Here is a 71,800-nt window from a genome sequence, read left to right as displayed (position 1 = left end):
TTCTGTGCAACCCCATAGACGGCAGCCCACCAGACTCCCCCGTCCCTGGGATTCTCCAGGCAAGAACACTGGAGTGGGTTGCCATTTCCTTCTCCAATGCATGAAAGTGAAAAGTGAAAGTGAAGTTGTCCAGTTGTGTCCGACTCTTAGGAACCCCATGGACTGCAGCCTACCAGGCTCCTCTGCCCATGGGACTTTCCAGACAAGAGTACTGGAGTGTGGTGCCATTGCCTTCTCCGTCTGTTCGTATAATTTTATCTTATTTGCTTTATTATGCGTCCTCTCTCTTATTGATAAATAAATTCTCTCTCTCATAGATAAATAAATTTTTCTAAACCTTCTGGTAATAAATTGCTTACATCAGGACCCATTCCTCCTGAATACTTTATTGTTTATTTTGCAAGAACAGGAATATTTTGTCACACAACTGTAATGCAATTAACAACTTTAGTACATTTAGCACTAATATAATACTTGTATTTAATCAGTTATCAGATTTTCGATTATGCTATTGGCTCAATAAAGTCATTTATCATTAGTTTTGTTTTTTTTTCTCCTTCAATATAGAATCCAGCCTAGGATCAGAGATTGCATTTGATTGTCAAGTCTCTTTAATTCCCCTAATCTGAAATACTTCTCTAGATTTTCTTTCATTTTTTGTTGACTCTGAAGTTTTTAAGGAACATAGTCCAACTTTTTCAAATAGAATGTTCTTTTTTTTTTTTTTGACCATGTATTGCATCATACGGGATGTTAGTTCCCCAACCAGGAATTGAACCTACATCCCATCCTTTACATTGGAAGGCAAAGTCTTAACCACTGGACTGCCAAGTAAATCCGAAAAGAGAATGTCATTTATTTATCTATCTGTCTATGTTTTTATCAGTGGGCACTTATTAATTCCTATTTTGTCAATGGTTTATCATGCAAAGCTATGTTTAAATTATTTTGGCCTCAAATTGTACCAGATTTAACTGGTAGGAATCCCTTCAAGGTGCTTCCTGCATCCTTGTGAATACCCCTCATCATTTTTTGTTTTTCAGGAATTTCTTTGCTTTCTGGCAAAATGTTCCAAGTTCATCATGTACCTACCTTGTCCCAGCTCTGGAAATGGCCATTTCCTTGAAGAACTCTTGGAATTAGAGATCAAGATTTGAGTGTCAGGTGCTCATTGTTACTGGGGAGTCTTTGCTCCTAGGACCTTTCAGTAGACAAAGCTAGAAAATATACATGTATTTATATACATACATGGGCTTCCCTGGTGGCTCAGAAGTAAAGAATCTGCCTGCCAATGAAAGAGACACGGGTTCGATCCCTGAGTCAGGAAGATCCCCTGGAGAAGGAAATGGCAGCCCATTTCAGTATTCTTGCCTGGAGAATCCCATGGATAGAAAAAAATGTCCACGAGAATGGAGAGGCTACAGTCCATGGGGTCACAAAAGAGTTGGACATGACTTGATGATTAAACAACAACAAATATACATATATACAAACATAATACCCATATACCTAGTATATATACATACATATGCATGCAAGCTCAGATGCTCAGTTGTGTCCAGCTCTTTGCAATCCCATGGACTGTAGCCCACCAGGCTCCACTGTCCATGGAATTTTCCAGGCAAGAATACTGGAGTGCTTGCCATTTTCTCCTCCAGGGGATCTTCCCAACCCAGAGTTGGAATCTGCATCCCCTGCATTAGCAGGTGGATGCTTTCCCACTCCACCACCTGACGAGCCTATATATCCATGTACACAAATACATATACATGTGTATATATTCGTATGCACATGTGTATATACATGTATATGTATACATATGTGTGCATAGGTGTATGTATGCATAAAATCATGGTTAACCTGATGTCTCTAATTTCAATCCACCCCCACAGGGTTCCTTCCTGCCTTACCCAGTTCACATTTTGATGTCTGTCGACTGAACAGCATTCCTGGTGGCTCAGACAGTAAAGTGTCTGCCTAAAATGTGGAAGACCCGGGTTCGATCCCTAGGTTGAGAAGATCCCCTGGAGAAGGAAATGGCAACCACTCCAGTATTCTTGCCTGAAGAATTCCCATGGACAGAGGAACCTGGCGGGCTACAGTCCATGTGGTCGCAGGACACGACTGAGTGGCTTCACTTTCCCACATGGAATTTCTCACTCCCAACTACATTAGCACATTCCTTCATTTGCCCAACACCACAGTACATCTAAAATAGTTTCAAAATTGCTTGACATATCTTACCACAAGATAGTTAAGAATATATAGTAAAACAAGTTCAAGAGTTGGTTGCAGTTCTACCCTCCTCAACTTCAGTCAAGACAGAAGGTAAGCAGTCAAGCAACCCGTTCATGAATGACTAGATTCGTTCTTTCTTTTGCTCTTTTCCCCTTCAGTGTGATTGGAATACAACTGGATTCATTTGTTTTCAGTTTAGATTCTTCTTTCCCTTCCCATCTTGCTCTAACTTTGTTTTTGAATATGTAGAAGATTAACATGCTTCCAGAAGTCAAGCTATACAAACAATATTATTCACCGAGAAGTGTCACTCCCTCCTGAATCACTTCCAACCCCTCCCTCCAGTAAGTAATCAAGTTGATTGTTTTCTGATTTGTCTTTCCTGTGTTTCTTTTGGTAACAATAAGGTATACGTATGCTTTATTTCCGCTCCCTTTTCACACAGAAGATGGTGCACTACGTCCTTTTTTATACTTTCCATGCTTTCAGTGAGTATTTCCTAGAAATCATTTGATATTAATAGTTCAGAGCAATTGCCCTGTTTTGTGCTTTTTTTTTTTTTTTTTTCAAATATAGCTCACAGGATTTCATTGTGTGTATATACCATAGTTTATTCAACCCATCTCCTATGCTTGGAGATATAGGTAGTTTCCAGCATTTTACAATTACAAATAACACTGCAGTGAACAACTTTGTGTACATTAATTTTCATACCGTTGAGGTGCAACTTCAACGGGAAATTCCTCGAAGTTGAATTTCTGTGATCAAGGGAGCAAGCATGCATAGTTGTGTTAAATTTTGCCAATTTCTGCTTCACAGGGGTGGTACCATCTTGAATTTCTGCCAACAGTAAATGAAAAAAACCTACTTTCCTAGAGTCTCATCAAAAGAGTATAATGTCAGGCTTTTCAGTTTTGCCAATCTGACAGATAAGAAATGATTTTTCTTGCAGTTTTAATCTACATGACTCTTACAATAAATGAAGTTGAACATCTTTTCATGTATTTAGGGCCATTTACATGTCTCTTTTTGTGCCTTGCCCATTTCTGAATTTTGCCAGTTTTTCCATTGGAATTTTGGCCATTTTCCTTCCTTAATTTTTATAATTTTTTCTATATATTAGGGTTATTAATCTTTTATCTGTAATATGTATTATAGATATCTTCTCCCAGTTTGTTTTTTATTTTGTTTATGGTGATTTTTGCCATGACATTTGTTTTATTTTTCAGTGTAGTCAAATCCATCTTTTATTATCTAATAGCTATATTTCTAGACATAGGTAGAAAGCCTGGTGGCTCAGACAGTAAAGAATCTGCATGCAACACAGGAAACCCAGGTTAGATCCCTGGGTCAGGAAGATCCCCTGGAAGAGGAAATGGTAACCCACTCCAGTATTCTTGCCTAGAGAATCCATGGACAGAAGAGCCTGGTGGGCTCGCAAAGTCCATGAGGTCGCAAAGAGCCAGACAGGACTGAGCAACTAACACTTTCACGTTCCAGAAAGCCTTTATTTACATCTAACTTGTAGAGAAATTTACCCATGCTTTCTTCTAGTATTTGTATAATTTCATTTTTGCATTCAGATCTCTAGTTCATTTGGAGTTTATTTTCATATATGGTATAAAAATGGATATAATTTATATTTTTCTAAATGGCTATCAGTTTGTGGCAACACTATTTGTTAGAAGATCATCTTTGCCCCGGTGATTACAGACATCAGCCTTGTCAGATGCTGGGTGTCTATTTGTAGCTGTGCTTATTTCTGGGCTTTCTTTTCTCTTCCACTGGTCTGTTTATCTAGCCATGCACCAGTTAGTACCATGTTATTTCAAGTATGGAAGCTTTGTAGCATGCCATATGTTAGGGCTAATCCCCCTCTGACATACTAAAGCATGCTATAAAGTCTAATGGCGAGGTAGTAAAGAATCCGCCTGGCAGTGCAGTGCAGGAGACACAAAAGACATAGGCTCAGTTCCTGGGTCAGGAAAATCCCCTGGAGGAGGAAATGGCAGCCCATCCCAATATTCTTGCCTGGAGAACTCCATGGACAGAGGAGGCTGGCGGGCTACAGTCTAAGGAGTCACAAAGAGTTGGACACGACTGAGCACACACATACAGTGCCCCCTCTGAGCTCTTTCTTTCCAATGTTTTCCTAGCTAGTCTCGTACATTTATTTTTCCATAGGAATTTAATAGCAATCCGTCTTGCTCTTTTTAAATGCTCCTTGGTATTTGTATCAGGGTTCCATTAAATTTATAAATTAACTTAGGGAGACCTGACATCTTGATCAAATGGAGATGTGCCAAGAACAAGGCGTGTTATTCCTTTGGTTCAAGTTATTGCTACTTGTAGATCTGATGTTTTCTCTCGGACATTTCCTTAGGTATCAGTCCATTCAACAAAATAATATTTGCTGAGCAGCTACTACACTTTTAGCACTATATTAAGCACAATAGAAATAAAGAAGTAGGTTCTGTCCTTCAGCAGCTTAGAATTTCATGAGCGAGATGGGCTAACATTCCTGAAACAAAGCAAGCAGTGTGAGAGCCCGTAGAAGAAAGCCCCCCATAGCACAGCGAGACCATCCATGCAATGCACGCTCTGAGGGCAAGCAGAGAAATGATGGCTAGAATAACAGGGCAAGACTTTGGACTGAATTTAGGGTGGAATCATATGCCTTGAAGGTCCTGTAGGACTTAGGTGGGGTGACAGGAAGAAGAAGGAAGCTCAGTGAGGAGTACCTAGGTAAAAGCTCAGAGGTGGAATAAGCTGGACCCTTGACTGGAAAACACTCTTCAAGCCTCAGTGTTACAGCTCCAATCCTCATTGTGTACTTATTAAAATAACATTTGTGAACATCCACTAGTTTCTTAGCTCTTTAGAGTGCTAATTTCTGTCCATCATAACCTTCTCTGGGGATGCTCCAGAGCTGAGCTGTCCAGTAGCTACCAAGCTCTTTCAGCCCTTGGAGGAGTGCAACTGAGGCACTGGATTTCTAATTTTATTTCATTTTAATTTACATTTTAAAAATGGAAGCAGGACTTCCATGGTGGTCCAGTGGTTAAGAATCTGCTTGCCAATGGAGGGGACACAGTTTCCATCCCTGGTCCCAGGAGATCCCGCATGCCGCAGAGCAACTACGCCTGTGCACCACAACTGCCGAGCCCGAGCTCTGGAACTCACGAGCCACAACTACTGAGCCATAAGCCCTAGAGCCTGTGCTCTGCAACGAGAGGCCATGGCAATGAGAAGCCCGCAAACTGCAACTAGAGAGTAGCGCCCACTCGCCACAACTAGAGAAAGCCCATGTGCAGCAACGAAGCCCCAGCACAATAAATAAAATAATATTTTTAATAGAAGCTCCTAAATCCTCATTATGTACTTATTAAAATAGCGAACTAGTCTAAATGAACTAGAACCCTTACTAGTATAGATGACTTTTCCACTGGACTCAACTTTATTGTTTGAGGGTGGCCTGCATTTGACATCAACAACAGCACTGCATAAAATATCACTGTTAGATTGCAGTGTGTGTCTCAATTTTACTTTTTTTTTAATGTGGCTACTGGGAAAGTTTAAATGACGTCTGTGGCTCATATCTCATTTCTCTTGGACAGCACTGGCCTAGGGTCTTACAACCCTGTGAGGGCTGGTCAGTGTCCCATGGGAGCCATTCCCGACTTTCAGAAGCTAATAGTTTACTAAGATGCCCAGGTGATTCTTATGCACAGCAATAAAAGCATAAGATCTGGAGGACACAAAAGACATGCTGGCCTCTGGATGGTAACCCCAGAGTGGCCCCAGTCTTTCTGAGGGTGGGGGTAGGAGGCAGAGTGAACGGCAGGGTGACCCCTGCCTGCCACTGTGATGTCACAGAGGCAGCCTCCTGGGTCAGCCAGCCCCACCCCAGCGTGTCCTGGCTGCAGGATAACCTCTCCAGCCTCTCCAGCCTCCCTCATACCACCGGACCCCTCTGCTGGCAAGAGGGGCTCTGATTCATCTTCACAGTCAAGGCTCATCCCACACAACCAACTAAGACATAGCAGAAGAAACACTGAAACCCCTCTGCCTCATAACTTCAAAAGTGAATGAGCAATTCCTCTCAGCTGATTCAAAATGTTTGTCTCACCCAGAAGGTAGGTAACTTAAATTTTGAAATCTCATGACTATCTCATGTGTAGTCCCCTTACTATTGGATGTGTAATATGGGTATACAAACTCATCATAAGGAGCTTGAGGACACTCGGTAGGATTACCCGAAATGGAGTAAAAAATGTGTTACTTGAGCCCAGTTTTTATTGATAAACCCAGTGATGGCCCTACCTTGGCCTCTTGTTCTTTCATCATCTTCCATTAAAACTTCCATTTCTTCCTCCTTTGCCTCTTATCACACCTTTCCTCTGCTTCCAGTGCAGCTTAATGTCTTCAAGGTCTTTTTTCCCTCTCTATCTGTATGATTTCTACTACAAAATCTAGTCCCTGGAAAAGGCCCAAGGGCACGGAAGTGATAGCAGTGATAAAGTGTCCATCACTCCAGCGAACTGAAAGAGATGCTGAGGCATTCCCATGACCAACTCCAATCCGAAATCCGCCGGAACTAAGAAAGGACAGCACAATCTTAGGCTCTTTCCGGTCTCAGAATCTGCAGAGACACTTCCAGACCCGGAAAGACACTCATAGCCAACAAAGACATCTTGGCTTGTTTAGCGGAGAAGACACATCTGGAAGTGACTTGCCTTCCATTTTGAGACAGTTGGCAACTCCCAACTTGCAGCTCACAGGGTTACTAAAAAGAAAAAGAAAAAAAATGATGTTCATTCTCCTATATCTTAACTTTCCCAGGGGAGAAAAATGAAACTTACGATTAGCTTGAGAAATAACATACACACACACAGACACACACACAGAGCAATGTGGTGTGCTGTTTATGGGCTGGAAGTTAGAGATCTCAGAAGAAAGGAGTTTCTTAAAAAAAAAAAAGACACATATGGAGCCTCAGAGAAGAGCTCACAGTTCTGAAGAACCACCAGATTACTGGGCTCAATCCACTTCCCTGGTTCAGAATCTCCCTAAGTAATTAAATCATAAATAGGCCAACCCTCAGAAGTGAATACAGCTAGGACTAGCCGTAGTGAAAAAAAAAAAAAATTTATTGGTTTACAAGGAGATGTACAGAGGAAATGATGGGAGAGTCCGTTTATCAGTATACACCCGTGAAGTTTAAAGGAGGCAATCTGTTGCCTCATTATGAGTGCGCTGTCATAACTGGGCCTCAATCTGCGACACGGGTAAGGGTGACCAGGCCTTGCCTTGACCGAGGGGCGGCCTGGCCTTGACTCAGGAGGTTTCCCAAGTTGACTCTGCGTTTACGGGAGTGTGGCCTTGTAGAGTTGGACACTGGGGTCCTGACTTCTCGAGGTAGTGAGGATTAAACATCCGTGGAGGGACTGCCAAACCGTCTGGGACAGGGACGGGGTAACCGGGGAGGACAAACTCTCTTTAATTCGCCTCCGAGAAGACAATCGCTCAGGGAGGTTAGGGAACTTGGCCAAAATCTTTAGCCCAGTCGTGGGGTGGGCAGGGACTAGAACTCAGATCTGCTGTGGGTTGGTGGCCCCGAAGTTCCGAAGTTCCGTCTCTCCGACCCACGAAATGAGTCAGAGCCAAGGCCTTTCTGCAGAACAGGAGCCGGAGCGTACCTTTAGGGGAAGGCGGCAGGGGGCGCGGAGACCTCAGACTTGGGTTTCAGCTCCTCCCGACCCTCGCCCTACCGGCTCGTGAGCTGAATTCAGGGGATGAACGGGGATCTCCGCACTCCCTCCGCCCACCCCGCCTGGGAAGACCCTCGGGACGCCGTCCCCTTCCCCCCAGGAAGATGGAGAGGCCCCGGGCGGGGAGCCCCCCCCCCCGCTCGGGACAACTCGGCGCTCCGCCGCTGGGCTGGGCCTAGCCAAACGATTCAAAACAGGCTCCAGCGCGTCACCTTGGCAACGCTCTCCCGTTGCTAGGCAACCGGGCGCCGTAGTAAACAGAGGGCGGGCGTGTTACTAGCGGATGGGAGGGGGCCCGCGGGAACTAGCCCGGCGCTCGGGCACTGCGACTACCGGGGGAAGTCGGGGAGGGGAGGGGGGCGCATGCCGGATACAAACGGGGCGCCCCTTGAGAGGCCACTCCTGTTAGGCCCCTGCCCAGCCAGTCTGTCCCCGACACCCCACCACCCCCGCCCCGCCCCAGCAGTCCCCGAGAGCTCCGTCACCCCCGCGTGAGCGATTGCCCCACAGGATGCCCAGATGGGACTGCCCCTCTGATTCACTCCAGCTGCTTGAGGCATGAAAGAAGGCGGCTTCCTCTCCTGGAAATGACTGCATTCGCAAAAACCCTCAAACAATTCCATTAAAAAAAGGAACGGGAAAAGCCACAGAGAGGAGAGCCCCCGCAAATTATTTTGTTTGGCCCTCCCCACTGCACAGAAGTAGATGTTCCCAGAACTCGGGACCCATGTTAGGAAGACTGGAGTCCTTTTCTTATTCTGTGAGCATCTGGGGCCATGTGGACATAAAGCATGGTTACATTAGGAATTAACCTGAGGATGGGAAACCCCAGAGCTCAATGTCCTGTAGTGGCTTTAGTATTTTGGACACTCGGCATGGGCATTTTAGTGATGCTAGTCTTCCCATTAGGGCTGGGAAGCAGATATCAAAATGTCCTGAGCCAGCGTTGCTAATCATCCTCAGTAAATGTGTCATGTGTGAGGCATTGAAGTAATGATTGTAATTAGGGCTACAGAACCTCAGAACTTTGGACATTCGAGAGCTACCATCCGAAAGGGCTCCAACCAGGAGGGAATCACAGGGCTTGGGAAAGGATATAACATTTCCAGTCTGTCACTGGCTTGTGAGCAATCTGATTGTACCCTAGTCTCTGTGAACTGAAGATAATACTTGCTCATGAGATCACTGCTGTTTTCTGGGCTTGGCGCGTCAAACAGCAGGAATGTTTCCACAGGTGGGAGGAAGCGTATTGGCACAGGGTCTGTTTGATGAAACTCAGGGTGCATCTATGTAGAAAGGCCTAGGGTGTGTCTGTGGACCCTCTTTGCAGCTCCTCCCTGCTCTTTCGTATGTGAAGCAGGAGTATCCCTGTCCCTTTCATCATAGGAGGCTGTTTGGACACTTTTTCAAGATCTTATCTTCAGCCATAGTCTTCCTAACTGTATTTGTGAGCTGGGTTTCCATTACGCACTTCATTCATTCATTCCATTCATTTGTGGCTGTTAGGGCTAGGCTCTGAGGATCAACAACGAATAAGACATAGTTGCTACTGTGTCTAGAAAGTTAGTCAAGTGAACAGAACAGCCAGGTAAACCATGTGATGAGTTACAGGAGAGAGGCAGACAGAACAGAGCAGTGTAGACCAGAGTCAGTAACAACTGAGACATTCACACTGTATTCCAACCTTTCATCTACTTAGTAACAGAAAAGAATTAGTTAATAGGGCCTGGGTCAGAAATCTGACTCCTGAGAGGATAGAGTGTACTATCTATGTCCCAAACTAAAGGAAATCAACTCTGAATATCATTGGAAGGACTAATGCTGAAGCTGAAGCTCCAATTCTTTGGCCACCTGATGTGATGAGCCGATTAGTTGGATAAGACCCTGAAAGATTGAGGGCAAGAGAAGAAGGGGACAACAGAGGATGAGATGGTTGGTTGGATAGCACCACCCACTCAGTGGACATGAGTTTGAGCAAACTCTGGGAGACAGTGAAGGACAGGGAAGCCTGGCATGCTGCAGTCCATAGGGTGAGTGAGTGAGTGAACAACAACTGTCCCAAACAAACCTTTCTCGGGACAAGATGCCAGAATGGATATATGCGATAATAATAAAAAAATAAAACCTGGATTCCATAGCCCCAGTCTTGGACCTGAGGGAAGGGCTGTGCTTTACAATCTTCCCTGGTTCAGGGAAGCCTGGCGTGCTGCAGTCCGTGGGGTTGCAAAGAGTTGGATACAACTGAGCGACTGAACTGAACTGAACTGAACTGGTTCAGCATCTCAGCATTCTTACCCATTGTTTTAATCGCTTCTAATCTCCAGAGTAGTCACAAACCAAATTGAATTCCTGTTTACAAAGTATACGTGGGTGTCCCAAGACCAGTTTCTCTTTTTTTCATACCTAGTAAATGTGTTTTTGGACAGTGCAGGGCACAGTGACTGAGGACCTTAGCAGGGATAAGGACCTGCTGAGGACCTTAGCAGGTTGGTCCCAGCCCTTGGCTTTGTGATGTCACAAACGTTCAGTTGCACATACATCCCTGTGGGGGTGTCCTGAGGGGATCAGGGTCCAACAGACCAAAGTTCAGTAATGTTCTGAGACATGGAATCTTCTCATCTGTGTTGAGTCAGGAGCTTCTGAGCCTAGTCAAATTATATTTATGTGGCATTGACTAGCAATTACTTTAAGAGAAGAAAGAGAAGGAACAAAAAATTAACATGCTCAAATTACAATGAAAGGAAGTGAGTGGGATACTCAGCTCTGATTTTTGTGGTCAGGCAGAGAAACTCATGCTTTGTCAAAAAGAGGAAATTGGACATTGTGGCCCAGGGTCCTTGGGGAGGGGATGGGGTGGGGGGGGTCTCAATATTGATTGCATCTAAGGAGCCAGCCAGTCAAACAAGCACGCACGCTAAATGCACAGCCTCCTACGGGTATGTGCATCTTAAGTCACTCATGTCCGACTTTTTACAATCCCATGGCCTGCAGCCCACCAGGCTCCTCTCCCAGAGCTAGGCCTTAGTGTTACTTTCTCAGTCGTGTCCAACTCTTTGCGACCCCATGGACTGTAGCCCACCAGGTCCCTCTGTCCATGGATTTCCCAGGCAAGAATATTGGATTGGGTTGCCATTTCCTTCTCCAGGGGATCTTCCCCATCCAGGGATTAAACCCAGGTCTCCTGCATTACAGGCTGATTCTTTACTGTCTGAGCCACCAGAGAAGCCCAGAGCTAGGCTTTGGGAAGGCCTAAAATAATATACTTTGGGAGACCCTCTTTAAAAAAAAAAAGTACAATTTAAATAATAAGTATCTTGGAAGGGGCCTGAGTAAGTGGGGGACCACAAAGCTGAAGTTTCATCAGCTCCACTCTCTAAATCTACCTCTAGACTTCTTCATGTAACCCATCTGAGACTCTGCTGCTCCCATCTCCTTTTCCCTGGAGAGGGCATATTTCGGGCTATTAAGGTACAGGGGGCGCGGTTTATGAGCAGAGGCAATAAAAACCAGAGACAGAGGACTGTGCCAAAAGGTGACTCAAGCGGGATATGAGAAGTGTCTCTAAGTATTTGCAGGGTGAAAGCAGAGAGAAGGGAAAAGAATTGGTCACTGTTCTGGGGTGGAAAGGGAATGAGGATACGATTAAGTCAAGAAAAATGTGCACAAAACTCATCAGGAAACATTGTCGAACAATATTTTCTGATACCACGGAGTTGTATTTCCCATGGGAAGTATTTGAGGACCTATTGAGTCACTGAAAACTAAAACTGGCCACAGAAAAATGTGCCACAGGAAACAATCTTACAAGATGTCCTCGAGGGAGCAGCTGGATGGCCCCAAAGTTCATTGTGAGCCCTGAATTCCAGAAAGCTGACACATGGCTTCTATAGATTACTGTGTGGGGAGGAGGCCAAGGCAAGAAAAGAGAGCGCTGGCCTGCGGGGTGGGGCAGCCACCTCCGCCCACCTTTGCTGCTAGTGGGGAGAAGCATGTGAGTGAAGAAGGAAAATGTGGGAAGATAGTGCCACCCAGCGTTGAGATGAAAACTGCAGCCAGAAACCAACAGCCAATTCAATGACGTACAGGAATCAGAAATTCCCTGCTCCCTTTTCTCCAAGGACAGGAGGGTCTTTTGGGTGATAGAGACATCACCCCCGGACTAAAGCACACGTGTGTTAAACAAGGGTGTTAAGTAAGGCTGACAAATAAGGAGAAATATGGTATAATACCCCTAATATGTGGAATCGTATAGTGAGTGAGTAAAAGACACTCAGTCATGTCTGACTCTTTGCTACCCCACGGACTAAACAGTCCATGGGAATTCTCCAGGCCAGAATACTGGAGTGGGTAGCTTTCCCGTTCTCCAGGGAATCTTCTCAACCCAGGGATCGAACCCAGGTCTCCCGCATTGCAGGCGGATTCTTTACCAGCTGAGCCACCAGGAAAGCCCAAGAATACTAGAGTGGGTAGCCTATCCCTTCTCCAGGAGATCTTCCCGACCCAAGAGGAATCATATATGCGGAATCTAAAAAGAAATTATACAAATGAACTTATTTACAAAACAGATACAGACTCACAGACCTTATGGTGGAGGGAGAATGGAAGGATCAGGGGAAGGGATAGGAAGTTTGGGATCGACATGTACACACTGATATATTTAAAATAGATAATCACCAAAACCGTACCATACAGCACAGGGAACTCTGCTTAATGTTACCTGGTGGCCTGGATGGAAGGGGAGTTTGGGGGAAAATGGGTACAAGTGTGGCTGAGTCCCTTTGCCGTCCACCTGAAACTGTCACAACCTTGTTAATCGGCTATACCCCAATATGAAATTAAAAGTTTTTTAAAAATAGAGTAGAGTGACAGGACCGGGTGACAGGATCAAGATCAAAGGAGACTAATTTGGCCAGAATGTGGACTAATTCAAATGCTCCAAGGGGAGCCTGCCTTTGAGTCCCCAGACAGACTGCACAAACATAGAATGGAGGATCATGACTTGGTTGGCGGCAGATCTGGTCCACGTGGCGGAAGGGCAGGGCAGAGAGGAGGCTTTCGCTAAATGTCAGCCCAAAGTGAGTCAAACAGGTGTGATTTTTATGGCACGTTAATTGCCTGATTATATAGTTTTCAGTCTGTTCCGTTTTTTTACTTGTGTGATCAGAGTGGTGATTCCCAAGTTCCTTGCTTGTGGAACCGGAAATTCCGAAGCCCAGCCCTGGGTGTATGCAAAAAGTGTTCTAAAATTATAGGTTCCTGGGTATCACCCCAGAGCCACTACAGCTCAGGATGGAGCCTAGGAATCTGCATATCTCCCAAAGTTGCAGAGGTGGTTCTGATGCTCGGTCAGAATTGAGCACTACTGCTCTCGAATATGGAGTAAACTTTGAGGACTTTACAATCCAGACAAACAGTTGGAATATAGAACGCATCATGGGAGGGGACAAGGACAGAGAGGAGGGAACAGTCCTTAGGAAGAAACATTTTCAAAGAATGAGTGACTTGAGTTCAACTTGACAAGAAGCAGATCCTCGGGTAAGAAGAGGAGACATTCCAGGAAGAAGGAAGGAAGAGCATCTGCCAGGATGAGGAGGATGAAGTCCTTGGGCATTCAGGGGAACATAGCAGTCTCCCCAGCTTCTCAACCTGATTAATTGGTACAGTTTTTGAGAACAGAAAGCACCATTTGTATTTCTAGAGGACTGACTACAAAAGATATGCAATCAAACCCTTATTGATTTGCCAGGTTTGTTTGCTTTTTGTTTAAGTTTTAGAAATGTACTTTTAAAAAAAAAATTTAATCTCTTTGCCCAAAGATTGGGAGAGAAATGGTAGATAGCCACAGCATTGCTAACCCAGGGGTTTATTTCTCTCCAATCCTCCTCCCTCGGCAGGCTTACCCCCAATACTACCTAACACACAGATGGTCTCGGGATGTTATAATAATCCTTACTGATGTCACTCACTGGAGAGTGGAGACCACCCATGACACCAGGAAGCCTTTCCATACCCATGGCTCTATGAGGCCCCTGACATTGCAGATCACGGGGCTTATGAAGGGGATGGAAAACCCAACACAAGGGAACAAGGGAATGGGAACTGACAAAAGTTACTCCAAAGCAGTGGTGACTCTACAATGTTCTTCTGCCATAAAATCAAACCCAATCCAGTCCCACCAGTTACCTAAGGAGTGGCGGTGAGATGGACACTCAATCGCTCTGCGCTTTTTTAATTTATTTTTTAATTGAAGGATAATTGCTTTACAGAATCTTGATGTTTCTTCAATTCTGCACACATAGGTCCTTGCGTCTTAGTGCTGAATCCCAGACCCCCAATGGCAAGTTCTTCTATGTAATCACTCAGGACAACTGGACCATGAGTGCCTTGTCGATTTTTAAATGCCCAAGTTCGCTGCAAGGCAGCGTTTAATCATGAAGCACTCCAAAATATATGATAGAGGGGAGGGGTGGGAGGAGGTGGGAGGGGAATGGAAAGGGAGTTTTCCTTCTTTCAACACTAAACCAAAGGGATTTGGAGCACAGATGGCATCTGCAGTCATTCTGGACAAGCTGCGAGACAAGGACCATGGTCAAGGTAACCAGCTTCCCTCTCTTATTGTTTGGAACATGCATTTCATAGCTGTTTTGCTCCTGATTCTTTTAAGAGATGTGCCAGTCACATCCATTTGTTGTCCTTACTAATCTGTGTTAATCCTGAGGTTTTGCCATTAACCTATGTTGATGGAAGAATCACTGAAACTTGATAGAAATTAATTATTGAAAAGCATAGATTTTCAGTCTATATACTTCCCTAATGGTCTGAGCCTGTGTCTGAAGCCACACACTGTCCCATTTTTAGAGAGTGAAGAGTCGCCTCGGCTTGGGGCTTGTCAGTACATGCAAAGATAGAACATGTCTTGTGGCTGCTATTTCTTTTCCATGATCCCCTGAAGGAAACCATTGCCAAATTAGATTGTTCTTCTAAATCAAGAGAAAGGCATTTTTAGGGGGGAGAATAAAATATGTAGTGAAGGGTATGGCAGTGTGGGTGTTGAAGGCAATTCTTGAAGATTCTTGAATAGATTCTCATTCATTTATCAAGATAATCGTTGAATGAGGTTCCTTGAGTCTGTCCTTGGTAGACACTCCTGGGAACAGCATCTTTGGACTTCATTCCAAGCTCTTTTTCTTCTCTTTTCAAAACTTTTTATTTTATATTCGAGTATAACTGATTAACAGTGCTGTGATAGCTTTAGGTGCATGGCAGAGCGACCCAGCCATCATATAGGAGTATGCATTCTCCCCCAAACTCCTCTCCTGTGAAGGCTGCCACATAACATGAAGTAGAGTTTCTTGTGCTATACAGTCGGTCCTTGTTGGTTCTCCATTTTAAATATAGCAGAGTGTACATGTCCATCCCAAACTCCCTAGCTCTCCCTTCCCCCTACCCTTCCCCCTGGGAACCGTAAGTTCGTTCTCCCAAGCTCTTTTTCATTCTTTGCTTCTCAACTTCTTAAATTGGTTGTCTGTCACCTTAGCGCTGCTACAAAGTGGTGAGGGATTCATGATTCTTATTTCGGAATAACCTGATGAATAATTTATGAATAGGTATGATTTAAAATGGATTGAGGGTAAAATTAAAATCTGATGTGATGGGATAGTGGCTAAATCTCCAAGTCATACGGGGTTGAAAATAAAGTTGTCAAAAACGTAGAATTGCCTGAATCCTTAGTTCCATCTTTATACAGAATAATGGACGAAGATGTTGTACCTTGAAGTCTATTTCCTATTCAAACAATGGATATAAAAATAGAAAGGGTAACTAACTAAAAGTAGCAGAACAATGACAAAAAAAAACTATAGGATTTTCAAAACTAAAAAACAAGATGAAAACATTCTTTTGGGGGAAGAAAAGGGGCTCATAATGACTTCCATATCTGGCAATATAAGATCACTGCCCCCTTCCAGATATCATGGCTTTTGAGTCCTCACCAAGGTCACCCAGAGTCTTGAACCAACAATTCTTGCTGGAGTTAATTTGTTGAGTGCTTTAAAAAAAAAAAAAAATCTTATTAGCAAATTGCTTTACAGAAGCTGTTTTATCATACATTTTGCTTATTGGCTTCTATCTACATATGAATCTGGTATATTTCTTATTGCCATAAAAAACTGCACTTTGTCTGTGGTATGTACTGTTTTAGTCCCTAAAAATTATAAAGAACAAACTGTTGTGATTCTAAGATAAAGTCGCCTGTTTAATGTAGAAAATGTTCAGCTGGAGATGATGAGAGAGGCAGATTTATGGGCCTGTCTCATTTAGCTATGGTTTTATTTACATCTCTTAAGCTAAGCAGATTTGGGTCTGATTAATTCTGATGTAAGTGATTCCCCTTAGAAAGCTCAAGATGGTTTACTTTAAGAAGTGTCTGTCAGCAACTAAGTATGGGCTTCTTTTCCGCTCAGTATGTATTAATATAACAGTACAAACTGCTTCGTAATGCAAAGTGTGAGACCTGTCAGATCTCTTTATTTTTCTGTTAATAAATCAAATTCAATCTGGCTCTACGCCACCACTCCCCAGCACTGAAACATCTAACGTTGGACATCTTTTAGGTTAAAAATGACAAGGTTGAGGGCTCCAGCCAAAGCCACGGGGGCTGCATTCATTCTGCAGCCCCCCCACCGGGTCACCCGTAGGCACTGCAACTGCATTGGGCTGGGGGGCTGCACCTGCAGGTTCCTTGTCCACAGGGCACCCTCGCTGTGGCTCCAAGGCCAGAGCACTCAAAGTCCAGCCTCCATGGGTACCACGCAGCCACCTTGCATCTGAGATTCTCTCAGTTCAGGCATAGTGGATGGAAGCTGAACTCAGATCACCACCTCTCTCAAAACACATCACTATTTCCTCTCCAAGGGTTGCAGCATCCCAGTTGGTCGTCCGCCCTCCTACCCTCAAGAGTCCAGTGCCTCTATCTGCTCCCCTAGGGAGCATCCTCTTTAACACTTATTAATAGGATAAATGGGCTTTCCTGGTGGCTCAGATGGTAAAGAATCTTCCTGCAATGTGGGAGACCCAGGTTCGATCCTTGGGTCAGGAAGATCCCATGGAGAAGGAAATGGCTACCCATCCCACTATTCTTGCCTGGAGAATCCCATGGATATATGCCCCTTTACCCCTCTCAGAGGAATCTAACACAGGGAAAAGTGAAAGTGTTAGTCACTCACCCATGTCTGATACTTTGCGACCCCATGGACTGTAGCCTGCCAGGCTGTTTTAGTCCCTAAAATTCTCTAGGTATGAATACTGGACTGGGTGGCCATTCCCTTCTCCAAGAGATCTTCCTGACCCAGGGGTTGAGCCTGGGTCTCCTGCATTGCAGGCGGATTCTTTACCATCTGAGCTACCAGGGAGGAAGACATCAAAACCTTATATAGGATAGTCATCAATTAAAACCCATTTATAACTAAAAGGAGTGTAAATGTTTTTTGTTAGATTGGAAGAATGGGGAATTTACCATGTGAGCCATTATTATATGTCAGATAAGTGCCCAACATTTTGTTTGTATTATTTAAGTAAATCCTCATAACAACAACAAGAACAAATACCTCCCCACTACCTTTCCCTGAAGACAAAACCAAAGATTACCAGCAGGAACATCTGGTGAACACCCAATCCTTTTTCTCAACCAGATACACACTAGCTCAGTGGCTTAATCACATTACTATCTGATGCTTGTTCAGATTATCCCCAATAAGCGTTTTAATATAATACGGTCCAGCTGAAATAAACATCATGGCTTCAGCGCCTGCTCCAGGCGAGCCGAGCTCGCCCAAGGCTACTTGGAGAAAACTCCTGAGAGCTGGTCGCGCCCATTGTGTTGGAGGAAAGCGGCTCCAGGGAGTTTAGGGAGCCTCGGGGGAGGGTTCTGATCTCTGATCTCAGATGAGGCTCTAACATCCGGCTCCTCACCTGTGTGTCTTATTACAGATGGGGCTCCCGAAGAGCTTCTCTAGCCAACGGACATGCCTATCTGCCATCCTCAGCATGCTATCACTCAGCCTCTCCACAGCATCCCTGCTCAGCAACTACTGGTTTGTGGGCACACAGAAGGTGCCCAAGCCCCTGTGCGGGAAAGGTCTACCAGCCAAGTGCTTTGACGTGCCGGTGCCCCTGGATGGGGGCGGCAGCAACGCATCTTCCCAGGAGGTGGTGCACTACAGCTGGGAGACCGGGGATGACCGGTTCACCTTCCATGCCTTCTGGAGCGGCATGTGGCTATCCTGTGCGGAGATCATGGAAGAACCAGGTAGCTGCCTCGCCCCCAGATTTCTTGTCCCCCGCCCCTGCAGGGGGAAGTATGTAGCCCTCGCTCACACCGGCCAGGCTCACCCCTAGCCTCAGCATCTCCCCCCTTCTCCATTGTGTCCCTTCCACATCAGACTCCTTTGTCATAAGGTCCAAAGTCCATCCATCTGGCATTCCACCTCCAGACTCTCGCTGGTTTCAAACAGCATCCCCCTTCAACAGTCTCACGCAGACTTTGAAGGTTATGAGACTTCCCATTCCTCCCAGCCAGAGTTGCCATTTAGAGACAAAACAAGGAGACTATTGTAGAGAAAGCCTGGGCTCTGTACAGGAACAACTTCACTCCTACAGGCTTTGATTTTCTCCTTTGTGAGATGCAGGCATCAGAGTAGATGGCCCTTAAAGCATCCCAGAAGTGTGTTCTCATTCTAAGTGTTATTGTTACCACTGAAAAGGCAGGGCAAGTGAAGCCCAGGGAGGACAAATACATCCTGGAAGTTCTCCCCAGAGGAGACGCAGCCAGACCCTCTCAGGTCTCAGGTCGTGGGGTGTACACTCACAAAGCAGGCGCTATCCAGCATGTTAGATAGGGGCTTGTCCTCAGGCGAATAGCAGAGGACGCTCCCTCCTCCCTGCTTAAAGCTTGCAAAGATCCCCCTGTAGTGAAGTTTTCCTAAAGCCCAGAACTGTGTACAATTTGCAGTCTAGTGCTTTTCCCAGTTTGGGCTAAGGTGAAAAGGAGATGGGGAAGGATTATAAACTCTGGGGTATTTCCATTTATTTTTACATTTTTAATTAATTTAATTGGAAGATAATTACTTTACAATATTGTGATGGTTTCTGCCATACATCAATATGAATCAGTCATAGACATACATGTGTCCCCCCATCCTGAAGCCCCCACCTTCCTCCTCACCCCAGACCTCCAGGTTGTCACAGAGCACTGGCTTTGGGTGCTCTGCATCATATATCAAACTCCCACTAGCTATCGATTTTACATGTGGTAATATATACGTTTCCACATACATGTGAAGTACAGACTTTTGGACTCAGTGGGAGAAGGAGGGGGTGGAATGATTTGAGAGAATTCCATTTATATTTATTATTGTGCCATTTAGCACTGCTGTGACTCCAGTCCAGGAAACAGTTTAGAGCCACTCAAGCCAGCAGCAGGAGCAGAAGGAGCTGGTGAACCAACGCTGGAGACACCCTCTGGGTGACTGGGGGAGTGTCCTCTTCATAATCAGGAATTGAGGCAGAAATTAATCTTGGATGACTCTGGCCTGTTTTGTTCATCCATCCTTGCATCCTTCCCTGCTTCTAAAGAGACATTTATGGCCTGCCTTCCATGTGCTGGGCAGGCCCCCGGGATGGAATTAGGAAAAGCCTGTGTCCCTCGACCAGGACAGCAACTCACCACCTTGTACCTTGTTTATTTCAGGGGAGAGGTGCCGACGTTTCCTTGAACTCACACCACCAACCGAGAGAGGTGAGGAAGGACTACTGGAATTTGCCACGTTGCAAGGCCCACGTCACCCCACTCTCCGATTTGGAGGGAAGCGGTTGATGGAGAAGGCTTCCCTCTCCCACCCTCCCTTGGGGCTTGTGGCAAGTATGTGGGTTTGATGATAAATTTAGTTGCCATTGAGTTGGGCCTCTGGGGATCTAAACTGTACTGTGATCTCCTGCTTTTCTTTTCTTCTGCGCCCCACAGGGTGACACTAACTCCCACTAGGCTGATTCAAACTCCCACCTGGCTGACACTCATTCCTAGGCAGGAAAGCAAAAAAGCAACAGCAGGGACAAATAAAGTTCCCAAACAGAAATCTACCAACAGCTCTAACCTACTCCTGTTGCCAAGTAACCATGTAGAAAGCTTGAATTTTTCCTTTTTTTCCTTTTTTTTTTTTTTTTTTTGGCATTTCAGTAACTTTATTGAAAGGTATATATCCCTTAGTACCAAAACATAATGAAAGTTGGTTAGGTTACCTCTGCCAATGCAAAATTAACACTGATGTAATAAAGATTTTTGTAACATAGAAAGAAAGGAGTCAAGGTGGGAGGGGAGGAAGAAGAGAAACAAAATAGATGGTTCCAGAATTAAATTTTTTTAAGAAGAGAAGCAGAAATAAGTAGCAAAATTTACATCCCTAAAAGATTTGGTGGAAATTGGATGATTTCTTCTCCAGTCTCCCTAAGAGTATTTACAGTGAGTCAAGCGTGGTTGGTTGTGTATGGGGTACTGAGGAGAGAGAGAGCTGATAGCCTCAAGCCCCCTGGTCAAGGACTGTTCCAGCTGCTTCAACGCTGTCTTCTCCTCTGGTGCTATGAGGCTCTCCACTTCTCGTGGGCAGCATTTGTTCACCGCTGGTTCAGTTACTTAATTGTCAGGGTGATGGTTCTTCTTCCTCTGGTTTCTGACAGAGATCCTATGGTTATCACTGGGAGCCCAGTTTGCCTACATTGGACTTGAACTCATCAGTTTCCTCCTGCTACTGACGGACTTGCTATTCACAGGGAACCCTGGCTGTGGCCTCAAGCTGAGCGCCTTTGCTGCCATCTCCTCTGTCTTGTCGGGTAAGCAGCGTCTCAGGAGCTACAGAGGGGGTGGGTGTCCCCTGTTGCCTTTGAAGCCTAGCTGGCAGCTGGAATCTCTGTCCTAAGGGAAGGAAGGAGCCCTGAAGAAAGCTAAAGAATGGAGCCCAGGAGATACAGCACAGGCATCTTTAATTTTAAACTGAAACAGCATGCAAAATGCTAGATTAAGTCACTACGTACTTTGCAAAATGATTTCTCTCTGGGTTCTTTCTCATTATGTACAATACGGTTTGGTTTATTACTTCTGAGTCATGACATGCACACAGCTTTGCTGGACTCTGTTGGATCAAGTAAGAGATGCCTGTAGATCAGTGGTCCCCAAGCTTTCTGGTACCAGGGACCAGTTTTTTATGGAAGACAATTTTTCCACAGACTGGGGGCAGGGGATGGTTTGGGGATGATTCAAGCACATTACATTTATTATGCACCTTATTTCTTTTATTATTATATCAGATCCACCTCAGATCATCAAGCATTAGACCCCCAGAGGTTGGAACCCCTAGTGTAGATGATGAAGGAAAGGGTTCACGTTAGGGATGCAGATGGGAAAGACCTAAAGGGAGTAGCAGTCCAGGGTGCAGCATTGACTAGAAATGTTCCCATAGTTCAGAACCTAACATCTGGGGAACCAACAGCAAATATGCCTTCAAGGAGGAGCCCCCAGTGCAGGGTGGCCCTGATGCCAGATAGGGAATACGATTTGCTCCCAATTCGTATTCCCTATAGATAGATAGCAGTGCCAGTCTTTCTCTAAGGGTGCTGACTCCCTGTTTCTTTTGCAGGCCTTCTGGGGATGGTGGGCCATATGATGTATTCACAAGTTTTCCAGGCAACGGCCAACTTGGGTCCAGAAGACTGGAGGCCACACGCTTGGAACTACGGCTGGGCTTTCTAGTAAGTGCTTATCACCTCCACCACCTTTCTCCTCTTCCCCGGTCCACCTCCATTAAGTGGCAGCCCTCAACTAGGCACTTGCTCTCTGTCCTCCTTCCTTCTCTCCATCCCTCATCCCAGACACCTGTCAATCATCCAGAGGGCTGGACCAGCAGGCCATACCCATCCTCTCCCCACCTTCCAAGGAGAGGTACAGAGTGGATTCCTCTGGCTTATTTTTCGTGAGGACGTTGTCAAGTTTTTCTGCTGATAAAGCTGTTAATACGTGCTTCTACACCTGACATGTAGGACATCCTAGGGAAATGAGACTGATTTCGCATGGTTTATGGAAATGAGGCTCTACATTTTATATGTTCTGTTGCCCAGAAAGTTCATTCAGATTTTTCCATAAAAGCTTACAGAGAATCCTGAACAAACTTTTCGGCCAACCCAATATTTTGATTCAGAATACCGGGAGACAGAGAAATGAAGAAATAGCCTTGAAATCTGGATTCCACTTCTGTGAATGGCTGCCCACTCTCCTCCTATAATGAATAAGTTCATCCTGCCTCCATTCTTATTCCACCAAACTGTGTTAGAAATGAAACAGTCTCTCTCTAACCCTTAAAGAACTAAGGGCTCAGTTAGTTTAGACTTCTCTTATAAAGAAGGAAGCAGAGACCATGATGAAACACATGCATTCAAGGGTAACATCCCCTTTATGTGGGTTTCTCACCTTCTCCCTTAAGGGACACTCTCCATTCACTACACAGATGCCGACTTAGATCATGAATCATCTGGGCTGAGTTCTAAGCACTTACCAGTGCTGGAAAGACAGCGCCAGGCTTGAGTTTCTGTGCCGAAGAGGCACATGGAAGCCTACACCTGTCTGTCACGGGATCCCGTCCCCTTTCCTCATGGTATTATACGGGCTATTGGATTCGGGGGTCTCTGATCTTTCCGTCAGCCACCCTATCACAGTTTAGCTCATTTTCCAGACTCATCATTTCTCAGCTTTTGTCCATTTCTCGAGCCACTCTTGGCATTTCAACTGCAGGGCTCAGACTTCAAAACTCCCACCCAAGTATCTCCCACCCGAGTCTAGTCTGTCACAGGCAGCAGAGGGGAACACACAGCAGCAGCGCGTGGCCTTTCACTGTCACGGCCTCATGAAATCCACCCTCCAGCAATGCCCCCCCAACTCCTGGTGTCCTGGGCTTCCCACGACTGTGAGACACTTAGGGGTTTGACTTTCCCGGTTCTTAGGAGTGTGTTTGATATGGTTTCCTGGTGTCTTTTTCTCATTGTTGAACCTATCCAGCTTCTCTTCCATCCTTTACAAATTTGAGTCAAGAACCACACTGTTTGCATTGTAGGCCTTGTTTCCACTAGAGAAGTCTATACTAAGGCCTCTGGATGTGTACTCAGGGTTTCCTGAATGCCTCCCAGAGGCTCAACTCTGGGGACCCTATGACAGCTAGGCTGAAAACCAAGGAAGACGGAAGAGGTGTCTGAGTGCAGGAAAATCTTTGGCAGGAAATATGTGTGTGTCAGGCTTCCCTGGTCGCTCAGATGGTAAAGAATCTGCCTGCAGTGCAGGAAACCCGAGTTCAATCCCTGGGTCAGGAAGATTCCCCTAGAGAAGGGAATGGTTACCCATTGCAGTAGACTGGCGGACTATAGTCCATGGGGTTGGACACGACTGAGTGACTCTCTCACACACACACACACACACACACACACACACACAAAATAGGCCGCCAGGTATAAAAGAACACAGCACTTAGACAACAAAATCAGTGCAGTGAAAATGAATGTTCAACTCCTGACTTTAAACACCATATAAATCATGGCTTTTTACTATAAAACATTCAGAACTTACCCTCGGACAGACCAAATTCAGACCTCTTGCCCACCGCTCTTTATCTACAACATGTGAAAGGTGACACCCTCTTCCTAAATCCTTAAGAGGCATCCCCTAGTTGACTAGTAGGAAGGGACCTTGATATTTTTCTTTCAAACCCGTAAAAAAATGTCTGACTTTCCCATTTTCCGTGTGTGTGTCCCTAGCACGGCCTGGGTCTCCTTTACCTGTTGCATGGCATCAGCGGTCACCACCTTCAACACCTACACCCGGCTGGTGCTGGAATTCAAGTGCAGGCACAGTAAGAGCTTCCGAGGAGCCCCAGGCTGCCAACCGCATCATCACCAGTGCTTCCTGCAGCAGCTGGCATGCACAGCCCAGCAGGGGGGCCCCATGACCAGCTACCCCGAGTTCCACGGCCAGCCCATCCGCTCCATCTCCGAAGGGGTAGACTTCTACTCAGAACTACATGACAAGGAACTTCAACAAGGCACCAGCCAGGAGCCTGAGGCCAAGGCGGCTGGCTCACCTGTAGAAGAGTGTTAGGAGTTAGGGGGTTTGGAGAGCAGGCCGAAGCCCCACCTTACATGTTGCTCTGTGATCAACACGTGCTCAAGCCACAGTCTGTTTCCTGAGTGTGACTTCCAGAGGTTGAGAACAAGGGTATTGAAAGTCTAAATCCAAGGGGTGCACGCCCAGGTGCCCAGCGCTCTGGCTCCCTTTTCCATCACAGCTTAGTCTCACCACCCCCACTCCACCGCTCGCCCCCACCCCACATCTCACTCATTCAGAAATTCCTTCTCGATTTGATTGTTCATTATGTGCCGGGTTCTGGGAGATAAAAAGAGGAGTAAAATAGAGATCCTGCCCTTTAGGGGCAATCAGGCTGGTCAGAAGAACAGAGACGGGTGGCTGATAGGGGCCCAGCTCAGCTGTGGTGCACTTGACTTTAAAGCCACACACTGGGAGGCAGTACTAGGAACGATGCCATGTAGAGCGGGTATCCTCCGCGCTGCCTGCCACAGCGTCCTGCATCCATGTGGTAGGGGCCACATCACACTATGTTAATTCCTATGTTAATTACACATTATCCTTGGAGAGACCAGGAGACCAGGACACATGAGAAGGCTCCCACGGCCTGCAGGGACAGGCCACCCCCAAAACAGCCCCCCCGAAGCCCCCTGGTGGTCAAATGCTTAGGATGCCAGGCTTTCAGTGCCGTGGCCTGGGTTCAATCTCTGGTCAGGGAACTGAGATATCCAAGCAGTGGGTGCAGCAAAACAAAAACAAAACACCAGCCCACCGAGGCCATGCGGACAGGACAGTGGTTCCCCAGTGGAGAACCCAAGGGACGCTTCCCCAGAGACCAGGCTGCAGCTGACACTCCTCTCTAAGCCCCCGGCTCACATCCACCCCCTCGCCCCTTCTCTCTTCCATCAGGGAGAACACACCATCCTTGACAGCTGGAAAGAATGTGAGCAGCACACACGTATGCTCCTATACACAGTGTTTATTTGTTCTGTGACAATTCACATTTTAAATAGTGCTTCCTGACAACGTACCAGCTGGCTCTCCTTAAACATGGGTACTAAGGATGGCCATTCACATTTGAAGGGGCGGGGGAGGTTGGGGAGAAACCACCAGACCACAGGAGGAAAAGTGGGAGAGACCCTCTGGGAAGGGGGTGGTGGGGAGGATGTTATCTAGGGTGGAGGGTTCATAAGGGACGGAAAAAGGAGATGCTGGGAGAAGGAACAGCCTTGTGTTCTCAGAAGTCAGTACCCTTTCTAAGCAGTGGTTGGTGGGCTCTGCTGGCACCCTGAGAGGAGCGCAGGGGAGGAGAGGAGCCCTTCCTGTCTTAGACGTCTGGTCAGGGGGTTGCCTGAGAAGAGAAGGAGGTTCAGGGACATGTTTGACAACAGCCCAGCACCCACACTGGTCAGATGAAGCTTCCTCGATCTTCATCCACCATGTACACCACACTGTACTGGCTGCAAGAGAAAGAGGAAACCTGTGTCCTGCTGTTTTAGCCAGAGAGATAGTCAAACTGATCAGGGTCAAAATAGTCTCTGTTAAGTTGGTCTGCAAACACACCACAAAGAATTTAGGGACTTTTTTTCCCCCTGACTGCTACTGATGTACTTCTGGGACACGCCCAGCATAAATACAGTCTCCTGCCCTCAGCAGTCCCTCTCAAACCAGATCCTCAGTAAACAACTCTGCATTTGACTCTTGCCCAAAGTGGGTGGCTTCCCAGGAAGCCTCCATGTGGCAGCAGGTGGCCAGCCCCGGGCCACAGGATGGCCACTCAAGCTTTAGGTATTCAGTTGACTGTGAATTAGTCCTTAGAATTTTCTACTAGACCAAACTCGATCCTACGCCCTTCTAGCCAGGCAGATTCAAACCCTAGAAGTGAATGTGGAATCAATCCCATGCTTCTGAGTGTCTTCTAACTGTTCCCCTAAGTCTACAATAACTGAGACCCACACATGCCTTTCAAAGAGCTAGAATCAAATTTGCTCTCAAGGACTTAAGGCAGAAGGGATGGGAGGGCACACACCTGGTTAAGACCAGTCTACAGGCTGAGCAACATGGTTCTTAGAGCTCTGGCTACCAACCTTCTGTTAGGTCACAATGCCTTTCAGTGGCAATTCAGACATATCCCTTTAAAACTGGCATCCCAATTTTCTGTAATCTCTAAAGTCGAGGAATCTATTAACACAAGCTAAAAAGACACAGGTTTAAGTCAAGAGAGAACCTGAGTGTACTCAGGGATGACTTATCAAAATTATTCCAGAACAAAAGTGGTTCTCCTCCGGCTCATGTGGGATTCCCTGCTGTATGAACAATGGTCTAGACGTTTAAAAGAGAACCTGATAAAGTAACGTATTCATACAGAAGAAGGAAGAAGTAAACGCTAGAGATAACTCTAAAGAATTTCACCACTTATAAAAGCTATAGTATTTACAGAGACATTTTCTCAAAATACTCTGCTTCAAGGGCTCTACAAGGAAGAGGAGGGTACACGGCAGAATGGCTGCATGCTGGGCTCAAGGAGCCAGAATCAAAGTCCAGAAACAGCTTGGCTCTCGTGCAAGCAAAGCAGAAATATCCCTGAATAAAAGAGCAGAAGGGAAGATGCCCGTGAGGAGAAGATGCTGAGAAAGCAGAGTGGAGATGAGATGAAGGAGGCTGAGGCTGCCTGCCTCAGTCGTTCCTGACTTGAGTTTTCCTCTAAGCTGAGGATGGCATACACATAAGCACATCCGAAGTAAACATGATAAAAATGACCATGACTGGCAGAACGATATCAACCGAGACATAACCTCTGGACTTTGTTGGTGGGGGCGTGGAGGGAGGGAGGGGGTATTTAAACCACATTTGCTCCCCTTCCGATAGAATGGGAGAAAATTATTGCAAAGAAACTGACAAAGGACTAATCTCCAAAATCTACAAGCAACTCACACAGCTCAACAGCTCAAAAAACAACCCAATCAAAAAATGGGCAGAAGACCCAAACAGACATTTCTCCAAAGAAGATATGTTGTTGTTGTTCAGTTGCTAAGTCGTGTCTGACTCTTCACAATCCCATGGATTACAGCACACCAGTCTTCTCTGTCCTCCACCATCTCCTTGCTCAAATTCATGTCCATCGAGTCAGTGATGCTATCTAACCATCTCATCCTTTGCCGCAACCCTTCTCCTTTTGCCTTCAGTCTTCCCAGGAAGAAGAGATACAGATGGCCAATAAACACATGAAAAGATGCTCAACATCACTCATTATTAGAGAAATGCAAATCAAAACTACAATGAGGTATCACCCCACACCAATCAGGGTTAATTGTTATGGTCACTACATCTAGAGAGAAGGAATATGTGAGGAGACAAGAGACAGGAGCCATAAGACGAGGAAGAAATGAGAATTCTGGCTGGCTCGTGCTATCCCCATGTCAGTCTTTCTTGCTGCTGCCAAGGTCAGGGGGCAGGCGAGGTAACAGCGGGGGGAGAATAGGGGAGAGATGCCGAGGGGCCCTCCAAGTCAGAGGTCGGCCACCTGTCTCAAGAGGACCCAAACCAACAAGATGTGTTTCAGACGGTTGAGAACCTGGGTCCCTGGGACCTTAGGATGTGCGTATCTAGAAAAGACTTCATCACCACACGAACAGACAGATACACGCTCAGGGCGTTAGGCACAGCAAAATGTTCCAGGGAAGGACTTCACTGGAATTTCCCAGCCAGGGTTCATAAATTAGACAAACAAAAAATAAAACAGTAAGATTCACAGTTCCAAACTATCCACACAGAGTACCTAGGAGAAGGGGTTATTAATTCAGGGGTCGGGCGGGCAGGTAAGATACCCCAGCCGAACGGGTGGTGCTGTTATTGAAGAATTCCAAGTGCCTTTCCAAGTGCCTGGCGACGGTCACACAGAGGAGGTGGAAGGGGGTGACAGAAGTCCTCCTCTCCAAAGAACTATGTTTACACCCGCTGGGGAGGGACAGTGCCACTCCGTTCACTTCTTCTGGAACTGAAGAGTCCAGCAGCCTAGATCTAGGGAGAAAAGGGCACAAATCAGTGATTTTAATTTTTTCCATGGTAGAGACATGGAAGGACTCTCAAGGTCAGAATATCCCTCCAGTTCCCTATCCTTTTGTTTAGCCTCCAAAGTTCACAAGTGTCCCTCCAGAAAGACCCAGAGACTTTATCTTTTTCCACGATACATTCTTGAACACTGAACTAGGCTGTCGTATTGAGGGAGGGCACAGGGTGCATTTTGAGCAAGATAACCAGTCAGTCCTACAGGAAATCAACCCTGAATATTCATTGGAAGGACTGATGCTGAAGCTGAAGCTCCAATACTTTGGCCACCTGATGCGAAGAGCTGACTCACTGGAAAAAACCCTGATGCTGGGAAAGGCTTTAGGGCAGGAGAAGAGGCCGGCAGAGGATGAGATGGTTGGATGGCATCGCTGACTCAAAGGACATGAGTTTGAGCAAACTTCAGGAGATGGTGAAAGCCAGGGAAGCCTGGCGTGGTGCAGTTCATGCAGTCAAAGAATCAGACATGACTCAGCAATTCAACAACAACCACCAGAGTTCTTCACAGTAGCTAATTGCCACAAGCCCTGCACGAGGCTGGCACCACCAGCCTTACCCAGAAAAGACCCGGAGTAACAGTAAAAGCCATGACCCCCCACTTCCAAATGTCTCCTCTCAGACAGAGGGTACCATTTCCAGCTCAGAACAACCAAGCAGTAGTACAAGGTCATCACTCACCCCTATGAAATCATGCTGGTCCAAAACAGCCGTTTCCTGATACCTAGCAACTCAAGAAGGTGCCCACCCACACCCCTGACCTTCTAAAGAGCAGACTTGGAGTTGGCTGTGTTTGCCCTTCACCCTCAAGAGTAACCACACACTTTCTTTCCCAAGCTTGTCACCTGGTAGGGAGAGTCGACGAACTTTATCCGAGAGAGGAATCTGCGCAGCTCCCCGCGGCCGATTTTGGGGGTGGTCTCCTCCAGCTGGACCATTTGGCCTTCCATCAGCGCCCACCGCAGACTGAGCTTGCTGACCACCAGGGGGGCCGGGTGCCCTTCGGAGCTGGGCCCTGTTGTCCTGGTAACGTAAAAGGCATCTTTCCACAGGTCGTTGATCCCAACTGAGGAAGGATATAAAGGAGAGCAGTCAGTGAGAACAGAAGACTTGGGCTCACAGGAGAGAGGTTGGGCTCAAGACTCAAACACTCATTTCCTCCTTTGCTGATTCATACAAGACGTTTCCTGAGCACTAATCCACACAAGGTACCGATTAGACAATGGGTGCACATTGGTGAGCAGCTGGTGGCCAGCAAAGCGGCAAATTCTGTCTCTATACCTGTGCTTCTCCAAAGCCACTACCTTTTTTTCTTAATAATTCATTTATTTTGGCTGCGTTGGATCCTCATTGCATCTCATAGGATCTTTCATTGCAGCACACAGACTCTCTAGTTGTGGCCCATGGACTCTCTAGTTGCAGCGCACAGACTTCAGTAGTTGTGGCACACAGGCCTAGTTGCTCCATGGCATGTGGAATCACAGTTCCCTGACCCGGGGTCGAACCCATGTCCCTTGCATGTCAAGGTGGATTCTTTACACTGAGCTACCAGCTAAGTCCCAAAGCTATCTCTGAGAAAGCCCAAGATCATGAAGTGAGGAGACTGACCAACTGTGATAGAAAAGGGAGCACAGCAAACCAGAAATTCTGGTAACTCCGAGATTGTCAGTACCTCGTGGCCTAAGCTATGTACCAAACTAGTGTCTATTCTGCCTCATCTATAAACCAGGTGTTGCAATAAAAATGGTATTGATTCTTAATTGCCATTATGTAATGTTCACTGGAACAATGATTGGTTCAAAATTGGGAAAGGAGTACAACAAGGCTGTATACTGTCACCCTACTTATTCAACTTATATGCAGAGTACATCATGCAAAATACCAGGCTGGATGAATCACAACCTGTAATCAAGACTGCTGGGAGGAATATCAATAACCTGAGATGTGCAGGTGACACCCTAATGGCAAAAAGCAAAGAGGAGCTAAAGAGCCTCTTGATGAGGTTGAAAGAGGAGAGTGAAAAATGTGGCTTGAAACTCAACATTAAAAAAACTAAGATCATGGCATCTGGTCCCATCACTTCATGGCAAAAAGAAGGGGGAAAAATGGAAGCAGTGACAGATTTTATTTTCCTGGGCTCCAAAATTACTGTGGACAGTGACCGCAGCCATGAAATTAAAAGATCCTTGCCCCTTGGAAGGAAAGCTATGACAAACCTAGAGAGTGTATTAAAAGGCAGAGATATCACTTTACTGACAAAGGTCAGCACTGTCAAAGCTATGGTTTTTCCAGTAGTCATGTATGGATGTGAGAGCTGGACCACAAAGAAGGCTTGAACACCAAAGAACAGATGCTTTTGAACTGTGGTGTTGGAGAAGACTCTTGAGAGTCCCTTGGACTGCAAGGAGATCAAACCAGTCAATCCTAAAGGAGATCAGTCCTCAATATTCATTGGAAGGACTGATGCTGAAGCTGAAGCTCCAATACTTTGGCCACCTGATGTGAAGAACTGACTCACTGGAAAAGACCCTGATGCTGGGAACGACTGAGGGTAGAAGAAGAGGGCAGAAGAGGATGAAATGGTTGCATAGCATCACTGACTCAGTGGGCATGAATTGGAGCAAACTCTGGGAGTTGACGATGGACAGGGAGGCCTGGTGTGCTACAGTCCATGGGGTCGCAAAGAGTTGGACACAACTTAGCAACTGAACAACAACATGAAATAGAACACTTACAAATGTTAATGATGATCATGAGTGGTCAGATGGCAGGTGATTTTTCTTCTTCCCTTTTCCTCTTGGCGCCAATTTCCATGTGCTGGGCATGTGTAGTAAGAAAGTCTCTACTGAGCCTAACCCACTCCAGTATTCTTGCCTGGGAAATCTCATAGACAGAGGAGCCTGGAGGGCTACAGTCCACGAGGTCGCAAAGAATCGGACATGACTGAGCATGCACTGAACCTAAACAGATGTCCTGAGGAATATCCTGCCTCTGTTTTATCCGTTGCAGTGAGTTCTGGCTCCTAAGCTCCTACAGGCTTGAGAAACTATTCTGATTTGTATTCCCAGCACTGGGCGCAGTGCCTGGCCCATGGTTGATGATTGGTAAACGGCTGCTGAAAATTAGCTCCCTGAACCCTTGGGGATGGGACAGCACTGCCCCGTAGCCTCTAGCATTCTAGCAAGTTCAGGGACTGTGGGTCCTCACCCTGTAAGCCAGGTACACCCCCAGAGGGCACTCCTGGGTGGTGGCCCCAGGCGCCATGGTACCAAGGGAAATGCAGAGAGCCGCTCAATGCAGGGAGCAGCTTGGGACCCACAGCACACACCCTCATCCCCCTCACCCGGCCAGCACGTCCCCTCCCCTCCTCTGCATCACCCCCTGGGACTTACCCTCTGAAGCTGTCACAGTGCCAGTGGCATTGGCCAGATCCAGGAGGATGGAGGGGAAGGTGGGATGCAGGAGGTATAGGTGGTGAAGGCTGGGTGGCTCGGTTCCCAGGACATCCTGACGATGAGAAACAGGGAGAGCAAAGGTCAGTCCACACTCCCTCATACAACGTTGCTCAGATGAAAGGACAGCAGGGACAGTGGGGGTTACTCATCCCCCACGAGGCCAAGCCCCAATCCCACACCAGGGCGTGTGTGAGAGAAACTCCCACGTACGAGAGACATGTCATTTCAAATCTCAAAACAGTGACTAAACACTAACTTCGTCAAACCACCAGAGCTGGAAAATGCTTTCTCCCTTATAGGAAAAAGAAAGGAGGAAAGGAAATAGGCATGGCCCAGGAAAGAAAATGATGGCGCCCTTGCAGTCTGGTGCCTCTGAGAGTATCAGGAACAGTTCTTCCCCGGCAGCAGGAGGGGCTTTGTCAAGGGAAAGCCTGCTTATGAAAACACGGTGAACCAAAGACCCCTGCTTTCACTGGACAGCAAAGCCAACTGCAAGTGTCAAGCTAAAAAAAAAAAAAAAAAAAATCACAAAAATCTTATCTATTCCTAAAATAACTAAGACATGGATCAGACACTCATTAATTACAGAAACAAAAATCCCAAGAGCTCAGTGTCCGTCTCCTGACCCCCTAAGGCAGAAGCAATGCACATCGGAACTTTCTTCACCATCTGACTCCATGCAAGGTTGATATTCTGCAGACACAAGGCCACAGAGCACAGGAACCCCATGAATGGGTTACCCCAGTAGCTCCCCTCCGGGGACCATGTGGAGTGAGTGTCAGCCCTGCTCCTTCACTGTCAGCAGGGGAGGGGTCACTTGGGCGGGAAGCTCACAACCCCGCGCCCACCAGTACCCACAAAGCAGAAGAGGGCTTTCCTGTATCCAGGATCCCAGCACCATGGGCAGCTCAGATGACAAGAAAATAGCTTAGTCACATCACAGACACCTAAGTTACCAGGGGAGAAGGCTAGGGGGAAGGGACAGTTAGGGAGTTTGGGACTGACATGGACACACTGCTGTATTTAAAATAGATAACCATGAGTGGCTGAGTCCCTTTGCGGTCCACCTGAAACTATCACAACATTGGTAACTGGCTAGACTCCAATATAAAAAGTTATTAAAAAAAAAAAAAAAAGGATAACCAACAAGGGTGTACAGCATAGCACAGGGAACTCTGTTCAACATTCTGTAAGAACCTAAATGGGAAAAGAATTTGAAAAAGAATAGATACAAGTATACGTATAACTGCATCTCTCTGTTGTACACCTGATACTAACACATTATTAATCACCTACGTGAAAGTGAAAGTGTTAGCTGCTCAGTCATATCCGACTCTCCGCAACCCCATGGACAGTAGCCCGCCAGGCTCCTCTGTCCATGAGACTCTCCAGGCAAGGATCCTGGAGCGGGTTGCTGTGCCCTTCTCCAGGGGATCTTCTCGACCCAGGGATCGAACCCGGGTCTCTCGCATCTCCTGCACTGGCAGGCGGGTTCTTTACCACGAGCACCACTCCAATATAAAGTTAAAAGTTTAAAAAAAAGAAAGAAAGGACATAGCCAAAGTCCTTCCTCACTGCCTACAGAATGGAGCCCAAACTCCTTTGCGTGAAAACCAAGGTCTTACACCATTTAACTCAAATCAGCCTTTCCCAGCCTCCTACGATCATTTGCCTGCACATCCATGCTCCCAGGTCTGTGAAACAAGCTCACACTTCACTAGGCTTTACCTGTCCTTGGCCAATCTCACTTCCCCTTGGATGTCCTCCTCAAGAGCCATTTCCACATTAAAGCACTTCTTGTCACGAGGTCCCCAACTCGATGCCACCTCTTTCGTGGAAAGCTCCCTAATCACTGTCCCTCTTCACAAAACGAAGACCCTTCTCCTTTTGTGCTTCCCTCTAGACTTTGTATCTGCACTCCTTAGAGCATTTGTAACCTGCTTTTGTTTTGTGCTTATTTATAGACACTTACATTTGAGAGTCATCTGGTCTGAGTCCCTCATTTTATTAAATGAGGAAACCAGGAAGTTAAATGTTAGGTAGAATGTCCACGGTCACATGTCAGGGAACTTCAGGGTTAGGACAATCATCATTGGAAATCTGATCCTAAAGCGAGGGACTATATTAGCATCTGCATTAAAGGATAAAGAGCCTGAGACTCAGCAAAGGTAAGTCCTAGAGTACAGGGCTGATGAACTCAGGACTGCCCCTCTGTCAGGTTCCCCATCACCCAGGATCACCTGCTTGTCCTTCAGAGGGCAGCACTGTCCCCAGTTTACCCTGAGGTCCCTGGCACACAGTAGGTGCTGGTCAGCTTGGGTTTAACTGAACTAAATCAGAGTGAGTCTTACTCAAAACCCCCTGGCACCTGGCAGAGGCAGACCCCATCTCCTCAACCCCATTCAAGCCCCTTCGGATAGTACTGAAGACGTTCTCAGGTCTTCCCTGGTGGCTCAGGAGTGAAGACTCTGCCTGCCAATGCAGGAGATGTGGGTTCGATCCCTGGTCTAGGAAGATCCCACGTGCCAGATACCATAACTACTGAACCCATGCACCACATCTACTGAATGTGCGCTCTCGAGCCCGGGAACCCAGAGTCCACGTGCAGCAACTACTGAAGCCCACGCACCCCCGAGCCCACACCCTGCAACAAGAGAAGCCACTGCAACTAGAGAGCAGCGTCCACTCGCTGCAACTGGAGAAAAGCCCGCACAGCAACGAAGACCCAGCACAGCCAAAAATTAAGTAATTAATTAAATCAAAAAGAAATATGTTCTCAAATCTGCCTTCTGCATATCAGAACATCGCTCCTGTGATCCCCCAGGGGAACCTTCATCTTCAGCCAATGGACAGAGAGACAGAGATGACTTAATGACTAGGAACACCAACTTGGATTCCTCCCAAAGTTGAGATGTTTCTGCTGCACGGTGAAGCGAATCAGCCTTATGTACACACACACGCCTGCCCTTCTGGGTTTCCCACCCATTCAGGTCACTGTCTCTACCCAGAACCGCTCGGAAGACAGCAGGTCTAATAAGACCTCCAGACCCAGTCAGCCTCAAGAGCAGGTGCCATCTGACATTAGGCTCACTCACGGGATTGGGTGATGCAGCTGACAGCCCTTCAGCCCAGAAGAGGAAGACAGATTTCTGCTCCACAGTGGCTGCTGACGTGGCCGGAGTTTCTTTCATGTGACACGGGATGCTGTAACTCCACGTGACCAGGCCAGAGTCTCCATCCACCACCATCACCTGCAGAAGAGAAGATGATGAGTACGGCCCATCCTCAGAGAGACAGCAGAACACACAAACACAAAACCAGACAAAAACCCACAGACACACAAACAACACATACATTAACAGGTGGAGCTTAAATCAGATGCAAACAACGGGGTGTTCAAGGAGCGTTACGTAACAACTAGGTCCAGGAGTCTGGACAAGGACATGAACTTGGGCAAACTCTGGAAGACAGAGAGGGACAGGGGGCATGGTGTGCTGCAGTCATGGGGTCACAAAGATTCGGACATGACTTAGCAACCGAACAACACAACCGGGAGTTTAGACGGAGCCTAAAGGATTGCAGAATTCCTGGTGGGAAGGGACATTATAAATCATGGAGGCCTCCTCTCCTTGTCAGATGAGGAAATGGAGGTTCAGAGACACGAAGGGACACCGATTACTCTGGACTTGGGGCGGTCCTGGGTGGAGCAGCTATTCTTCTGTGGAGGAGTTAAAATCCATGCCTCGTCTGTGTCCCTTCCCGCTGGTGACCATGGCCAACCACAGTTAGGGGAACATGATCAGGCAACAGCTCAGTCCTATCCCCTGTGCTAAAGTTTTAGAGTCTGACTCTGCCATGTGCGTCCTGGGAGGTGCAGCTCAGACCACGGGGAGCCTCAAATTTAAAAGAGCAAACTCCGAACAGGCAAAGAAAATAAATTAAGAGAAAATTCACTCAGTTGTATCTCAGTTGTAGAATTAAGGGGAATTCAAAATCCCTGGTTGCATGTATATTTCCTCATCACCCCAAATCCCTCATAGTGCACAGTTCTAGAACAAAACAGCTTCTCATTTGCCCAAATCCCAGGGGCTTCCCTGATGGCTGAGCGGGCAAAGAATCTGCCTGCAATGCAGGAGCCACAGGAGACTTGGCTTCAATCCCTGGGTCGGGAAGATCCCCTACAGGAGAAGATGGCAACCCACTCCAGTATTCTTAACTGGGAAATCCTATGGATAGAGAAGCCTGGCAGGCTACAGTCCATGGGGTCGCAGAGAGTCAGACACGACTTAGCGACCAAACAACAACAACACTGGTGACCTTGGAATACACTCCACCATCCATCTCAGGGCTTCTGGAGCTCCTGAGTGGATCTGCCTCTCTTCTAGAAGTGCAACTCAACTGCCAGGCCCTGATCACCTTTCTCTCCTTCATGAAGTCCTCCATGACAACCCATCGCCCCAGTTGGCCCAACTTCTCTGAAATCTCAGTATATAAACTGAAGTGGTACATTTATTGATACCTGCCTTTCCCCAGCAAGAGACTTGAGAAAGTACATGGACACTGAGAATCCACAAGGAACTGCTACACAAGGAGTAGGGCAGCGACAAAAGCTTCTGCTGCTGTAGATGTTAGTTTAGCACTGTGACTTCATTTTACCCATCCAGCTACACTTGGAGTTCTTGGAAGGAAGGGACCGTGTTTTAAGGTTCTTCCTATTTTTCATGATGCCAAGCACAGGCCTGGACACCAAGTTCATCTTGGATATGTGTTCTGACTGATCTTCATCCCCAGGTTTTACCTTTTTCATCCCAACTCCGTTCGGTATCTGCAGAAGGAAGTCTATCGTCTCATCATCCGTGAAATACCCTGGAGTAGGCTGGCTGCAAGTGAGAGCAACGTGAGTGATGGGAAGTGAAGGACCAAAAGGGGAGAATGGGACCCCCCACTCCCCTTGCACCAGCTCCAGACAGTCACATTAAGCAATGGTTCTGGGCAGTTTTGAGTGAATAGGAGCACATCACTAACCTGCGCAGGCCTTGGACGCCCAAAGCCCAGGAAGGGGTGAGGTTCTGCCCCCGAAGCAGGACGAGGCCTTGTCTGGTTGTGATCAGGAGGTTGCTGCTGTTGGAATCCGGCGCCTTCACCATCTGGAGGAGCTCCACCCCACTGCTGAGTTAAACGAGAAACCCCGACAGTTAGTCTCAGGCTGCGGTGAGATTCCTGCCCACATACTCTGGCTAATCCTCTAGGTGCACATGTCTGTACAGGCCCTTGCGTTCGTCTCCTACCAGTGTCTTGTCAAGAGGGGTGCTCTTGGGACTTCCCTGGTGGTCCAGTGGTTAATACTCCATGTTTAAAATGCAGGGGACACGTGTTTGCTTCCTGGTAGGGGAAGTAAGATCCCACATGCTACATGGTGTGGCTAGGAAAAAAATTTTTTTAAAAGAGGGGCACTCTTGCTGTTTCATTTGAATCTCTTTTTCCTGGTTTCTTTAGAAATCAAGGAGCCCTAGAAAATTCAAGCAGTTTCAGAAGGAACAGACAGGAGAAGTGCCTCTCACACTGGATGTTCTGGAAGGATAACAGAGCCGAGAACAAGGGCAGGGAAGGAGCCAGAGGTCGGGACGGATGCCCGGAACTGTCATTAAGCCTGGAGAGCGGCTCATACTCTCGTTGTTGTTGTTGTTGTTCAGTCACTAAGTCATGTCCGACTCTGCGATCCCATGGACTGCAGCATGCCACGCTTCCCTCTCCTTCAGCATCTCCCGGAGTTTGCTCAAACTCACGTCCATTGAGTCAGTGACGCTATCTAACCATTTCATTCTCTGTCGCCCCCTTCTCCTCCTGCCCTCAATCTCTCGCAGCATCACGGTCTTTTCTAACGAGTTGGCTCCTCCCATCAGGGGGCCAAAGTATTGGAGTTTCAGCACCAGCTCACACTGGAAACTTCATCAAATTATTGGGTTGGTCAAAAAGTTCACTTGGGTTTTTCTGTAAGATCTTTAGGGAAAACGCGAATGAACTGTTTGGCCAGCCCAATATTTCTTACTCTGTACAACTGTGACCATTCTATTTAACATCTGTCAAATGCACTGACACAATATGATACTGTCTAAGAAAACGCTGGGTTTCCCCAGTGGCTAGGCAGTGAAAAATCCACCTGCAATGCAGGAGACATGGGCTCAATCCCTGGGTGGAGAAGATTCCCTGGAGAAGAAAACGGCAACCCACTCCAGTATTCTTGCCTGGGAAATCCCATGGACAGAGGAGCCTGGTGGGCTATAGTCCATGGGGTCGCAGAGAGTTGGACAGGACTGAGTCAGACACAACTTAGCACTAAACAACAACAAAGAAAATGCTAGAAAGTGATATGAAGCGTCTGGGAGAAAAATAACAAAGATAATTATTACCCATGCCCAGGGTTAAATGGATAACATCCACTGCATATGACAAATAACATGCTTTTAGTTAAGAAAAAAATGAGGGGAAAAAAAAACAAAAAAAGATTTCATGGATGTTATTTTTGCCTCTGCCACAATGATTCTTTAAGAGAAAAACACAGGAATAGAGCAGGGCTGATCCTTCAGCAGAGTTTTACAAGCAGTTCTGTTAAATAAATCCATTTCCCTACCTGAGGTTCCCTGGTCTCAACTGCCCTGCTCTGATTCCCACTCCAAACAAACACCCTTCTCTGCCAACTGTGTGCAAAGTGATCATCCACATACAGACATCAATACATTATGTCGCCAGGAGCAGAGTACTTTTAACTCCCTGCAACCAGATCGGGAGGTGGTCCATGAAGGCCAGGCACCATTTCCCCCCCAAACCTCAGCCCACGTGTCTGCCAGCCCACCAGACACCGAGACTCCAGGCATGCGTGGGCTCGGGTCTCACCATGGCAGGACCAGACGGCTGCCCACCTGTAAACATCAATGAGCTCAGACAGGTTGACGGATCTCCGCTTCTCCCACTCAGGTTCCTCTATCTGCAGGGAAGGTGGTAAGCTGTCTCGATTTTGGGCCTGAACGAAAATATCCCGCAGGGCGACAGCCTGGATATTACCTAATAGGACAGAAGAACCGACATGGAGAAGCTCAACTCAAAAGAACTTTCCCAGGGGAAGGACAGGAGTGGGAGACCCAGAGCCTGGGCGGAGGGATGGATTCACACAGGGGGCCAGTAAGGAGGTGGCTAAGCAGACGCTGAGCAGTCTTCTCATTGGAGAAGGCGGCCAGGGACAGCAGCGTGAATACCCTGTGGCAGGGGGTCCCCGGCAGAGGAGGTGACAGAGGGCTGGTGTCAGCGACTCCAGGCTTTCTCCCCACCGCCCAGGGAGACCTCACCACACACCCATGGGGACAGCAACAAAAACGAGCCTCGCTTCTTACCAAAGCCAAACAGGATGTAGGCGGCCCCGCTGGTGGTGATGTAAACCTGAGGGCCAATCAGGTTGCCCACTCCCACGATGTTATACTTCACAGGTCGGCCCACGGGGCTCCCTGTCCGGCCAGACACCAGCAGAAAACACAGATCTGGCTGATAAAATGAAAGACCAGGGTTGAGCCCATAGAAACCCTGTTGTTACCGAATCGAGTCATTTCTCCATAGGCGTTCCTTCTTGTTAGCTAAGGGGGTCAGAAACACCTCCCAAAGTTGAAAAGCCCAAGGCCACACCTGCTTTGCTGCATTTCCCGGGAAGTGAGAAAGTGAAGCAAATGCCCCGTTCCCTTGTTAGATACCAGCCAAGGGCACCTGCACGGTGACTTGGGCAATTTCTCCGAAGCACAGCTGTTGCTGAGGAGCAGTCTCCTGAAGCACGGAACTCTAGCCTAGAGCTAAACACAGGACCCACCAGTCACTACCCACCCCTATACCCATAAATCCCAGCAATATCTGGTCCCACGAGAATCAGTGCAGGCCATGTGCTCCCATTATAACACACATGTCTGGCCTGGCCACTATCAACCTCACTCTCAAACAGAGATCGGCAAACCTTTTCTGGGAAGAGTAAGACAGTAAATATTTTGTTTCGCCAGCCAGGTAGTTTCTGCAGCAACTATCCTACTCCACCACTCTAGTATAAAAGCAGCCACAGACAATATGTGAATGAATAGGTGTAACAATAAAACTTTATTTACAAAAACAAACAGTAGGCCAAATTTGGCCTGCATGCCATGGTTTGCCAACCCCTGTACAAGAGGGTTTTCTTTTGGGAATAGAGGCACTGGTTGAGAAATACAAGGACTACATTGCTGTCTTGATTTCAGTAAAGCTTTTGACCCAGTTTATTGTCATGAATGCTTATGGACAAGATAAAGAGATATGGCTCTCAGTGTACCCCAAGAAGGGGCCAACGCCAACCCAGAGGGAGGTTTTAGTGGAATGTCACCTCACCCAGCTATTATCTTATTCCTATTATTCATTCTTTTATCAAAGACATGAAAGAACAGAGTTCAGGTTTATCGCAAAGCTGAGAGAGATAGCTAGTATGCTGTATGACAAACTGAAAAATTCCAAAAAGTCTTAGGTTGGAATATGGGTCAAAATCTGGAAGAAAAAATTGGCCCATTAATTAACAGACATGGATATTTCACAGTAGCAAGACTTACTGTGGTGATCATTTTGAATATACAGAAATATCAAATCAGTATGATGTACACCAGGAACTAACATACTGTTGCAGGTTAATTACATTATACTTCAAAAATAATTCATAGAAAAAGAAATCAGATTCACAGTTACTAGAGGCAGGGGGTGGGAGGAGGGGGCACTGAAGGAAGGTGGTTGAAACTGATGAACTCCAGCTATAAGATAAATAAGTGCTAGAGATGTAATGTATGACATAATAAATATAATTAACAGTTATAAGTCATACATGAAAGTTAAGAGAATAAATCCTAAGAGTTTTCATCACAAGGAAAAATTTTTTCTATTTCTTTAATTTTGCATCAGTATGGGATAATGGATGTTCACTAAACTTATTGTGGTCATCGTTTCATGATGCATGCAAGTCAAATCATTTCGCTGTAACACCTAAACAGTGCTATATGTCAGTTATACAGTGCTATTATGTCAGCTATATCTCAATAAAACTGGAAGGAAAAAACAAAGAAAGAAGTAGTGGGAAAGATATGGGTGTTTTAACTGATTATAAACAAAAACAGGAAGGCTATCACCATCTTTGACTGCATTTATAGGTATGCAGTCAATATCAGAAAAAGTTAACAATTTCCTTATTTGATATAACTGGCTATATTACAAACAGAATACTGTTTTCATTTATGGGTATCACATAAAAGAGATATGGACAAAGTGGAGTGAAAAAAGAAAGAAATCAAGAAAGAAGGGGTCTGGATCATGTTGCATGAGGAACAGCATGAGAAACTACCTATTTAGGCTTCCATGGTGGCTCAGACGGTAAAGAATCTGCCTGAAATGTAGGAGACCTGAGTTCAGTCCCTGGTTCAGGAAGGATACCCTAGAGGAGGGAATGGTTATCCACTCCAGTATCCTTGCCTGAAGAATTCCACGGACAGACAACCCTGGCGGGCTACAGTCTATGGGGTCACAGAGTCAGACACCACTGAGCAACTAACACTTTCTCTTTTTTTTCAGGCTTGACAGTAGCAGGCTTCCAGCAAAAGAGCGTTCATGTAGAAGAGGATTAGATTCATTCAGAGCATTCTACGGGGCTGATGTGGGCACAATGAATGGAAGCTAGGAGAAAGCAGATTTCTCACCCATAAGACAGAATTTTCTAGAGCGCACCAAGAATGAAATAAACTATGTCACAAATCAGTGCTACTGCCATCAGCCTGAGGACTCAGAGGTTATGACTGCCCATGTGTCTGGAACAGTGTATCAGTGAGAGATATTGTTCAACAGCACAGTGTGAGAGTGTTAATGTCATGGCTTCCAAGGTCCATTCCCTCTGACGTGCTAGCCCAGGTGTGCTCTCTAACCCCAACCAGGCCCAGACATCCCAAGGCCGCCTTACTCTAAGTCCAGATCTAAGAAAGCCACCCCTCAAAGTCAAAGACCTGACATGCCTCAGTCCCCCTTCCATGTCTACAGCGGACAGCAAGCATGTTCCTCAGGTTCTTTGTCGCTGGTATAGAAATCAGAAAGGTCAGTATGAAGATGATGCAATGGCTCTGAACCCACCACTTCTCCAAGACTTTGCTACTCCTACCTATCACTTTCCAGACAGAATGGAGACTGGTCTATACCCATACCCCTACCATCCAAAAAAAGAAAAAAAGGCACAGAGTAGGAGTAGATGAGAAGTCACTCTTCTAAGACAGCCTCCTCACAATGGAGGGTCCCTCAGTCAGGTCCAAACCATCATCCTGTCCACCACTGCTGGTGAGTAAGAAGCCAGATGGAGGAGTGAAGGCCAAGATTTATAACCTTGTCCAGGACATGTAAATCTGTTCAATGTTTCGCTGTGCTTCTGCTAACAACCATAATTCCTTAAAAAAAAAAAAAAAAAAAACTACCCATACTTTCCACTCTCTGACAGATGAACCTTCTGAGACTCACTCCCTGATGAATGGAATTGTTAAAATGTTCCCAACTCCACAATCTCTTTATTCACAGAGACCAGAATGAAAAAACATTATGTGCAGAATTCCAGACATTTTGGTTCAATCTTCTCCGAGCCCAACTGGCCAGCTGAAGAAAAACAAACAGAAAGGACCCCTAAAAGTGACCCATCTTTGGAAATTTCCCTCACAATTTGCCTTTTTTTCTCTCATCTCATGAACATCAAGTATCATCTGAGGTGCTAGAGCAGGGCTCCTGAAACTTGTGACTGGTAGGGCACTCTGAGTTAGTTTATGGTGCTCTTGACAAAAAACCATAAAGTACTGACAAATTCAATTCCACTCTAAATAATTTCACTTGCATATTTTGTACCAATAACTCCATTCCATGTATGCATTATAAAAATCATGAGGTCTAGCCAAATTACAATAAGCTGCAATGTTCTATAGACACATTTGTCCACAAATATTCTTGGCCAATTGTTCAATTCTTCTGTCCATGAGCCTTTTCTGGCAGATTCAGGCTAGACAGTCCAAGAGAAAGTCTAAGAGAAAGTCTGACAGAAGTTCTGAGAAAAGCTTAAGGAACAAAAACTTAAAACTTAGACAATTCTGGCCATTAATATATTCTTTCCTGTGATGTAGGGAACATACTATTATTTTATCTGTGCAGAGAATAACTAGTTGCCCGGCACGGGAATTCCAACAAAGCAAAAATTGAGGAGCAAAATTTAGGGACCACCGTACCAGAATCAGTCTGCAATCACAGCCTAAACAACAACTCTTTTTTTCCTGGTCCCTGTTGTTATTACTTGTTTCACTCACAATTTTATATATATATATATATATATATATATATCCTATGGACTTTCTATCAGTCTGTCTCATTGTTTTGTAGTTGCAATAAAAGTGAAACATATTAATATATTTCCATTCCTTTTGTCATGTATATCTGAATGCAATAAGATGATAAGAGGCCAAACCAACATGCCCTCCACAAACCTTAGTTTCTTCACTGGCACATTTTTAACTGGTTAATGCCCAAGTTCACATGTCAAGCCTTGTATGTCAAATATGAAGAGACAAAGCTCCACTGTAAAATCAACAATACAATACATACTCTTGGTGAAAAATAGGCACTCCAGGCATTTCAAATATGTGAGTTCTAATTTTCATAACAACCCTACAAGTAGAATAACGTCCCCACTTTACATATGATGTAACCAGAGCTGGGACAGGCTCTGTGGTTTACCAAGAGCACAGAGGAGTAGAGCGGGAATTTGAACACAGACCTATTTGGCTCTCAAGCTCCACCATGCACGTCAATGGAACCAGGTGAATGGGTTCATGCTGGCAATTTATTCACCTGATCTCACCAAGAGAACTGACTGAAAGCTAAGCCCTTCCAATGAGGCGGTTTCAAGCAGCATTTCTAATAGTGGTCCTAGGAAGTGAGCAAAGTTGCCTTCCCTGTAAGAGGCAAGGACCACTGTGCGTGGCACTTACCTGCAACTCCCCAATGACCAGAACCGCAAGGTCTCTAACACCATCTTCGTCCACGTCCGGCAGCACCACGGCCGGGGCGGCCAGGGTCCCGTTGGATAAGTAGTTTGGGTTTAAAGTCCACATGGCTTTCCCTGGGGAAGGATAAACACGCTGATCACAACGAGCACTTTCTGCCTCTGCAAAAGGCAGATGCTAGGACCCAGGCCAGAAAAGAGACTCAGTGGGCTAAGTGACAGACAGAAACTCCTACGCACTTTTCCCTTTAGTTTGTATCTTGCTGGGGAGAAAGGGAGCAGGGAGTGTGAACTGAAATCTGCAAGTATCTGGCTATCAAGTCCATGTAATAACCCAACATCTGGGTTTTTCAGGTAATACAGACATGATGAAGTCTGTTCAAGAAACAAGAGCTCTCCTGTCTGGAATGGAGGAATTGATCTGTTAAAGATGATTCCAACTACTAAGGAACTGTCCAAGGACAGCCAAACAGAAGCCCAACCCACTCCTTCTGGCACATGTTCAGAGGAGCAGAGAAACCATAAAAGATGACTTCAGTTCTGGAGTTAACTCACATGCAAAATTTTTTTTTTCACTCAGAAGAACCCCATTCCCAGACTCCAATCTTTACACCTAGGAAGGAGGCTACTTATCCAGCTTTATCTGAGTCCAAGGTTAAGAGCACACTGGAAGTGTAAGACTCTGTAAGGAGCCTTCATAATACTTGATTTTTTTCTATCTCTTTTGTCACGTATGTCTGAATGCGATAAGATGAGAAGAGGCCAAACCAACACGCCTCCGCAAACCTTAAGTTTTTTCATTAGCCTATTTTTAACTAGTTAATGACCAAGCTCACATGTGAACCCTTATATATCAAATACAAAGAGACAAAGCTCCACTGTCTTCTGTACAAAGAACACAGTAGGGAGATTATTTCAAAACCGAAAGCCCTGGGGCAGTTTCTGTTTGTATAACTCACTTTAGCCCTATCCTATCACCAAACAGGTTGAACCATGGATGTGACACTCTACTTAAACCCTTTCTCTTATTTCCCTTAATATCCACCTTCCTGAGCAGGAGATCAGACCTCCCACCATGGGAGAGTGGAACAGTCCCTTCCCTACCAGACTGTTCTAATCCAAGATGAGGGCTCCCGGGAGCAGGGACCTCTCATGGCCAACGATCTTTACCTGATGTCCCATTGAATGCACTGAGCATCTTGTGCGTCCCCATCACCAGGCAGACAGTTTTGGCCAGGTTCCCTGGTGTCAGATCCAAACAGGTAATATCTCGGGCCTCCTCGGGGAGGGGACTAGACCACAGCGTGCTGCCGTTCATCCCCGAAAGGCACACGAGGACAGCAGGTGGTCCTGAGACACCTGAAAGCACACACGAGAGGACAAAGGCAGGAAGCCAAGGAGATGAGCAGGAGATATGAGCAGGGGACCAGAAAACCTCAAGGACCTGTGTGCTCAGCTCCCTCCCATATTTCTGGGAAAAGGGTCTGCGAACTGGGCTCCTGTCACATCTGTTCAACACATCTCTCATGTAAGGTGAGCTGCCGTGACCACCTCCAGGCGACCTGGGTGCATCTTCACTCTCACAACATGTCTATTGACATGTCTGTCACCTTACTCCTGCTAAGCGGGGATGTCCTTAAGGCTAAAGCCTGTCACATTCATTTTTGCATCCTCAGTGCTTTGCAAAGCACCTGGCACATAAAGCAGCCAACTGCTTTCTGAATAAAAGGAGCAAAATCAAGAATATGAAAAAGGAGTGGTTGGAAACAAAACAAACAAAAAACCCAGAAGGCAAGGTTGTGCTCAAAAATTCAAGACTGATCTAGGGACTTCCCTGGTGCCCCAGTGGTTAAGACTCCAAACTTCCAATGCAGGTGGTGCAGGTTCGATCCCTGGTTGGGCAACTGAGATCCCACATGCTGCATGGTGTGGCCAAAAAACACGAAAATTAAGACTGATGTAGAATATGTGGAGAGAAGGGAGCAAAGTACCTGAACTGTAATCACTGCTAGCAAATGCTAAGAGCAGAAAAAAATCTTTTTTAAAACTAAACCTGAAGATGACACATACCGATGATATCAGGAGGCACCCTGGTCTAGAGTTCCATGGACTCAGCTGATCTGGTCCCAGCAGGCAAGAATACCTGGGCAAACTTAGTACTGAGGTCCAAAGACGGCTGATAAAGGATAAATGCAGCTCACTTTAACCAACAATCCTCTACGTCACGCAGCAACCCTATCAGAAGCATCATGTTCTCTCTTGCCAGTTTCACATTCACTTTCAGGACAGGCAGACGGCCCAATTCACTTCCCCACTTCTAGCAACAGCTAATAAGGACTGAACATGTAGGTTTTACAGCTTCACTGTTCCTAGTCCTAGAAACTGTTAATTAAATATATACAACCAAGGGGACTTACTGGGGGTGTGGAGTGGTTAAGACTCCAAGCTTCCACTGCAGGCGGCACGGGTTCAATGCCTCATTAGGGAATGAAGATCCCACATGCCACATAATGTGGTAAAAAAACTGAAATAAACAAACAAGCTAAAAGCAAGTAAACTGGCTCACTCTTTCAGACCTTGTTGCCAGAAGCAGCAATTTACATGGTAAATCGTGGCAATACACGCCATCTCCCAGACTTCCCAGGGATGCTCTCATTAACAGACTTTGCTGTCCTTCCCTCTTCACATCCCTACCAACTCCACGTCAACTGTGTGACTCATCTTTTTCTGGGTGGTGATGGGTCATCCCTTCTCTTTCAGACCACGACTCCTTGAGGCAGAGACCACTCTCCTTGTAAGCTCAACAGAACCGGTGCAGCTCTAGGTAAGGCGCACAGCAGGTCAAATAAGAAACGCAGTCCTCCTCACGTCCAGTGGCACAGATCTTTGAACCCACTGGCTGGGGTTACGGGCACAGCAGTCTGACATAAAGGTCAAGTTCATGAACTCCCCAGAATCTCCAGGCTGTACGATTTGGATCCCAGTTCTACCACTGCCAGCTATGGGGCTTCAGGCAAGTTCCTTCACCTCACTATGCCTCAGTTTTCCCCATCTGCAAATAGGGATAACAACATTAGTCTGTCTTACAGAACACTGAGGGATAAATCCATTCATGATATGTATACACAACAGTGCATAGCACATACAAAGTACCATGTGTTCACTTTATTATTATTTTTTATAATCTATAACCAAATCAGGCTGGTCCATCTTATGTCCAAACTCATGGCCTTACCACTGAGTCCTGATATATAGCAAACTGTGCAAAATACCAAATGACAAAAAAAAAAAAAATCTTAAAAAAGTGAATGGGGGGAGTTTTTACTTCAAAAGCTGATCAGTCATAAGCAGAAAAAATATATAAATATAATTAAAGTTCAATCATATAAGTCAACTTCTAGGCTAGAGGTTCTTCCCATAAAAAAAAATTATACCCAAATTGCTTCTGTATATTGCACAAGCCCTGAGATGATATTTCTAATGCTCTCTACAATGTACCTAAACTTTTATCTCAGGGCCTGAGTGATTAAAAAGTAACTAGGAGGCTGTGCATATGTGCTCAGTCACTTGGTTGTACCCAACTTTGTGATTCCATAGACTATAGTGGGGCCAACCTCCTCTGCCATGGAATTTTCCAGGCAAGAGAAAATTTCTAGGCAATTTTCTCCTACTGAAGATGGTTGCCATTTCCTCCTCCAGGGGATCTTCCCAACCCAGGGATCGAACCAGCATCTCCTGAACTGGCATCTCCTATGTCTCATGCATCAGTAGGCGGACTCCTGGGAAGCCCTAGGAGGGCGTTATCTGCCTCCAACCATAGCTACTGTATCAGTTTACAGACTGCAGTTCAAATCCACTTAAATGAAGACTGCAAGACAAATTCAAAGGCCCCATGTACCTATACTGAAAATGTAACATTTTTGTTTCTGCAGTTGACATGTCTCAGCTGGGGTCCCCCAAAAAAACAGCCCACTCAAGTAGGGTAAGTTGTGAAGGTTTAATAAAGACATAAAGATGTGGTCAGGATGTACAGAAATCACAAGAGACAGTACAGCCCCTCAGAACTGTGACCACTCCCAGGGCCCAAGAGACAGGGGAGGAAGGGAGTCTCTGAAGCCAGAAAAAGAAGGTCTGTAGGAGGACCACCTTGAGACAGACTGTGACCTCTGATCAAGGAGACCCAGCGGGAAGAGCCCGGGAAATAAATACCCTCAGGTTACTCTGCCTCTCCTCCAGCTTCTGGCCTGTGCTCCCCACTGGCCAAACCTAAGGGAAGTCTGCAGACCGGGGAACCTGCTGACTTAATGCATACGGGTCCGTTTCTCATCCCTCAGGGAGTAGGATGGGATGCAGAGACAGAGGAGCAAACAGGCGGGGCCAGAGGAAAACACCCAGGCAAGACGTACATGCGTAAGGATATGTCAGAACATCAGTAAAAGCTTTCTGCCAGGGATGAGAGCCTATGTTTATTATCATCTAAGAGGCTGGGGAGTACTGACTCAGGGAAAATTCAAGCAACCTAAGTGCTGGTGCTATTCAAGGCAGGCATGTGGCCGAGAAACTTCGCCTCTGGATCTCAGGGTCCCCGCTGAACAGGGCGGCCGCTGAAAGTGCCCTCCGGCTCTCACTCACCGTGACTTCTCGAAACAGGCATTATGTACAAGCTTCTGCATGAACTTGACTTATGTTTAATGCCCAGGGATTCTAGCTGCCCTTAGTGAGAGGCACAGGCAGAAGTGGGTCTGTGTATCTTATCTTATCTAGGGATGACCAGGCTCATCGGGTACAAGGGATCGCCAAGGGCTTTCTCTTCAATGTAGGTCCATCAGCTCACAACCCCAATGCCTCCCTTATCTCACACCCTCCAACCAACCAGCTCCTCCCACCCAGGCCTCCAAAGCCACCCTCTTACCGGCCGCACTCCCGTTCCCTGACGGCACGAAGGAGAGGAGCACGTCTCGCAGGCCATCTCCATTTACATCCGCCAGGTCCAACGGCGACAGGTCCCCGCCTGATGGATACAAGAGACTCAGAGCCCTCAGCAAGTGACACAGACCAGCTCCCTTCTCCAGGCTGGACAGGGAACGCTCCATAAAAACAAGGCAGATCTCAGCTTCTAGATGAGACACACGGACCCCATTCTGCCTCTGCCTCTCACTAAGGACAGCTAGAATCCCTGGGCATTAAACGTAAGTCAAACATGAGAAGAGTCTGGAAGGTGGAGAGAAGGCAGATCAGTTGGGGATGGTAAGCCCCAAGAAAGGACAATCTGGGGGTTCCTCTGGGTCTTCTTTGACCTCACATATCCCAGACAGGGTGCTGCAGAAGCTAGCACCCCAGAAATGCCAACAGGGACACACAGGAAGGTCCCAGAAAAGCTGATCTCCGGCCAAAGGACAGGAAAGGTGCAGCCCAGCAAGACAGAGAAGTTTCAACAATAACCATTCTACTCCAAGCAAAAACCACAGATAAAACTGTGATCCCACCCAGCCCCACGGGACAGGTCGAGTGGAAACACTTTCCGGGTAACAAGGCCGCTCTTGCCCCAGGGTCATGTCAGAGAAGTCGGGTGAGGAGGCTGGACTCTCATCCCCACCCGGCAGCACTCAGGCCTCCACACAGAGGGGAAGCCTAGAGTCCTACCTCCACCAAGCATTCACGGGGCGGCCCCTCTCTCCTGGTGTCCTCAGAGGCCTGGACTTCCTCCTCCACCAAGCAGGGACAAGGTAGGCAGCATCACCCCTCCACACACACACACACACACACACACACACACACACAGTGTGCAGTCAGAAGATGACTGTCAAATTCGGAGAGAATTCACACAAGGTTGGTGGAATTCACACATAAACTGGTACAACCACTATGGAAAATGACTTAATATAAACTCCTAGATATGTGGGCTTCCCGGGCGGCTCCGCGGTAAAGAATCTGCCTGCAAAGCAGGAGACACAGGTTTGATCCCTGGGTCAGGAAGATCCCCTGGAAAAGGGAATGGCTACCCACTCCAGTATTCTCTTTTTTTTTTCCCACTCCAGTATTCTTGCCTGGAGAATCCCATGGACAGAGGAGCCTGGCGGGCTATAGTCCATAGCGTCGCAAGAGTCTGACACAACTGAAGCAACTTAGCACGCACGCATGCCTAGACATACAACACACCCTGCCAACCAGCAATTCCACTCGCGGGTTTATGCTCAAGGAAAATTCTAACACACTCCACCAGGAAACACATTCAAGAATCTCCTTAGTGGTGTTGCTGTTGCTGCTGCTGCTCAGTTGCTAAGTTGTGTCCAACCTCTTCTGCGGCCCCATGGACTGTGGCCCACCAGACTCCTCTGTTCATGGGATTTCCCAGGCAAGAATACCGGAGTGGGTTGCCATTTCCTTCTCCAGGGTAGTGGTATTACTTAATTTTGGGGGGGGGCGGGTATTACTTACTTTTAAAAAATAGAAGCCACCTAAATGCTCACCAACAGCAAAACGGATTGCTAAATCACAGGATAGTCACACCAAGGAAAATTAGTGGTGAAAATAAAGACACTCTAGTGACCGTACATTGATAACAGATAACCCGCAAACATTTTCTTTAAATATGCTGAACAAAAAAAGCAAGTCACAGAAGATCACATGATTATATTTATATGACATTCAAAAACAGGCAAAATTAAAGGATGGATCATTTAGGGATACAAATCTATGTGGCAAAATTTTAAACACAAGTAAAGGAATACCGACAGGAAACTCAGGACAGTGGAACCCTTTGGTGGACAGAGGGGGATAAGGTGAGGAGGTGAAGGACACATGGGGAATTATAAGGTCTATGTACACAGATTTTTCTTGGCCTCAACCTCAGGTGGTAAGATTGTTCTTTTCTCCTGCTATAGGGAGAGCATCTTTCACCTGGGAGTTTCATCTCCTGCTTTTAGGAAGGCTGGAAGGTCAGCGGCCCTCTTGCACCTGCTGTTGTTCAAACGCCTTCAACGCACAACAGCCAATCCGCCCAAGTGCCACAGTGGGGCCTGTGTATTCGGAGCCCCTTCTGCCTGGTACAGTTTACAAGAGACAGGACCACTCAACACTAACAGTTAGATGGGATCCCCAGTCTTGACTCAAGTAAGTTGTGTTACAGAAACCTGCTCTACCCACTAGTGTCCATCGACAGGAATGGATAAAGTTAAGATGTGGTACACTGCTATATTCAAAGTGCATAACCAACAAGGACCTTTGTACAGCACACTCTACTCAAATTATGTGGCAGCCTGGATGGGAGGAGGGTGTGGGAGAGAATGGATACATCTACAGGTATGGCTGAGTCCCTTGGCTGTTCACCTGAAACTATCACAACATTGTTAATTGATTATATATCCTGATACATAATGAAAAGTTTAAAAAGAAAAGATATATATACCCTGTATACAAATATGCATACATATATACAATGGAATCCTACTCAGCCATTAAAAAAATGAAATTTGCTACTTGCAGCAACATGGATGGAGTTGGAGGGTATTATGCTAAATGAAATAAGGCAGACAAAAGACAAACACTGTACAGTATCACTTATATGTAGACTCTCAAAAATACAACAAAACAGTGACTCTAACAAAAAAGAAGCGGACTCACAGCTACAGGGAACAAACTAATGGTCACCAGCGGTTAAGAGGAAACAAGGGCAGAGCAACATAGAGGATTTTTTAAAAAGAGGTTATTATGGGATTATAGGAAACTACAGGTGAGAAACTTCTGAAAACTGTAAAGCACTATAAAACTTAAAGAATCTTTCCTTCAGTAAAAAATATAACAAAAATAAAAAATAAAGAAACCTGCTCCAAAATGAATCAAAATAGCCAGAATTACTTGGGTAGCACCATTCTAACCATTAAGAGCAGGGGAAAAAAATTACTGCAAGAAAGAAACCCTCTTTTTCTTGAAAAGAAATTATTTCATAAACAACAGTGTCCTACTGTAGAGCACAGAGAACTATATTCAATGTCCCATGATAGCCCATAGTGGAAAGAATCTGAAAAAGAAGCTATAGATATGGAGACATAACTGAATCACTTTGCCGTACAGCAGGAAATAATACAACATTGTAGATCAACCACGAAAGTGAAACTGTCATTCCTTTTGTCATGCCCAACTCTTTGTGACCCCATGAACTGTAGCCCACCAGGCTCCTCTGTCCATGGGATTCTCCAGGCAAGAATAATGCAGTGCACCGCCAATTCCTCCTCCAGGGGATCGTCCCCACTCAGGGATTGAACTCAGGTCTCCTGTACTGCAAGCAGATTCTTTACCCTCTGAGCCACCAGGCAAGCCCCCTAAATCAACTACATTTCAATAAAAAATAAATTTTTAAAAAGTATTCGAAAATTCAATTTAGACCGGGTTTCCACAGTCAGTGAACGCCCAAGTGCCCTACAGGAGCCCTAGATGGCCTCTGGCCTGGCCGGGATGGGAGCTTCACTTTCTCTGTGAATCCTCTTTCCCCCAGCTCTGCCCTCCCCTGATCCAGCCTCAGCTGCACATCTGGAGCCCAGCAAACCAGGCCTCTCTCCTCTCTGCATCCAATTAAGACCTTCCCCAGTACAAACACAGCCAGCCATCCTCCCAAGATTTTGGAACCATACCGATCCATCTTTCGGTCTTATTTCCAACCCTAACTTCCAAACCATCTCTGCACACAGCAGGAGAAATGGTAGGCGACACATGTTAACATGTAAAGACTTGAAGGAAATTTTCAGTGTCATCAGGCGCTTTCCAGAACGACACACGACGGAGAAGTCTTAGGGACTGAAACCCCCCAGCCCACCCCACCCCCCCACCCCCCCCCCCCCCCGCCGCTCACCTCCCTGGGGACCCAGGTGGCGGCTCCACGTGCTGTGCAGGTCCCGGGGGGGACAGGGGATCAGGAAAGCACACACGAGCACCAGGACCATGGAGACCACCAGCATCAACAGGAAGACGGACGTGCGCACGTAGGACACGACGGAGGAGGCCGCCTTCTGCTCCAGGGCCCCCAGGGGCTCCAAGGGGTACCCCTCGGGGGTGACCTCGGAGAGACGTGGCTTCCCGGCCCCTGCGACCTCGGCATCCGAGTCGGGCTCTGGTGCCTCCCCCAGCGGGCTCTTCCCATTCTTGACGCCCCCGTTCTTCTGCTGGAGGTTAAGCACCAGATCATCTTCACTCTCATCGCTGTCGGCCTGTGTGAGGGGGTCATACTCCCCCAGGTCTGGGCTTTTCTTCCCTGAAAAGACAGAAAGCCAGACGGTCAAGGGGGACTTGCGAGGGAAAACCCTCAGCCAACACGTGGAAACTGGAAACACCCAGAACACACAGTACAGGACAGGTCTAGGTTGATAAGCCTGGACTGGAGCCATCTATAAAAACAGATGCCCGTGAAAAGGGGGAAAGGATGGGGGAGAGAAAGAAAGGGAATCACAGTGTTCTAGAACAGGGGACCCCAACAGGGGACTGGGTCACACAGCAGGAGCTAAGAGGCAGGTGAGCAAGTAAAGCTCCATCTGTATTTATAGCCATTCCCCATCACTCGGCTTCCCCCGTGGCTCAGCGGGTAAAGAACCCGCCTGTCAATGCAAGAAATGTGGGTTCAATCCCTGGGTTACAAAGATCCCCTGGAGAAGGGAATGACAACCTGCTCTAGTACTCTTGCCTGGGAATTCCCATGGACAGAGGAGCCTGGCAGGCTATAGTCCATGGGGCTGCAAAGAGTCAGACATGACTGAGCGCTCAAGCACGCATGCACGCACATACACACTCCATCACTCACATCACTGTCTGAGCTCTGCCTTCTGTCAAAACAGTGGCAGCATTCAATTCTCATAAGAGCGTGAACCCTACTGTAAACAGCCTGTGAGAGGGATCTAGTATTCCATCAAACCAGTCCCTGGTGCCAAAAAGGTTGGGCACTGCTGTTCGAGAAATATCACTTTCATGAGTTTAAGAACATTTGAAAAGAAACAGAAAATAGCTAACTTCAAATATTAGTTTTTTTTTTTTAAGTTCTGTTAGTTTGTGTGATTCTCAGTAACAAAAAGACCATGGCTCTTCCACGGGCCTTGCATACACCTACTGTGTATATTTCCTTTGATTTTCTTAGAGTGGTGATGTTCCAATCTGTCCCATGACTCCTCTAAACTTTTAGAACCATTGTTCTCTGCACACCACTCCTCACAGGCCAGTATGTGTGACCTCCCGGTTGCTTCTGGGCTTCGAAGGTGTCACTAGCGCTAAAGAACCCTCCTGCCAATGCAGGAGACGTAAGAGACTCGGGTTAATCCCTGAGTCAGGAAGATCCCCTCTAGGAGGAAATGGCAACCCACTCCAGTATTCTTGCCTAGAGAAATCCATGGACAGAGGAGCCTGGTGGGCTACAGTCCATGGGGTCCCAAAGAGTCAGACACAGCTGAAGCAACTTAGCACACAACTGTTTCTACAGAAATCACGAAGAAAGTCAAATGCTGAAAGTCGCCTGGAGACATCCTACCAAAAACTTAGCTTTGAGAACCTTCCTGAGAGTCTAACACCCGTTCAGTACATGTTTCAGTAAACAGTGGTTACCTGAAAATTGCTATTCTGATCCTGCAGCCTGGGAGTGGTGGAATCTAGCAGGCATGTGGAAACGGAGGACCTGTCTTGACACTGGTTTATACAATAAGCACTGCAGTTTTACTTAGACCATGTCTTTGCTGGGGTGGCAGGAGGTGGACATTAACGGGGCTGAAGGGAGTTAAACCTTCCTCCTCCCAAGCCGCCCCTGGCCCTAAGTGCCAGCAACTGAATGAGTTTATGCCTTTATTTCAGGCTTATTATGGTTGTTTAGTCACTAAGTCATGTCCAGTTCTTTTGTGACCCTATGGACTGTAGCCCACCAGGCTTCTCTGTCCATGGAATTTCCAAAGCAAGAATACTGGAGTGGGTTGCCATTTCCTTCCTCAAGGGATCTTCCCAACCCAGGGATCGAAACTGTGTCTCCTGCATTGACAGGCAGATTCTTTACCAATGAGCCACTGTTATGAGGATTAAATAACACACGCTTGGTTCTCGGTGCTGACTTAAGAGTCACACTCAGTAAATTTCAGCGTCTGTTATTACTGTTGGTATTCTATCTCTCCTCTGCCCTCACCCCGTCTCCTCATCCCCAGGTTAAACATCTCTATCTTTTCTACCCATTACTTGAAGAAGCATTATTTCATGTGTCCATGACACCCTGGTCCCTCTCCTCTGGACACAATATGTCCCCAGACCTGAATATGGTCCCAGCAGTGCAGTCTGACCAGGGGAGGACAGAGGGGCCACTACAATTCAAAACCTGTAACTAGGATCGAACCAGTCAATCCTAAAGGAAATCTACCCTAAATATTCATTGGAAAGACTGACGCTGACGCTGAAGCTCCAGTACTTAGGCCACCTGATGCAAAAGTCTGACTTATAGGAAAAGACCCTGATGCTGGGAAAGACTGAAGGCAGGAGGATAAGGGGGCGACAGGGGATGAGATGGTTAGATGGCATCACTGACTCAATGGACATGAATCTGAGCAAACTCCAGACATAATGGAGAACAGGGAAGCCTCACGTGCTGTAGTCCATGGGGTCATGAAGAGTCACGACTTTGCGACTAAACAGCAACCACCACCACCTAGGATCAGGTCAGCTTTCTTGGTCATCCCATCCCACAACTGATTCAACTAAAACTCCAAAGCGCTTTCTACATATGCTCAAGCCATCCTACAATTACATGATTTTTAGCATCAAGTGAAAAATTCAGCATGGACACTAACCGAATTCCATCTTCCTAGTCAGTTTCCAGCCCGCAACAAACACAGCCTAAAACAGCACCCCTGCCAAAGTGAAATTATGACTGTAATACTAGTGAACAAAACGGTTTAAAGGAAATCCATTTTCAATTTATGGTATACTATCACAGGGAGGAAGAGAACTTGACTGCAAATGCTGCAGAGACCTGCAAATTCTTTAATAAACCTATAAAAATAAATTACAAGCATTCTTTGAAAATCAAAGCCTCTGTCAAACTGGTCCCTCTAAAAAGATTATGTGCTGCTAGTTAATGATGGCAAAGGATGGCCTTTCTGTCAGTCTCTCCCTAAAACCAGAGGGGAAGAAAAAGAAACAAAAATAGAAAAAGAATAAAAAAGGAAACAGCCACATCCCCAAACTGTAATTTATGAAAAGTCATTGCCAAAGGCAGTGAAACTTGCATCCAACTGAGGAAGTATAGTAAGAACAGGGACACACATCTCAGGTCTCCAGCAAGGAGCCGAGTTCACGAAATTAATAATAGTGATGACGTGGATGACTATTGGAAATGTACTAAGAGCTACTACGCCAGGCCCTGGTCCATGCGCTTACAGGGGTTAACACATTTAATCCTCACAACCACCCCAGGAGGTAGGTGCCATTATCACCCCCATTTTATCAACAAGAAGATTAAAATATAAAGAGGTCAGTTGCCTAAGATCACAGACTTAACAAGAAAAGCCAAGATTCAACCTCAGGCAATTTGATTAGAATCCACGGCTCTAACTAATCCGTTGCGCTGCCTCCCTTGTTCCCCAGATATAAAGCCAAACCAAATAATCTTTTGCTCAGAAAGACAAAGCTTGGGGGTCCCAGAAGCACCAGTGAGCCTCATTCAACACCACAGCGTGAACAGCCAAGATAAGACTGAAGAAGAAAGAGCACGAGCTTTTCTCTTTACAAGAAGCAGGCTGGCAGCACGGCAGGTTAGAAAAGGTAACACTGGCAGTTCTCAAGGGGTGGATTTTTTTGGACAGTGTGGGTCCAATCAGGAGACAGAAACCAGATACTAATTCAGAGAGGGCAGTTTCATGCAGAGAATGATTAAACAGTGACAGCAGAGTAAAATAAATCTGGGAAGAGAAATCCAAAAGGTATCCTAGAATGGGGAGACTGTAGCCCAGAAGGACAAACATGGTATGTAAAGGGTCCAGGTCCACGTTTACAGATCAGACAACAAAAGTGAACGTGGAGCTCGGGGTCAATAAACTGATAACTGGCACAAGTAACAAGGGACTTCCCCAAGGGCTTACAGTGTCAAGAAACCGCCTGCAATGCAGGAGACACAGGAGACGCAGGTTTGATCCCTGGGTCAGGAAGATCTCCTGGAGGAGGAAATGGCAACCCACTCCACTATTCTTGCCTGAAAAAACCCATGGACAGAGGAGTCTGGTGGGCTACCATCCATGGGGTCACAGAATCGGACACAACTGAGCATGCGCACACAAAAAGAAATAAAGAAGTAAAGGCTAAACCAGCATTCTGAGACCCTGTGACAAATGCCAGCCTGTGACGAAAGCAACATCCACAAAGGAAGAGCACTGGTGGAAAAGGGATTTGAGTTGACAGCCTAGATTAGCTTCCAGCCTCAGCTGCCCAAATGCATTCAGCCTCTGCCCACCAGCCAGCCAATGGCTGGCTGTAAAACAGCCGCCCATCTAAATACGAATAGAAATCAGAACGCAGCCATCATTAGTCCTCAGCCCATAAGCTACTGCAAAGTTCCACAAACATTCAAGAAAGAAATTACAACAAAACCCAGCAAACAAAAACCCAGCTACAGAACAAATGCTGGACAAGGGATACCACGAAATGGAAGAAATAGTGAACAGATACTTCCCCCTAGAATCCAAGAAATCCAAGCAACTGCCTTCTCTGAAATAAGGGCTCGTGGGAAAAACAGAACATTTCTAAGAAGAAATGATGATTCAACAGAGAAGGTGAAAAGTAAACAAGCAGGACTCGGGAAAATGAGGCAAGGAAAGAATAAAACAATCTTACAAAGGATATCCTTATTGGGATCGGCAAAAAGAACCGAAATGGCTGAAAAGAGCATCAGAGATATAAAGGTTAGACTGTGAAAATCAAGCAAGAAGAAACGGAAATAACAAGGGCTGGCAGTTTTGAGCACTTACTATACTCTCTTTCAAGCCCTTTTACTGCCTTAGCTCAGTAAATTATCACAGCAACTCTCTGAGGCAGACACAATATTATCTCCATTTTAAAGATGAGGAAACTGAGGTTTGGAAGTTTAAGTAACCGGCCCACAGTTGTACAGCAAGTAAGTGATAATACAAGGATTCAATCCCAGGCAGTCTGGCTTGAAGGCTGTACTATCTCAGTACTTCACAAGAAAAAGAGCAAAGTATATAAAAGGACTAGATAGAAAGGGACAGATATAGAGGACAAAAGTGATCCAATCTACACGTAATTGAAGAAGAGACTAGAAAAGAGAATGGAACCAAAATGATTTAAAAGACATACGAATAAAGCTCCTGCAGTTAAGTGTTAATTCCTCAGTCATCTCCAACTCTCTGCGATCCCATGGACTGTAGCCCACCAGGCTCCTCTGTCCATGGGATTCTCCAGGCAAGAATACTGGAGTGGGTTGCTGTGCCCTTCTCCAGGAGATCCTCCCAATCCAGGGATCAAACCCAGGTCTCCTGCATTGCAGGTGGACTCTTTACAATCTGAGCCACCAGGGAAGCCCATACAAAAAAGGTTCCTGCAGGAAAGCAAGACCTGAAACTGCAGAATAAGGTGCCCACTGAGTCTCAAGAAAAACTGACACAGAGCAATCAATACTGAAATATATCCTAGTAAAGGCAAAGAACTTGAAGGACAAAGACAGAATCCTGTAAGCAGCCAGTCAGCCCAAGAGGAAAAGAAGCAAGGCACTAACAGTGGGAACAAAAATCAGGCTGACTTCTCCACAGTAGAACACATTACTAAATGACAGTGTGGCAATATGGGAAAATCCTCAGAGAAAGAAAATGGGACCGCAAAATCCAAGAACTGACCCAGACATGATATTTCTGAAGTACAGAGGCAAGCACAAAAGATCACATACGCTTTCTTTACGGGATCACAGATTACAACCAGTGCTTGGACAAATTACACAGGAAACTAAATATTGACTTTTTTACTATTAATATGTATTTTTCCAGAACATGCAAAAACGACCTTCCACTTAATTATTACAGCAAGTTTTAATTAGAGAAGGCCTAAGTAAATTTTTTTTTCTATCTATTCACAGCAAAAGAGTGAAATATATAGTACATCACTTGCCTAAAGTTATTCTCAGGCTGAGGAGTAGACATCCAATCCGTGCTTCAAAGCTCAGGGAACTTTACCAACCTCTTGTCTGCTGATTTCAGCCACCACCCACATTTTTAGTCAATGAAAGGTTTTCAGAAAATAAAGAGAGGACACTGATTTCAGAATGTGCTCAGACGCTCAGTTGTGTCTGACTCTTTGCAACCCCATGGACTGTGGCCTGCCAGGCTTCTCTGTCCGAGTGCGTTGCCATTTCCTTCTCCAGGGACTCTTCCTGACCCAGGAAAAAACCTGTGTCTCTCATTGCCAGGTGGATTCTTTACCACTAGTGACACCTGGGAAGCCCAATTTCAGGATACATCAGTGTAAATAAGCTTCCCACGACTGTCACTTTTAGAGAGAGAGAGGATGCTGGGCAAATAGCAATCCCAAAATGAGATAGAGGAAAATATCAATAGAAAAGAGATGCAACTATACCAGCCCCAAGTGTTCTCAGGAAAACATACTATAATGTATCCTCCTCTGTGACATGCACTGTACTTTACACAGACTATCGCCTACACTCTACTGCAACTAAAGGTAAATCATTCCCATCATGAATTAGTTTATCCAAGGGCACAGAATCATTCCAAGTTACACATAATAAAACAAACCATTACAATAACATTATGCTCTTCTATTCCCTTCAGTGTTTGACCTTTAAACTTTTAAATGGACTAAAAATATATATTCTTAAGCGATAAGTTGCCCCACCAGCTGCTTTATGAATCTCACATTGTCCTTCTGTTACTAATTAACCGCATTCTACGCATGTTGGCCAAACGTCTTTCCGTCTTGAGCTTGATGAAAGGATATGCAACTGAAAGACATCCCAGGAACTGTTCTTTCTTCGCCAGGTTGATGGACACTGGCCATGAGCACATTACATCAGGCCTCCCTCCAGTCACCACATTTGTAAAGATCATGGTGCTAATGATGAAGATAATAATGGCTGACACTTACTGAATAATTAACACAAAACAAAGGTCAACAAACTTCTTAAGCACATCCATCTCTTTTACTATGCCAAATAACCCTACTGTGTGGCTAACAGTGAAAGGTTCCATAATAATATTATTACTACATATGAAGAAACTAAAGGTTAAAGAGACTCTGATAAAGAGTGGATTAATCCAAGTCGGTCTCATGCTCTTCACCACCATTCTAGTCTGCTTCCTTACACATAAAAATAGTGAGGATGTCACTGTGGTGATTTTGCAATATCTACAAATATCAAATCATTAGTATACCTGAAACTAATACAATGTTATACATCAACGGTACTCAATGTAAAAAAAAAAAAAAAAATAGTGAGGACGTTAACTAAAGTAACATGATACAGTAGCCAAAACAGGATAACAGCTTCACAGACCCAATTACAGGGTACCCAAAAAGAGCTATCAGAAAGCAACTTCTATCTAATATAAAAGCTAACAGTTGTACTTGTGGTAGAAGGGAGAGAGGGCAAGAGGGAGAAAAGCAAAAGCATGAGCAAAAACCCAAAAGACCCACATCACCTAAAAAACACACAGCCTTTGTACCTGGGGCTAAACTCAACATTCGAAAAAGGAACATCATGACATCTGGTCCCATCACTTCATGGCAAACAGATGGGGAAAAAGTGGAAACAGTATCAGATTTCATTATTCGGGGGCGCCAAAATCAATGTGGACACTGACTGTGGCCATGGAATTAAAAGACACTTGCTCCTTGGAAGAAAAACTAGGACAGCATATTAAAAAGTTGAGACATCACTTTGCCGACAAAGGTCTGTATGGTCAAAGCTATGGTTTTTCCAGTAGTCATATATGGATGTGAGAGTTGGGCCATAAAGAAGGCTGAGCACCGCAGAATTGATGTTTTCGAATTGTGGTATTGGAGAACACTCTTGAGAGTCCCTTGGACAGTCAGCAGATCAAACCAGTCAATCCTAAAGGAAATCAATCCTGAATGTTCATTGGAAGGACTGATGCTGATCCAATACTATGGCCACCTGATGTGAAGAACTGACTCATTGGAAAAGGCCCTGATGCTGAGAAAGATTGAAGGGAGGAGGAGAAAGGCAACGACCGAGGATGAGACAGTTGGATGGCATCACCAACTCAATGGACGTGAGTTTGAGTAGGCTCCAGGAGTTGGGGATGGACAGGGAAGCCTGGCGTGCTGCAGCCCATGGGGTCACTAAGAGTAGGACATGACTTAGCGACTGAGCAACAACAACCGGGACCTAAAAGTATCAAGAGTACCTGAGTGCTCAGGGCCCTACTGCCGTCCACACACACACGTCCAGGCCCAGACTGTGCTTCCCCTACCTGGTCAGCTGACACATTTACTGTAACTGAATACTCCAGGATTAACGATGAAGCCTCAGCATGCAAGAGAGCTCAAGAGTTTCAAAAGCATGAGTTTTTGTTTTGCATTTCCAGCCTTTGAGAATGACAATTACCTATACGAGAGGGGGCACGGGGCTTCCCTTGTGGCTCAGCTGGTAAAGAATCTGCCTGCAAGGCAGGAGAGCTGGGTTCGATCCCTGGGTTGGGAAGATCCCCTGGAGAAGGGAAAGGCTACCCACTCCAGTATTCTGGCCTGGAGAATTCCATGGACTGTATAGTCCATGGGGTCGAAAAGAGTTGGACATGACTGAGCAACTTTCACTTCACTTCACTTCACTTCAGAGGGGGCGCGAGGTGGGGAAAGAATCTAAAAGAAAAGGAGAAACAAAGCTAAACATGTATGACTTCCCATTACCCCTTGGGAGGATGTCTATCCTGTGCTATGTAGGCGTGCTCAGCCACGTCTGACTCTTTGTGACCCCACGGACTACAGCCTGCCAGGTGCCTCTGTCCATGGGATTCTCCAGACAAGAATACTGGAGTGGGTTGTCATTTCCTCCTCCAGGGGATCTTCCCAACGCAGGGACTGAAGCCGAGTCTCCTGAGTGAAGTCTTTACCACTGCGTCACCTGAGAAGCTGTAGGAGGACACTATCCTACACTAAGGATATACACGGCTACTCTCTTCAAAATAAATCCTGCACGTAAAGGGTTATCCCCATTCTATTCCAACGTTACATACACACTCCAACAGAGAGATCAACGTTCCTTCCAAAGTTCTAATGAGACCATGTGCAAAGAAAAAGTGTCTGAAGTTATGAAATCTGGGGACAGAAATGCAAATTCATATTAAATTCACAACCAACCCAGTGTCATTCGTGGGATAATATGGCAGACTGGAAACTCCTTGAGAACAGGGACCTTCCACGGGGTATCTGCCAGACACCCAATCAGCCCTTTCTACCCATGCTGGGGAAGCAACTGTGTTTCTCACAAACAACTTAAGATCATCAGCAAACAAACAGTTTATAGTTCAATGTTTAAAAATGTATTTAGGTGGGACTTCCTTGGTGGTCCAGTGGTTAAGACTTTGCCTTCCAACACAGGGGGTGTAGGTTTGATCCCTGGTAGGGGAGCTAAGATCCCCCATACCTCACAGCCAAAAAAAAAAACAAAAACATAAAACAGAAGCAATACTATAACAAATTCAATAAAGACTTTAAAAATGGTCCACATCAAAAACAACAAACAAACTTATTTAGATAAAAGCATACATTTTTCTAAAGCCTTAAAATCTAAAATTTATTTGAGCAGAATAAATATACTTTTATTAAAATAGCAAGTTTCTAGCTGGAGGTTTAAAAGGAAAAACAAAAACTTGGAGCTGTTGCCCCCAAGTACTGAATTAGCTCTGCAAGTTGACTTCACCACTAGTGCCTCCTTAAAAGAATATTCCATCCATTATCTGCAACTTACCGATGCAAATAAATTACCCTCATAAATGCTCAGGCTTGAGAGCCTGAGACTGAACAAATGGAACCCAAGGCCAAGAATCAAGAGTCAGAAGACCCCGCATGTTCAAGTCCAGGCTTTTCCTATGCTGTTTGTGCGACCCTGGACAAGTCAATTTGACAAATAGTTTATTTTTTAGGAGGGGAAATATCTGTTCCACCTACTTCACCGCAGCATCAATGTTATCATTAAACGGAGAGGCTGCTTCAAAGGGGTCACTCGCCATCCTGCCACTCCCTTGCCCTCAACCCCCAGTCTAGCCCAAGACGGAAAGAGTTGGAGACCCTCCCGTAAGTCCTTCGCGGCGCTCGGGAAAGGATGCTAACCTCATCGCCCTCCCCTGGGGACAGCGGCGACGCGCGCCCTGACATCCGCCGCCGCCGCCGCAGCGCCAGGCTACCATCCCGGCGCGCCTTCAGGGTCCGTCCCCCCGCGTTTCCCAGGCTCGCCCCGCGCCTCCGACCCCCGACCCGCCGGGCGCCTCTTTTGCCCCCTGGTGGCGCGTGGACCCCAGCCCGCGGGAGGCTTCACCGTCTCGCCTCCGCGCGCCTGCAGCTCCGCTCGGGTTGGGGCCAGGCCCCGATAGGCTTCGCCCCCGGGAGCCTGGAGTCCCCACCTCCCCAAGACCGGCGGGGGCGGGGTGGTCGCGAGGTTGCAGCTTACCGGGGAGCTTGAGCGCCCTGGATAGCACGGTCGCCATGGTGGAGGCCCCGGTGCGCGTGCGCGCGCTCGCGTCCTGCCGGGAAATGTAGTTCGCAGTCGAGGTGCGCGGGGCCGGGACCTGCAAAGGTGGGAGCCGGGCAGCGTGGCAGGGCCTGGAGGAGGCGCCCGTTGCCGCCTCCGCGCCCGCGTGCGCGCTCCTGCCCCTCCACTCCGCCCCCTCCGGGACAGATGCCTTACTGGGCTGGTCACGCCACCGCTCTGAGCCTCACTCTCCTCCTCCGTGAAATGGGGATCTGATACAGCCCACGGGCCTGCAGTGAGCACAGAATGAGATAATAGATAGGAAGCAAAGGTTGTGAAATACGCTTGGGCTTTGGAGTCAAACGGGTTTGAATTCCGCCCGCAACCCTCACTCGCTGGGCCATCTAGGGCAAGTCACTTGTATGACTAAGCTTCAGCTTAGATATGGAGATAATAGCACCTACTTCAGGAGCATATTGTGAGGATGATATTACATAATCTTTTTAAAACGCGTAGCACACAGCAGGCACCTAATCAGTGTGTTTCTCTGCGTTTCTCAGGTTAAAGGCGAGGTTTCCCCTGGAGCTCTAAGCTTCATCTCTGGTTACCCGTTCTTTACAGGGATCCACTCAGCACCCTACCCCGCAGCTTCCAGCTTGAAGGGTCTAAGGACGCAAGATCAGACCTGTTTCTTCCCCTCAGGCACCAAGAGATAGGCATTTTAGTCCAGGAATGCTGAAGACATTATTTTTCTTAGAACTGAAGCAGACCTTAGAGACTCCTTGTTTTACTGAAGAGAAAACTGAAATCTATAAAGGTGATGTGACTTCTTAGTGGCAAACAAAAGTTCTAAGAGATCTCTCACTTGGACTGCCTCATTTGCATGAGAAACAGTCCTAGGCCTGTCCTGTGAGGGTAGTCCCAGCATTCTAACAGTTATCCCCACCGCACTTTACCCCACACAAAAATATAATATCACTCATGTCAACAGAGGGAAGAGTCTGGAGCCAGGCCGTGCTTGCATGGGCATGCATGCTGAGTCGCTTCAAACTTGTTCCACTCTTTTTGACCCCATGGACTGTAGCCCAGCAGACTCCTCTAACCGTGGGATTCTCCAGGCAAGAATACTGGAATGGGTTGCCATGCCCTTCTTCAGGGGATCTTCCCCACCCAGGGATCAAACTTGGGTCCCCCATATTACAGGTGGATTCTTTACCTTCTGAGCCAACAACAAAGCCCTCCTGAGAATTAAATGGACACATGCAAAGCACACAGAACCATGTGTGGCACTGCGTGTTTTGTGTTAGCTCTCCTTTTTATTAATAATTTATTACTTTTTGACAATGTAATAACTTAATAATAGATTTAATAATACTTTAAGAGATTAGTAAAATTAGTTGTTTATTCTTTGTGTGTACTACCATTCCCGAAATGTCCACTAACACTTCTCCGGAGGTATGATTAAAAACCACGTTTGACATCTATGTGGGTCATCTAAGAAAAACACCATGACAGGTCACAGTAAACCAGCAGAGGCTTACCTGATATCAGATTAGCTAACTGGAACACATTCTTGAGATATAAAGACTGAGAAAAATAACCTTTAAGCTGAGTAGAATCAGTTTCTGCTGTAGGATAGGAACTTGGGTTTCTGGGAGAGGATTTGGAGAAAGTCTGTCCATTTTTCTTAGTGAAAGTCCCTTTTTATGTGATGAAAGTAAAGTAAATTGTACAAGGGCATTTCCTGGTGGTACAATGGTGAAGATTCAGGCTTTCATTGCCTTGGACCGAGGTTCAATCCCTGGCCAGGTAACTAAGATCCCAAAAGCCGCACAGTATGGTCAAAAAAATTTTTTAATTTTTAATTAAATTGTACAAAGTTTGATTAAAACTTTGCTTAAAACTGTACTGTTAGGACATCCCTGGTGGTCTAGTGGCTAAGAATCCACACTTCCATTGCAGAGGGCACAGATTTGACCCCTGGGTCAGGGACCTAAGGGTAAACACTCTGCCTGCAATGTGGAAGACCTAAGTACGATCCCTGGGTGGCGAAGATCCCCTGGAGAAGGAAATGGCAACCCACTCCAGTATTCTTGCCTGGAGAATCCCATGGACAGAGGAGCCTAGCAGGCTGCAGTCCATGCAGAGGCACTGGGCCACTAACACCTTCACTTTCACTTTTCAGGGAACTAAGGTCTTACAGGCTGCGAGGTGTGGCCCCAAAAATAAATCAAATAAATAAAAATAAAATTCTAAAAAAGAAAAGAAAATAATAGCTTGCATTAAAAAAAAATATATATCATCACCCATAGCACTTACATTTGTGCAGCACATAAATGTGTGTAACTGTATGTGCATCCCACAGCTATGGCATCCTTTTAAGCCTAATCTTTTGAGCATGTCCCCTTTCCCCATCATCACCCCAGCTCTGCCAAAATGATTTTCAGGGGGACACAGATGCCAAGGAGTCCCTCCCTCCTGGCTCCCTGACCTTACCGCCTCTTTGGTTCTCTTAACTCCAGAAATCTCTCCCATCCCCTCCACTTTTTCCCCCCATTTTAACACAGGAACCACAGCTTAAAACAGTGTTTCTCACATTTAATGTACTTTCGTTCAATTACAGGAAAAAATTCAAAGCAGCCACCGAACAAATCAGAATCCTAGACTTTTACCTAAAGGAAACCTGTGACATGCTCTCTAGTCACCTGGCGGACTTAAGTGCCTTGCTGTGCAGACCCCCCTGCTGAGGGCACCCTGGAAGACGCAAACACCTGGACTTCCTGGCTTTCTAACCTGACCTCTCTAGGAGGAGTGAAACAAGGAGGGCTGGGGAGAGAAGCCTGAGGACAGCCCACCCTGTCTGACCACTGTGCCTGCCATGAAGAGAAGAAATTCTGACAGTCACAGCTGAAGCCGCAAAACCTATTCTAGTCTCCCTACAAGGATCTGCAGTGGGATTGTTCTTCCTCAGCCTTCTAAGCTGCCGATACTTTGTGGTTAAAAACCGTATTTGCTGATTTTTATGACCATTGTGATGCCCAGTGTGTTAGTCGCTCAGTCGTGTCCAACTCTACGACCCCATGGACTGTAGCCCACTAGGCTCCTCTGTCCAGGGGGTTCTCCAGGCAAGAATACTAGAGTGGGTAGCCATTCCCTTCTCCAGGGAATCTTTCTGACCCAGAGATTGAACCAGGGTCTCAAACATTGCATGCAGATTCTTTACTATCAGAGCCATCAGGGAAGCCCTAGTATTGCTCAACAATCTCCAAGCGTCCTACATGGGCTCATAAGCAAATCTGATCATCTGGTACTTCCCATTCTCTAGACAACATGTTCCGTTCTACTGGTCATGACTCTCCTACAAGCTTTTACCACTTCCTCTTGAAATCGGTACCTCTGTGTCCGCAGCAGCTGCCACCCCTCCCTCCTGGCACCGCTGGAGCCACCCTAAGCCTCATGGCCATTTCTGCCTCCTTTCAGAAACTGTAACTTCTTCCTGTATCTCCCACCAGCCAGGGCCACCTCATATTTGAGCGCTGTTGAAATGTCAAAGCTGTTCAGGGCAGGGGCAGGTAGGGAAGACTGTCCTCTTCTTTCTGTGTTACACTTGATTAGAAAAACAAATGCCGTGTTGCCTGTTCTTCAAGGTCAAATGTAGTATTTTCATTAAACAGTGCTATTTGTTTTTACCCAGTGAGTCAGTCGGGGCAAGATTATTGCCATTATCAACAATCTCAAAACTTCAGTGGTTTTCAAGACGCAGGTCATTTCTGCTCATGGCACAGTCAAGGTGAAGGTGGGGATAATCAACCCTGAGACTCTATTCCTCCAGGTCATTCAGGGAACCAGCTTCTTCTACCTGGTGCTTCTTCATACCTAGGGCCTTCAGGTCCCCCACTGGATCATCTGTATTTTCTGATCATGCAGGAAGCTTTATGGGCCAGGACTGGAAAGTGATATATGTGACCTCTGCCCACATTTATTTAGCCAGAACTTAGAAACAAAATGGGCTTCCCTGGTGGGGCAGATGCTAAAGAATCTGCCTGCAGTGCAGGTTTGACCCCTGGGTTGGGAAGATCCCCTGGAGGAGGAAATGGCAACCCACTCCAGTATTCTTGCCTGGAGAATCCCATGGACAGAGGAGCCTGGCAGGCTACAGTCAATGGGGTCGCAAAGAGTCAACACAGCTGAGTGACTAACTAGATGCAAATTAGGTTTGCCAGGGAGGTATGGGTGTAGGAAGGAAAGGAAACAGTTTGGTGAGCTTCGAGCCAATCTCTGCTACCCTAATCACCCCACATCTTTATAGGATACAGACCTGAGTCCTCAGTTTCAGGGAGGGTCTTCAGGCTCTGCTCTACTTATAACCATTCTTCTTTTCTAGGGACTAAAGCTTCACTTTGGAACTGAGCTTGTTGTTCTGAGTTAGGACTTGCTGCTGCATCTAAGGACAAGCTCTCCTGGGAGGCTTCTCAGCCTCAGCCATCTGACAGATGGCCATTCCTCCATCTGTCGGCAGGGCCAGGACCAGTCTGAACTCTCTGGTGGACACAGAGTATTGTCCCCACTGCTACAGGGGTGCCAAAGAGATTGAATCAGGGAGCAATACCTATGAGATCAAAAAAGAAAAATACTATGGGCTTTCCTGATAGCTCAGTTGGTAAAGAATCCACCTGCAATGCAGGAGACCCTGGTTCGATTCCTGGGTCAGGAAGATCACCTGGAGAAGGGATAGGCTACCCACTCCAGTACTCTGGCCTAAAGAATTCCATGGACTGTATAGTCCATGGGGCCACAAAGAGTCAGACACAACTGAGCGACTTTCGCTTTCTTTCACTATAGCAAATAACAGTGATAGCATGGGGACTACGTTGGTGGAGCAGAGGATAAGAATCCACTTCCCAATGCAAGGTACATGGGCTCAATCCCTGGTCAGGGCAGGTCCCACATGCCAAGCAGCAACTAAGTCCAAGCTGCAACTACTGACCCCGAGCTCTAGAGCCCACACACCACAAGAAAGAGTAGTCCCCACTCTCCACAACTAGAGAGAAGCATGCCAGCAATAAAAAACACCTAGCATAACCAAAAATTTAAAAATAAGTTATTTTTTAAAACAGCTCACTCTCCCTCTAATGTTTAAGAAATGACAGCAGGGAGATGGAGAAAAGCAAAAGAAGTGCTCAGCAAAAATCTGGGGATGAGATGCAAATGCCAAGGACCCTGTGATACCAGCCTTGCATTTAGAGCAGGAAGTTTGAAAAGGAGAGGTACAAGTGGCATATTTACTTCTCATCACAGAGAACCTCACTCTCTGATCAGGAGTTGCATGGCTTATCACGAAGACAAACAGGTTTATGTTCCGAGTTGAGTTCAGTTCAGTCGCTGAGTCTCATCTGACTCTTTGTGACCCCATGGACTGCAGCACTCCAGGTTTCCTTATCCGTCACCAACACCCAGAGCCTGCTCAAACTCATGTCCATTGAGTCGGTGATGCCATCCAACCGTCTCATCCTCTTTCGCTCTGTCGTCCCCTTCTCCTCCTGCCTTCAATCTGTCCCAGCATCAGGGTCTTTTCCAATGAGTCAGTTCTTCACATCAGGTGGCCAAAGTATTGGAGCTTCAGCTTTAGCATCAGTCCTTCTAATGAATATTCAGGACTGATTTCTTTTACAATTGACTGGTTTGATCTCCCTGCTGTTCAAAGGACTCTCAAAAATCTCCTCCAACACCACAGTTCAAAAGCATCAATTCTTTGGCGCCCGGCTTTCTTCACGGTTCCACTCTCACACATCCGTATATGACTACTGGAAAAACCATAGCTTTGACTAGATTGACCTTTGTTGGCAAAGTAATGTCTCTGCTTTTTAATATGCTGTCTAGGTTGGTCATAGCTTTCTTCCAAGGAGCAGGTATCTTTTAATTTCATGGCTGCAATCACCATCTACAGTGATTTTAGAGACCAAGAAAATCAAGTCTCTCACTATTTCCATGTTTCCCCATCTATTTGCCATGAAGTGATGGGACCAGATGCCATGATCTTAGTTTTCTGAATGTTGAGCTTTAAGCCAACTTTTTCACTCTCCTCTTTCAGTTTCATCAAGCTACTCTTTAGTTCTTCTTCACTTTCTGCCATAATGGTGGTGTCATCTGCATATCTGAAATTATTGATATTTCTCCCAGCAATCTTAATTCCAGCTTGTGCTTCACCCAGCCCAGCATTTCACATGATGTACTCTGCATAGAAGTTAAATAAGCAAGGTGACAATATACAGCCTTGAAATACTCCTTTCCAATTTGGAACCAGTTCGTTGTTCCATGTCTGGTTCTGTTGCTTCTTGACCTACATACAGGTTTCTCAGGAGGCAGGTAAGGTGGTCTAGTATTCCTATCTCCTTAAGAATTTGCCACAGATTAATGTGATCCACACACTCAAAGGCGTTAGTGTAGTCAATGAAGCAGAAGTAGGTGTTTTTCTGGAATTCTCTTACTTTTCTGTGATCCAATGGATGTTGGCAATTTGATCTCTGGTTCCTCTGCCTTTTCTAAATCCAGCTTCAACATCTGGAAGTTTTCGACTCATGTACTGTTGAAGCCTGGCTTGGAGAATTCTGAGCATTACTTTGCAAGTGGGTGAGATAAGTGCAACTGTGCGGTAGTTTGAACATTCTATGGCATTGCCTTTCGTTGGGACTGGAATGAAAACTGACCTTTCCCAGTTCTGTGGCCACTGCTGAGTTTTCCAAATTTGCTGGCATATTAAGTGCAGCACTTTCACATCATCTTTTAGCATTTGAAATAGCTCAACTGGAATTCCATCACCTCCACTAGCTTTGTTCGTAGTGATGCTTCCTAAGGTCCACTTGACTTTGCATTCCAGGATGTCTGGCTCTAGGTGAGTGATCACACCATTATGGTTATCTGGGTCATTAAACCTTTTTTGTATAGTTCTTCTGTGTATTCTTGCCACTTCTTCTTAGTATCTTCTGTTTCTGTTAAGTCCGTACCATTTCTGTCCTTTTTTATGCCCATCTTTGCATGAAATGTCCCCTTGGTGTCTTTAATTTTCTTGAAGAGATCTCTGCTGCTGCTACTAAGTCACTTCAGTCGTGTCCCACTCTGTGCGACCACATAGATGGCAGCCCACCAGGCTCCTCTGTCCACAGGATTCTCTAGGCAAGAATACTGGAGTGGGTTGCTGTTTCGTTCTCCAGAGAAGAGATCTCTAGTCTTTCCCATTCCATTGTTTTCCTCTATTTCTTTGCATTGGTCACTGAGGAAGGCTTTCTTATCTCTCCTTGCTTTTCTTTGGAACTCTGTTTTCAAATGGGTATATCTTGACTTTTCTCCTCTGCCTTTCGTTTTCTTCTTTTCTCAGCTATTTGTAAGGCCTCCTTCAGTTCAGTTCAGTTCAGTCGCTCAGTCATGTCCGACTCTTTGCGACCCCATGAATTGCAGCACACCAGGCCTCCCTGTCCATCACCAACTCCCAGAGTCCACCCAAACCCATGTCCATTGAGTCAGTGATGCCATCCAACCATCTCATCTTCTGTTGTCCCCTCCTCCTCCTGCCCTCAATCTTTCCCAGCATCAGGGCCTTTTCCAATCAGTCAGCTCTTCACATCAGGTGGCCAAAGTACTGGAATTTCAGCTTCAACATCAGTCCTTCCAATGAACACCCAGGACTGATCTCCTTTAGGATAGACTGGTTGGATCTCCTTGCAGTCCAGGGAACCCTCAAGAGTCTTCTCCAACACCACAGTTCAAAAGCATCAATTCTTCTGCACTCAGCTTTCTTTGTAGTCCAACTCTCACATTCATACATGACCATTGGAAAAACCATAGCCTTGACTAGACAGACCTTTGTTGGCAAAGTAATGTCTCTGCTTTTTAATACGCTATCTAGGTTGGTCATAACTTTCCTTCCAAGGAGTAAGCGTCTTTTAATTTCATGGCTGCAATCACCACCTGCAGTGATTTTGGAGCCCCCCAAAATTAAAGTCTGACACTGTTTCCACTGTTTCCCCATCTATTTGCCATGATGTGATGGGACCAGATGCCATGATCTTAGTTTTCTGAATGTTGAGCTTTAAGCCAACTTTTTCACTCTCCTCTTTCACTTTTATCAAGAGACTCTTTAGTTCTTCTTCACTTTCTGCCATAGGGGTGGTGTCATCTGCATATCTGAGGTTATTGATATTTCTCCTGGCAATCTTAATTCCAGCTTGTGATTCCTCCAACCCAGCATTTCTCATTATGTACTTTGCATATAAGTTAAATAAGCAGGGTGACAATATACAGCCTTGATGTATTCCTTTTCCTATTTGGAACCAGTTTGTTGTTCCATGTCCAGTTCTA

General features: G+C 46.2%; 2 protein-coding genes across 2 annotated transcripts; one reads left to right on the top strand and one right to left on the bottom strand.

The window, feature by feature from the left end:
- Positions 1–17,996: 17,996 nt before the first annotated feature.
- Positions 17,997–24,195, top strand: GSG1 (germ cell associated 1). The gene is made up of 5 exons (XM_061124115.1): positions 17,997–18,315; positions 19,756–19,926; positions 20,739–20,891; positions 21,695–21,806; positions 23,856–24,195. The coding sequence occupies exons 1-5, from the start codon at positions 17,997–17,999 to the stop codon at positions 24,193–24,195; spliced, it is 1,095 nt and encodes a 364-aa protein (XP_060980098.1).
- A 949-nt stretch (positions 24,196–25,144) lies between these two features.
- FAM234B (family with sequence similarity 234 member B) lies at positions 25,145–63,761 on the bottom strand. Its single transcript, XM_061125048.1, has 14 exons — positions 63,662–63,761; positions 63,425–63,542; positions 52,613–53,011; positions 48,677–48,775; positions 44,935–45,123; positions 43,751–43,881; positions 39,089–39,236; positions 38,621–38,762; positions 36,726–36,869; positions 36,499–36,580; positions 34,796–34,951; positions 31,638–31,752; positions 29,091–29,311; positions 25,145–28,200 (listed from the first exon to the last, which is right to left on the bottom strand). The coding sequence occupies exons 2-14, from the start codon at positions 63,459–63,461 to the stop codon at positions 28,195–28,197; spliced, it is 1,869 nt and encodes a 622-aa protein (XP_060981031.1). The 5' UTR covers positions 63,462–63,542; positions 63,662–63,761; the 3' UTR covers positions 25,145–28,194.
- Between the last annotated feature and the right edge of the window lie 8,039 nt (positions 63,762–71,800).

The sequence above is a fragment of the Dama dama genome, chromosome 22, assembly GCF_033118175.1.
Source record: "Dama dama isolate Ldn47 chromosome 22, ASM3311817v1, whole genome shotgun sequence".
Lineage (NCBI taxonomy): Eukaryota > Metazoa > Chordata > Mammalia > Artiodactyla > Cervidae > Dama > Dama dama.
The sequence above is the reverse complement of the archived record's forward strand: the minus strand, read 5'-3'. Positions and strand labels throughout refer to the sequence as shown.

Bases quoted from the DNA above. Each gene is read 5' to 3' on its own strand.
- GSG1 (XM_061124115.1), top strand. From the start codon at position 17,997: ATGGGGCTCCCGAAGAGCTTCTCTAGCCAACGGACATGCCTATCTGCC. The intron at 18,316-19,755 runs GTAGCTGCCTCG...TGTTTATTTCAG, and splicing joins GGAGATCATGGAAGAACCAG to GGGAGAGGTGCCGACGTTTC. The intron at 20,892-21,694 runs GTAAGCAGCGTC...TTTCTTTTGCAG, and splicing joins CATCTCCTCTGTCTTGTCGG to GCCTTCTGGGGATGGTGGGC.
- FAM234B (XM_061125048.1), bottom strand. From the start codon at position 63,461: ATGGCGACCGTGCTATCCAGGGCGCTCAAGCTCCCCG. The intron at 38,763-39,088 runs GTAAGAAGCGAG...CTGTCCTATTAG, and splicing joins CTACATCCTGTTTGGCTTTG to GTAATATCCAGGCTGTCGCC. The intron at 34,952-36,498 runs GTAAAACCTGGG...TCTCTTCTGCAG, and splicing joins ACGGAGTTGGGATGAAAAAG to GTGATGGTGGTGGATGGAGA.